General features: G+C 36.4%; 1 non-coding gene across 1 annotated transcript; it reads right to left on the reverse strand.

The window, feature by feature from the left end:
• Positions 1 to 53,282: 53,282 nt before the first annotated feature.
• Positions 53,283 to 53,355, reverse strand: TRNAS-GGA (transfer RNA serine (anticodon GGA)). Its single transcript has one exon. It is a non-coding gene; the product is annotated as a tRNA-Ser (tRNA).
• Between the last annotated feature and the right edge of the window lie 18,734 nt (positions 53,356 to 72,089).

Consider the following 72,089-nt stretch of genomic DNA (forward strand, 5'->3'; position numbering starts at 1 on the left):
CTCTGTCATCCCCTTTTCCCTCTACCTTCAATTTTTCCCATCATCTGGGTCTTTTTAAATGAGTCAGCAAGGAAATTTTCCCTACACACCTCTTCTGTCGTGGGTCTTCCCTGTTGGTTCAGACCATAAAGAATGTGCCTGCAATACTGGAGACTCAAGTTGGATCCTTGGGTGGGAAAGATCCCTTGGAGAAAAGAATGGCTACCCATTCTTTGGAGAATTGCCTGGAGAATTCCAAGGACAGAAGAGCCTTTCAGGCTACAGTCCACGGGGTCACAAAGAGTCAGACATGACTGAGTGACTAACGCTTTCACTTTACTTATTACCTCTATCATACTGAAAGGAAACTTAAAACCTTTCTGCTAGAAGAGTTAAGAGAGTGGACTCTAGATGGTGGAGCTATAAATCTTATCATTCTCTGTGTTTAGTGGATTGAATCATAGTAGGAAAGGGAGAGAGAAAATCCTAGATGAAATCAATGAAAGTCAAAGAAAAATGAAAATCATGCTCTGTTACCACCTTTTAAGACTTTGGGACATAGCTTACAGTATTTGATTGACCAACTTTATCTAGCAGAGGCAGAGTAAAACAGGTATTTTGATCAATTAAAACACCTCATTTCTCAAGTAGATCAACTGCAGTAAAATACAAAAGATTCCAGGATTTCCCACTTTTTCTCCAGTAATAGATACAGAATATCACTGAGATGTGAACATCAATGAATCTGCCATGGGGTTTCTGTGGTAATAAGAGGATGATCACACAGCACAGGTTATGAGACATAATCAATACCTGGGATACATGGAGGATGTGACTGAAATTGAGAGAGTGAGTCAGTGATTCTACTAACTTCAGGAGAATACTCCATTGGGTCACATCAGATTGAAGAGATCACCAGGGCTTGGTAGTGCTAAAACAACTGAACATGAGTGAAACTAGCCTCAGACTTTTAGTAACAAGTCAGTGAGGGAAGAGGTTGCTGCCCAATCAGCAAAATAAGTTAGACTCAATAGGAAAATAATGTTAGGTAAACAAACAAACAAACATCCACAAAAGCACAGATCACCCAAATGCATTGATCCTTTTCATCATTATTCATTCAGCTTTTAAATTTCATGCATGTCATCATTAGAGTTTGCTCATATATACTTTCAGTAAACAGCAATTATTTAATTGCTTATTAAAAAATACACTTCATATATAATTTTCACATATGGATGGAGCATTGATCTTGCAGCTTGTGTCTAATTGCATAAAAAATGATGTATCATGTTTATATCATTAATAGATACAAAATCATGTTAGACATTTTGCTAAAAGAAATCCCTTTTGCAACATGTCCAAAAATGACTGTAGATATGCTAATCATTGAGATATACAAAATGCCAAATTCTTTTTTGAATTTAAATAGCTTATTTATGAGAATTCTTCAAAGAAGCTAAACTGCACGTTTAAATGATTTTTATGAATATCATTAAACATAACCATTAATGAAATTATTTACTCCTTCATACATGGATTTTAATGTTGGGAGGCAATTCTCTATCATTTCTCTCATTTATAAACATCTTACAATTAAATACTGACAACTTTTTGTTCTGGATTATCATTTCAAGAGTATTTATGGGGGGCAGTACTAAGATGGTGGAGGAATAGGACAGGGAGACCACTTTCTCCCTCACAAATTCCTCAAAAGAACATTTAATGCTGAGCAAACTCCACAAAACAACTTTTGAACGCTGGCAGAGGACATCAGGCACCCAGAAAAGCAGATCATTGTCTTCAAAAACAGGTAGGAAAAAATAGAAAAAATGAAAAAAGAGACAAAGGAGGTGGGGAGGGGTGGGAAGGGAAGCCCGTCCCAGGAAGGGAATTTTAAGAAGAGAGGTTTCCAAACACCAGGAAACACTCTCCCTGCCGAGTCTGTGGTGAGCCTTGGAAGCACAGAGGGCAACATAACAGGAAGGAAAAATAAATAAATAATTAAAACCAACAGATTACAAGCCCAACAGTAACTCCCCCAGCAGAAAAGCAGCACAGATGCCTGCATCCACCACTAACAAGTGGGGGCAGGGCAGGGAAGTGTGGGAGGTGTGGGCTGCAGTGCTTTGTAACAATCGGGCAGGAACACCCCATGTGTAACCAGAACGAACTAACTTGGGCTAGCAAACCAGACTGTGGGATAGCTACCACACGAAAAGCTCGAACATAAGACACTGCCAGGACCGTGCACAGAACAGTGGACGGAATGGAAATAGCTGGCTGCAGACCATCCCCCACTGGGGACTGGCAGCCAGAGCCGTAAGGGCTGGAAAGGGGCAATCGCAGCCCCGGAGAGACTTTACCTACCAAACTGCAAGCAGGCTTCTTTGCTAAGACTTCTGGAGGTGATGGACTGTCACCATCTGCCTCACAAGGGGCGCCAGTGGTACACCCAGAAAACTGAGCAGCAGAGACAGGAAAGGCGACAAGTCTCAGTGACCGCGCTTGCCAAACACCTGAGCTACTCGGACCTGGGAAGGGCACAAAACGCAGTCCCAACCGAATCTGTACCTCTGAGGGCTACGTGAGCGCCAAACCTGAGCGGCTTAGACCGGGGAGGTGCCCACAGCCTAGGGCCAGCCTCAGACGGTTCCCGGCTGAGCAACATAGAGCCGGAGCGGTTTGTGCGCTGCAAGCAGGGACAGGCCCAGCAGGGCTGAGACACTGCGTGCACATGACAGTGTTATTTGTTTGCAGCATCCCTCCCTCCCCACAGCGTGACTGAACAAGCAAGCCAAAAAAAAAACAAAACAAAAAAAGTGTCCACCACCGACCCCCTGTGTCAGGATGGAAATCAGACACTGAAGAGAACAGCAAACAGAAGAAGTTAGACAGAGGGAACCGCCTTGGAAGTGACCCCACATGGCCCACAACACCAGAGAAAGGGCCAGATATATCTTTACTATTTTTTAAAATCATTCCTTTTTTTTTTTTTTTCTCTTTTCTTTTTTGTTGATGCTGTTGTGGGGTTGTTTTTTCTTCTTTTCTTTTTCTTCTTTTTTTTTTACCTAACTTTTTAAAATTGTTAAGTCCTCTATTTTTCCTCTAATTTTTATTTCTATAACCTACTATTACTTTTCAAAAAAAAAAAGAAGAAGACTATTTTTTAAAGCAAACACCATGTATAGTCTTTGTGTGGTTGTTGTTGGTGTTTTTTAATAAATCTTGTGGCTTTGTTTTTTTGTTGTTGTTTTGTTTCTTTTCTTTTTTTTTTTTCTTTTTTCCTTCTTCTTTTCTTTAATATTGTATTTTTGAAAATCCAACCTCTACTATAGATTTTTAATCTTTGCTTTTTGGTTTTTGTTGTCAATTTTGGACATTTAAAAACCCAATCTTCAATACCCAATTTAACCTGAGAGCGAGATTACTGGCATGACCACTTTCTCCTCCTTTGGACTCTCCTTTTTCTCCACCGGTGGCCTCTGTCTCTTCCCTCCCCCTTCTCTTCTCTATCCAACTCTGTGAATCTCTGTGTGTTCCAGATGGTGGAGAACACCTAAGGAACTGGTTACTGGCTGGATTTGTCTCTCTCCTTTTCATTTCCCTCTTTTATCCTCCTGGCCACCTCTGTCTACTTCCTCCCTCTCCTCTTCCCTGTATAACTCCATGAATACCTCTGAGCGGTCCAGACTGTGGAGCACAATAAGGAAGGGATTACTGGCTAGCTTGCTCTCTCCTCTTTTGATCCCACTGCATCTCATTCCAGTCACCTCTAACTACCCTCTCCCTCTTCTCTTCTCCATGTAACTCAGTGAACCTCTCTGGGTGTCCCTCAATGTGGAGAAACTTTTCATCTTTAACCTAGATGTTTTATCATCAGTGCTGTATAGATGGAGAAGTCTAGAGGCTATGGTAAAAATAAAACTGAAAACCAGAAGCAGGAGACTTAAAGCCAAAGCCTGAGAACATGAGAGAACTTCTGAATCCAGGGAACATTAATCAATAGGAGCTCATCAAATGCCTCCATACCTACACTGAAACCAAGCTCCACCCAAGGGCCAACAAGTTCCAGAGCAAGACATACCACGCAAATTCTCCAGCAACACAGGAACACACCCCTGAGCTTCAATATACAGGCAGCTCAAAGTTACTCCAAAACCATTGATGTCTCATAACACATTACTGGTCATTCCATTGCACTCCAGAGAGAATAAACCCAGCTCCACCCACCAGAACTCCAACACAAGCCTCCCTAACCAGGAAACCTTGACAAGCCACTGATACAATCCCACCCACAGTGAGGAAGCTCCGTAATAAAAAGAACTCCACAAATTCCCAGAATATAGAAAGGCCACCCCAAACCCAGCAATATAACCAAGATGAAGAGACAGAGGTATACTCAGCAGGTAAAGGAACAGGAGAAATGCCCACCAAACCAAACAAAAGAGGAAGAGATAGGGAATCTACCTGAGAAAGAATTCCAAATAATGATAGTGAAAATGATCCAAAATCTTGAAATCAAAATGGAATCACAGATAAATAGGCTGGAGACAGGATTGAGAAAATGCAAGAAAGGTTTAACAAGGACCTAGAAGAAATAAAAAAGAGTCAATATATAATGAATAATGCAATAAATGAAATCAGAAACACTCTGGAGGCAACAAATAGTAGAATAATGGAGGCAGAAGATAGGATTAGTGAAATAGAAGATAGAATGGTAGAAATAAATGAATCAGAGAGGAAACAAGAAAAATAAATTAAAAGAAATAAGGACAATCTCAGAGACCTCCAGGACAATATGAAACGCTCCAACATTCGAATTATAGGAGTCCCAGAAGAAGAAGACAAAAAGAAAGACCATGAGAAAATCCTTGAGGAGATAATAGTTGAAAACTTCTCTAAAATGGGGAAGGAAATAATCATCCAAGTCAAAGAAACCCAGAGAGTTCCAAACAGGATAAACCCAAGGCGAAACACCCCAAGACACATATTAATCAAATTAACAAAGACCAAACACAAAGAACGAACATTAAAAGCAGCACGGGAAAAACAACAAATAACACACAAGGGGATACCCATAAGGATAACAGCTGATCTTTCAATAGAAACTCTTCAGGCCAGGAGGGAATGGCAAGACATACTTAAAGTGATGAAAGAAAATAACCTACAGCCCAGATTACTGTACCCAGCAAGGATCTCATTCAAATATGAAGGAGAAATCAAAAGCTTTACAGACAAGCAAAAGCTGAGAGAATTCAGCACCACCAAACTAGCTCTCCAACAAATGCTAAAGGATATTCTCTAGACAGGAAACAAAAAGAGCACATATAAACCTGAACCCAAAACAATAAAGTAAATGGCAATGGGATCATATTTATCAATAATTACCTTAAACGTAAATGGGTTGAATGCCCCGACCAAAAGGCAAAGACTGGCTGAATGGATACAAAAATAAGACCCCTCTAGATGCTGCTTACAAGAGACCCACCTCAAAACAAGGGACGCATACAGACTGAAAATGAAGGACTGGAAAAAGATATTCCACGCAAACAGAGACCAAAAGAAAGCAGGAGCGGCAATACTCATATCTGATAAAATAGACTTTAAAACAAAGGCTGTGAAAAGAGACAAAGAAGGCCACTACATAATGATCAAAGGATCAATCCAAGAAGAAGATATAACAATTATAAATATATATGCACCCAACATAGGAGTACCACAATATGTAAACAAATGCTAACAAGTGTGAAAGGGGAAATTAACAATAACACAATATAGCGGGCGACTTTAATACCTCACTCACACCTATGGACAGATCAACTAAACAGAAAATTAACAAAGAAATGCAAACTTTAAATGATACAATAGACCAGTTAGACCTAATTGACATCTATAGGACATTTCACTCCAAAACAATGAATTTCACCTTTTTCTCAAGTGTTCATAAAACCTTCTCCAGGATAGATCACATCCTGGGCCATAAATCTAACCTCAATAAGTTTAAAAAAAATCAAAATCATTCCAAGCATCTTTTCTGACCATAATTCAGTAAGATTAGATCTCAATTACAGGAGAAAAACTATTAAAAATTCCAACATATGGAGGACAATACCCTTCTGAATAACCAACAAATCACAGAAGAAATCAAAAAAGAAATAAAAATATGCATAGAAACTAATGAAAATGAAAAGACAACAACCCAAAACCTGTGGTACACTATAAAAGCAGTGCTAAGAGGAAAGTTCATAGCAATACAGGCATACCTCAAGAAACAAGAAAAAAGTCAAATAAATAACCTAACTCTACACCTAAAGCAACTAGAAAAGGAAGAAATGGAGAACCCTAGAGTTAGTAGAAGGAAAGAAATCTTAAAAATTAGGGCAGAAATAAATGCAAAAGAAACAAGAGACCATAGCAAAAATCAACAAAGCCAAAAGATAGTTCTTTGAAAGGATAAATGAAATTGACAAACCATTAGCCAGACTCATCAAGAAACAAAGGGAGAAAAATCATATCAATAAAATTAGAAATGAAAACAGAGAGATCACAACAGACAACACAGAAATACAAAGGATCATAAGAGACTACTAACAGCAATTATATGCCAATAAAATGGACAACGTGGAAGAAATGGGCAAATTCTTAGAAAAGTACAACTTTCCAAAACTGAACCAGGAAGAAATAGAAAATCTTAACAGACCCATCACAAGCACAGAAATTGAAACTGTAATCAGAAATCTTCCAGCAAACAAAAGCCCAGGTCCAGACGGCTTCACAGCTGAATTCTACCAAAAATTTAGAGAAGAGCTAACACCTATCCTACTCAAGCTCTTCCAGAAAATTGCAGAGGAAGGTAAACTTCCAAACTCATTCTATGAGGCCACCATCACCCTAATACCAAAACTGGACAAAGATGCCACAAAAAAAGAAAACTACAGGCCAATATCACTGATGAACATAGATGCAAATATCCTTAACAAAATTCTAGCAATTAGAATCCAACAACACATTAAAAAGATCATACACCATGACCAAGTGGGCTTTATCCCAGGGATGCAAGGATTCTTCAATGTCCACAAATCAATCAATGTAATTCACCACATTAACGAATTGAAAAATAAAAGCCATATGATTATGTCAATAGATGCAGAGAAGGCCTTTGATAAAATTCAACATCCTTTTATGATAAAAACTCTCCAGAAAGCAGGAATAGAAGGAACATACCTCAACATAATAAAAGCTATATATGACAAACCCACAACAAACATTATCCTCAATGGTGAAAAATTGAAAGCATTTCCCCTAAAGTCAGGAACAAGGCAAGGGTGCCCACTTTCACCACTACTATTCAACATAGTTCTGGAAGTTTTGGCCACAGCAATCAGAGCAGAAAAAGAAATGAAACGAATCCAAATTGGAATAGAAGAAGTAAAACTCTCACTGTTTGCAGATGACATGATCCTCTACATAGAAAACCCTAAAAATTCCACCAGAAAATTACTAGAACTAATCCATGAATATAGTAAAGTTGCAGGATATAAAATCAACACACAGAAATCCCTTGCATTCCTATACACTAATAATGAGAAAGTAGAAAAAGAAATTAAGGAAACAATTCGATTCACCACTGCAATGAAAAGAATAAAATACTAGGAATATATCTACTTAAAGAAACTAAAGACTTATATATAGAAAACTATAAAACACTGATGAAAGAAATCAAAGAGGACACTAATAGATGGAGAAATATACCACGTTCATGGATCAGAAGAATCAATATAGTGAAAATGAGTACCCAAAGCAATCTACAAATTCAATGCAATCCCTATCAAGCTACCAGTGATATTTTTTACAAACTAGAACAAATAATTTCAAGATTTGTATGGAAATACAAAAAAAAACTCAAATAGCCAAAGCAATCTTGAGAAAGAAGAATGGAACTGGAGGAATCAACTTGCCTGACTTTAGGCTCTACTACAAAGCCACAGTCATCAAGACAGTATGGTACTGGCATAAAGACAGAAACATAGATCAATGGAACAAAATAGAAAACCCAGAGATAAATCCACACACATATGGACACCTTATTTTTGACAAAGGAGGCAAGAATATACAATGGAGTAAAGACAATCTCTTTAACAAGTGGTGCTGGGAAAACTGGTCAACCACTTGTAAAAGAATGAAAGTAGATCACTTTCTAAGACCGCACACAAAAATAAACTCAAAATGGATTAAAGATCTAAATGTAAGACCAGAAACTATAAAATTCCTAGAGGAGAACATAGGCAAAACACTCTCCGACATAAATCACAGCAGGATCCTCTATGATCCACCTCCCAGAATTCTGGAAATAAAAGCAAAAATAAACAAATGGGATCTAATTAAAATTAAAAGCTTCTGTGCAACAAAGGAAAATATAAGCAAGGTGAAAAGACAGTCTTCTGAATGGGAGAAAATAATAGCAAATGAAATAACTGACAAACAACTAATCTCAAAAAATATACAAGCAACTTATGTAGCTCAATTCCAGAAAAATAAACGACCCAATCAAAAAATGGGGCCAATAACTAAATAGACATTTCTCCAAAGAAGACATATGGATGGCTGACAAACACATGAAAAGATGCTCAACATCACTCACTATTAGAGAAATGCAAATCAAAACCACAGTGAGGTAACATTTCACACCAGCCAGAATGTCTGCAATCCAAAAGTCTGCAAGCAATAAATGCTGGAGAGGGTGTGGAGAAAAGAGAACCCTCCTACACTGTTGGTGGGAATGCAAACTGTACAGCCACTATGGAGAACAGTGTGGAGATTCCTTAAAATATTGCAAATAGAACTGCCATATGACCCAGCAATCCCACTGCTGGGCATACACACCGAGGAAACCAGAATTGAAAGAGACACGTGTACCCCAGGATTCATCGCAGCAGTGTTTATAATAGCCAGGACATGGAAACAACCTAGATGTCCATCAGCAGATGAATGGATCAGAAAGCTGTGGTACATATACACAATGGAGTATTATTCAGCCATTAAAAGGAATACATTTGAATCAGTTTTAATGAGATAGACGAAACTGGAGCTGATTATACAGAGTGAAGTAAGCCAGAAAGAAAAACACCAGTACAGTATACTAACACATATATATGGAATTTAGAAAGATGGCAATGATGACCCTGCATGCGAGACAGCAAAAGGGACACAGATGTGTAGAGCGGACTTTTGGACTCAGAGGGAGAGGGAGAGGGTAGAATGATTTGGGACAATGGCATTGAAACAATTATACTATCATGTAAGAGATGAATCGCCAGTCTATGTCTGATGCAGGATGCAGGATGCTTGGGGCTGGTGCACGGGGATGACCCAGAGAGATGTTATGGGGAGGGAGGTAGGAGGGGGGTTCATGTTTGGGAACACATGTACACCTGTGGTGGATTCATGTCAGTGTATGCCAAAACCAATACTGTATTGTAAAATAAAACAAAGTAAAACAAAACAAAACAAAAACAAACAAACAAACAAAAAAAGAGTATTTGTATAGCAAACATCCTTGGAAGATAAAGATAGTGTTTCCATAAAGAACAGAGTACAGTCTTGTTTGTGTGCTGTATAATGAAGAAAACATCTCTCTTTTAGACAAATATTTGAAGGTGTGGTTGCGATCCCTTAGGAAAAACTGGTTTTCTAAGGTTAAAGTTCCTCAGCTGGGAAATAAAATGACAGCTTGAATAGCATCCTTCTACATTCACCTGTATCATCCTCAGGGGAGTTCCTTGAGGAACCAGGGCAAACATGAAGCTCATTCAGTTGGTAGTGCCACAAGTATGAAGCTTCTTGGTCTGATTCGGAATTCTTATATTTTCTGCCTGCCTCTCTGAAATATGGAAGGCTAACTTACAAATATGCAATCAAGATACAATTTCAGATTCTTCACAGTTCTGTGCTAGGCTCTAGGAATACATAATTTGGACCAGAAATGCATACTCCCTGATATCAATAAGTTTATCATCCTATTAAAAAAAAGTGTATATGTTTGATGAATCACACAGGAAAGACACCTCTGCATAGCAGCCTGAGTAATGTGGCATATCTAGTAGTCTACTCTGTATTCCACATAAATTCAGCTCAATGTTAAGAGGAAAAAAATGGGGTTTCCAATAACAAGATAATCAGAACATTGATATTTAGATTTTAATAAGGATATAAGATTAGTATTTAATATTTTAGGACATATTTGAATGTGCAGAGGATTAATTTTCCCATAGGATATCCTAGCTCAGCTTACTTTCTATAATGTAGTGGCTGCCAGGAAGGAGAATGTGAGTTTTGACACAGTAGTTACTCATACTGTTTTTGACTAGTGTATTATAAACCTGCTGAAACTTATATGAGCAAAGTCATGTAAAATAAAGTATTCCATGCAAGGGCATTATGCCATGATAGAAGTATAAGCATAATGATTGCAAACTCTTTAGTGATCCTTTCTGACCTCCAATGCATAGAAATGAAGGTCATGTGTACTTTAAAAAAATTCAAAATTTTGCTGAAAAATGTCTATTATTGAATCAGAAATTACTAGACATTCCTGAAAGAAGGAAGGCAGAAACAATTTGATTAACAAAAAAACAAACAAACAAACAAAAAAACCCATAGACTGAACTAACACTGCTTTCTAAAAGTGGTGATGATTTAACGTGGGAGAAATTTAGTTGTTCTAGGAAGTAGTCAACCATGACCCTTTGTTTAGGCAGAAGCAATGAATGTGGGACTTATTAATAGTATGGTAGAGTAATGCCTCCACTGTGCAAGTCCTTGAATGGGAAGACTCCCAAAGTTAAGAGGATCAGGACATTCTACCTGGAGGTCATTAAAATGTAGAAAAACTGTGAGAAGAGAAAGCAAGTCCAAGCAAACTTGAAGTCTACAATAACAAGATGACCAACTATCCTATCAAAAATAGGATAATTGCCAGTAACTTTATAATGCATCAAGCTTTGTTTTATTAAATGCCCATTGAAAAAAGTAAAATTTATCTTAATTAATTTGGATAACTGTTTTCACCTTGTTTTTCTTCTACTCTTCCCTCACCTTATAATGTACGCCCAAAGGACAAACTTATTCATGCTCATCACTAGTTGTATCTAATTGAAACATAAAGTAGTCACTATTTATTATTGAAAAAAATGTTTGATAAATAGCAATACAGATAGATAGAAACATGACATTGTTAAAAGTAATATTAAGTTCAGTTCAGTTCAGCAACTCAGTTGTGTCCAACTCTTTGCAACCCCATGTATTGCAGCACTCCAGGCCTCCATGTCCATCACCAACTCCTGGAGTTTACCCAAACTCACGTCATTCAAGTTGGTGATGACATCCACCCATCTCATCCTCTGTCATCCCCTTCTCCTCCTGCCCCCAATCCCTCCCAGCATCAGGGTCTTTTCCAATGAGACTACTCTTCACATGAGGTGGCCAAAGTAGTGGAGTTTCAGCTTCAGCATCAGTCCTTCCAATGAACACCCAGGACTGATCTCCTTTAAGATGGACTGGGTGGATCTCCTTGCAGTCCAAGGGACTCTCAAGAGTCTTCTCCAACACCACACTTCAAAAGCATCAATTCTTCAGCGCTCAGCTTTCTTTATGGTCCAAATCTCACATCCATACATGACCACTGGAAAAACCATAGCCTTGACTAGATGGGCCTTTGTTGGCAAAGTAATGTCTTTGCTTTTGAATATGCTTTCTAGGTTGGTCATAATTTTCCTTCCAAGGGGTAAGCGTCTTTTAATTTCATGGCTGCAGTCACCATCTGCAGTGATTTTAGAGTCCCCAGAATAAAATCTGACACTGTTTCCCCATCTATTTGCCATGAAGCGATGGGACCAGATGCCATGATCTTCATTTTCTGAATGTTAAGCTTTAAGCCAACTTTTTCACTCTCCTCTTTCACTTTCATCAAGAGGCTTTGTAGTTCCTCTTCACTTTCTGCCCTAAGGGTGGTGTCATCTGCATATCTGAGGTTATTGATATTTCTCCTAGCAATCTTGATTCCAGCTTGTGCTTCTTCTAGCCCAGCATTTCTCATGATGTACTCTTGCATTAAAATTTTGAAGTAAATGAAGACAATGAGAAAGGGGCACCAAAACAAGAAACCAAACAACAGATCTGGTATGAGAGCACTAACAGCACAAAGAGAAGATGATCTTTAAAGAAAACAATTTCTCAAAAATTTCACAGGATAAATTTAAATTAAAAAAAAATTGACAGGATATTATGTTCACAAAATAAGTAGATTGTTATCTAATATATTGATAATTACATCAAAGATTAGCATATTGGGAAATAGAATCATGATGCAAATAAATTAACATGTAATTGGCTGAGCATATGAATTTAAACAATTAAAAATTCAATTATTTAGGAAGGTGGTCAAGCTAAGAAAGTTTAAGAATCCAGTGACAAATGTCAGAGTGAAGAAATATGAAATAAAATGCAAAAAAAAAAAAAAAAAAAACCACCAAAAACAAAAAGAGTACCCCCAACTGATTAATGTCCTAGGCTTCTCCACAATATAAGTTTTATACTGGAAAAAAAAAAAAATCAGATTGGGAAAAATGAAAGATAAATAATATAAAGGCCTTTCAAGAATTGAAAAACAAAATGTGTCTTTAAAGAGACTTGGAGATAAGCAAGATTCATTAAAATAAAACAATAACAAAAAACAATGTGTAACTCATTTCAAATAATAAGAGTGAAGACTCTCCTTACCAGATCTTAATAAGGAAAGCTATTGCCAACCTGGATAACATATTGAAAAGCAGAGACATTACTTTGCCAACAAAGGTTCGTCTAGTCAAGGCTATGGTTTTTCCACTGGTCAGGTATGGATGTGAGAGTTGGACTGTGAAGAAAACTGAGCACCGAAGAAATGATGCTTTTGAACTGTGGTGTTGGAGAAAACTCCAGAGAGTCCCTTGGACTGCAAGGAGATCCAACCAGTCTATTCTAAAGGAGATTAGCCCTGTATGTTCTTTGGAGGGAATGATGCTAAAGCTGAAACTCCAATACTTTGGCCACCTCTTGCAGATAGTTGACTCATTGGAAAAGACTCCCATGTTGGGAGGGATTGGGGGCAGGAGGAGAAGAGGACGACAGAGGATGAGATGGCTGGATGGCATCACTGACTCAATGGACGTGAGTTTGAGTGAATTCCAGGAGATGGTGATGGACAGGGATGCCGGGTGTGCTCCGATTTATGGGGTCGCAAAAAGTCGGACATGACTGAGCAATTGAACTGAACTGAAATGAAAACGCTAATTGCCTTGTCTAACATGTATCTCAGGCACTAACATTTAAGTAAACACTGTGTTTGGTTTGTTTAGCACCAAAGCTGCTCAGTCTAGTCTTTATAGAAACTTTACATCTTTTTTTTTTAAGCATTGTTTTAATTTAAATGAGTCAATTCACTGATTTTGAATTTGTTATTAAGATAAGGAAGTAGAAGGAATAAAACAGGAGAAGACAAAAATGTAACTTTTCCAAGATTGTCATTGTAACATGGCTGGATAGCTAGTTATCTTTTCTAATGAAGTTCTAGCTTCTGCAGAACTTCTATGTCAGTTTAATAGTCTTGCTTTTAACTTCTGTAGTGTAGATGGTAAACATTCTTTCCCAGTCTGTGCTATCAAATCTGTTTTCTAAATCATTGCAAAAATAAAAGCCATATATCCATTCTTGAAGCATATGCAGGAAAATGCACACAATTTTATAAAGAAAAAATTGTAATACAATCTTTCAAAAACATGTTACACTATATTGAATTTCTGTCTATTTTTTTAAAATTTTATATAATTGAAATAATATATATATATCATTTTATGTAAGTAAATGTTATATTCTTTTTAATCACTATAGAATATTATTGTAATAGTATACATCACAATGTATGTTTAATGATTATTTTTTAAAATTTATTTTTTTGATTATTATAATGCTACAGTGAATGCCTGTATGATGCTATGTCTTCCAAAAATGTTATTAACATGATCACAATGAAGATAATTACCAGATTAAAAGGTGAAAACCTATCAAAGAATTCTAATACACATTGCTATATTATTTTCAAAGAAGTTTAATTTCTAATGCTCCAAATATTTAATAGGCTGTTAATTTATTGCTCTCAGTGAGCTAGTTGTATTACAAATATGTGTAGACCATTTTCTTATCCTTTTGTACATTTTTCAACTTACTGTAATTATTTAAAGTCTGAGTATGAAGTCAAATATATGTAGGCTTTATGCAGCTACTTAGTAATTATGTCAGCTTAGATAACTTACTTAAATCTCATCTATATAAAAGGAACATGAGGGAAAATGATTTGTAATATTGAAGTTACAGAGTTATTTGGACAAAACCAACTCTCCTTCTCAGCTTCTTGTCACCAGAAGAGTTAGATGTAAAAAGGGAAACGCAAGGAAATAGTCTGAATAAAACTGCCTCTTGTTCAGTTCAGTTCAGTTCAGACTCTCAGTGGTGTCTGACTCTTTGCTGCCCCATGAATGAAAGCACGCCAGGCCTACCTGTCCATCATCAACTCCCAGAGTTTGCTCAGACTCACGTCCATTGAGTCAGTGATGCCATCCAGCCATCTCTTCTTCTGTCATTCTCTTCTCCTCCAACCCCAATCCCTCCCAGCATCAGAGTCTTTTCCAATGAGTCAACTCTTCGTATGAGGTGGCCAAAGTACTGGAGTTTCAGCTTTAGCATCATTTGCTCCAAAGAAATCCCAGGGCTGATCTCCTTCAGAATGGACTGGTTGGATCTCCTTGCAGTCCAAGGGACTCTCAAGGGTCTTCTCCAACACCACAGTTCAAAAGCGTCAATTCTTCAGCACTCAGCTTTCTTCACAGTCAACTCTCACATCCAAACATGACCACAGGAAAACCCATAGCCTTGACTAGACGGACCTTAGTCGGCAAAGTAATGCTTTTGAATATGCTTTCTAGGTGGGTCGTAACTTTTCTTCCAAAGAGTAAGCGTCTTTTAATTTCATGGCTGCAACTGTCATTTGCAGTGATTTTGGAACCCCCAAAAATAAAGTCTGACACTGTTTCCACTGTTTCCCCATCGATTTCCCATGAAGTGATGGGACTGGATGCCATGATCTTCATTTTCTGAATGTTGAGCGTTAAGCCAACTTTTTCACTCTCCACTTTCACTTTCATCAAGAGGCTTTTTAGCTCCTCTTCACTTGCTGCCATAAGGGTGGTGCCATCTGCATATCTGAGGTGATTGATATTTCTCCCGGCAATCTTGATTCCAGCTTGTGTTTCTTCCAGTCCAGCGTTTCTCATGATGTATTCTGCATAGAAGTTAAATAAGCAGGGTGACAATATACAGCCTTGACACACTCCTTTTCCTATTTGGAACCAGTCTGTTGTTCCATGTCCAGTTCTAACTGTTGCTTCCTGACCTGCATACAGATTTCTCAAGAGGCAGGTCAGGTGGTCTAGTATTCCCATCTCTTTCAGAATTTTCCGCAGTGTATTGTGATCCACACAGTCAAAGACTTTGGCATAGTCAATAAAGGAGAAAGAGATGTTTTTCTGGAACTCTCTTGCTTTTTCCATGATCCAGGGGATGTTGGCAATTTGATCTCTGGTTCCTCTTCCTTTTCTAAAACCAGCTTGAACATCTGGAAGTTCACAGTTCACCTATAGCTGAAGCCTGGCTTGGAGAATTTTGAGCATTACTTTACCAGCATGTGAGATGAGTGCAATTGTGCAGTAGTGTGAGCATTCTTTGGCATTGCCTTTCTTTGGAATTGGAATGAAAACTGACTTTTTCCAGTCCTGTGGCCACTGCTGAGTTTTCCAAATTTGCTGGCATACTGAGTGCAGCACTTTCACAGCATCATCTTTCAGGATCTGAAACAGCTCAACTGGAATTCCATCATCTCCACTAGCTTTGTTCGTAGTGATCCTTTCTAAGGCCCACTTGACTTCTCTTTCCAAGATGTCTGTCTCTAGATTAGTGATCACATCATCATGATTATCTGGATTGTGAAGATCTTTTTTGTAGGGTTCTTCCATGTATTCTTGCCAACTCTTCTTAATATCTTCTGCTTCTGTTAGGTCCATACCATTTCTGTCCTTTATCAAGCCCATCTTTGCATGAAATGTTTTTTTGGTAACTCTAATTTTCTTGAAGAGATCTCTAGTTTTTCCCATTCTGTTGTTTTCCTCTATTTCTTTGCATTGATCGCTGAAGAAGACTTTCTTATCTCTTCTTGCTATTCTTTGGAACTCTTCATTCAGATGCTTGTATCTTTCCTTTTCTCCTTTGCTTTTTGCCTCTCTTCTTTTCACAGCTATTTGTAAGGCCTCCCCAGACAGCCATTAGGTTTTTTTACATTTCTTTTCCATGGGGATGGTCTTGATCCCTGTCTCCTGTACAATGTCACGAACCTCATTCCATAGTTCATCAGGCACTCTATCTATCAGATCTAGGCCCTTAAATCTATGCCGGGGTCCAGCCCCGGTGGATCCAGGGAATTCGAAGGGTGGACGGCATTGGCGTGGAAAGACTTGTTTATTTATTTATATAAGATTAGATTAAGAAACTATAGCATAGTAGGAAGATTAAGTGGAGGAAGAGGGCTGAATAGCTTGGTTTACGCGGAAGACCAATAAAATTCCAGACAAGGAATTTGCACCATCTACGTTGGGCCACTGGTGCCCGCTTGAATATCTAAGGGTGCCTCGCCTTAAGCTCCCTTTCGCATGGGTCTTAACAGCCAGGGAAAGTAAGTATACCTGGCGAGCCTCCGCGCCCCAGGTGGAGATTCAGTCTGAAATTAAACTAAAGAGCAGAGAGAGGGAAAGGGAGAGAAGAAGAGAGAGGGAAAGACATGGGGGGAGCCAGATTCCCAAGAAACCACTCCGAGAGACTAGTTCGAGAAACTGGTCCGAGAAACTGGTCCCATCCTTTATTGTTCAGAAGGACTTTTATACTTTTGATAAAACATGGAGATCAATGGGTAACACAAAATTATGTAGCGTTCGCAACCCAGACTCTTTCTGTATATCATTTTGTATACAAAAGGTCTCAGGTGATTTACATTATCTTCTGGCCAAGAGGCTTGTTAACACTTTTTAGCTCTCTTCCTTAATGAATGTTAATTTTGTTTCTCCTGAGGTGTTTTTCTTTAATCTACATCTCCTTAAAGCGCTAAAGTTACATCTCTATAGAACAAAGGCGCAGTGGGTTATAACAAAGAAGGTACTTAACTCAAAGATCTAATGTTGCTAATACAAGGTCTACTACTTGTTTTTCTATATACCAACTAATCTAAAAATAAAGGATATGAAAATTCAGCAGCAAGCATTGACTCAACAAATGAAACTTTTAATCAGTTCTATTCTAAAGATTTTGACTCCTCGGAAGCTCCTACATTCCTATGATGTTTTAAGCTTCCTGTGCCTCCTGTGGTCAGGAGGCCTCAAACAATCACATGTGCAGCTGTACGAGTCCTGCAGGCAGGCTAGAAAGCCATCAGAGGGGTATTTGGATTGAAACACTCTTTCAAATGCAGAAGACTAAAGCCCTGAATTGACTTTTTCCAGAAAATGTCAGAAGGGTGGAAAAGCAGAGCACAAAAACCGGCAGATTTTTGTTGGGGTACATGCTTAGGAATTTCCAGAGGGGTCCCTGAAGTCTGAGCACACCTTGCGTATGTCAGCTTCCTTCCTCATGACCTTATCACAGGCGGGATTCCTCACACTGGCTCCCGGCAAATCTATTTCTCACTTCCACTGTATAATCATAAGGGATTTGATTTAGGTCACACCTTTTCATTATAGGAGACTCGAATGCAAAAGTAGGAAGTCAAGAAACACCTGCAGTAACAGGCAAATTTGGCCTTGGAATATGGAATGAAGTAGGGCAAAAACTAATAGAGTTTTGCCAAGAAAATGCACTGGTCATAGCAAACACCCTCTTCCAACAACACAAGAGAAGACTGTACATATGGACATCACCAGATGGTCAACATCGAAATCAGATTGATTATATTCTTTGTAGCCAAAGATGGAGAAGCTCTATACAGTCAACAAAATCAAGACCAGGTGCTGACTGTGGCTCAGATCCTGAACTCCTTATTGCCAAATTCAGACTTAAATTGAAGAAAGTAGGGAAAACCACTAGACTATTCAGGTAGGACCTAAATCAAATCCCTTATGATTATACAGTGGAAGTGAGAAATAGATTTAAGGGACTAGATCTGATAGATAGAGTGCCTGATGAACTATGGAATGAGGTTCGTGACATTTTACAGGAGACAGGGATCAAGACCATCCCCATGGAAAAGAAATGTAAGAAAACCTAATGGCTGTCTGAGGGGGCCTTACAAATAGCTGTGAAAGAAGAGAGGCAAAAAGCAAAGGAGAAAAGGAAAGATACAAGCATCTGAATGCAGAGTTCCAAAGAATAGCAAGAAGAGATAAGAAAGTCTTCTTCAGTGATCAATGCAAAGAAATACAGGAAAAGAACAGAATGGGAAAAACTAGAGATCTCTTCAAGAAAATTAGAGACACCAAGGGAACATTTCATGCAAAGATGGGCTTGATAAAGGACAGAAATGGTATGGACCTAACAGAAGCAGAAGATATTAAGAAGAGTGGCAAGAATATACAGAAGAACTGTACAAAAAAGATCTTCACAACGCAGATAATCACGATGGTGTGATCACTCACCTAGAGCCAGACATCTTGGAAAGTGAAGTCAAGTGGGCCTTAGAAAACATCACTATGAACAAAGCTAGTGGAGGTGATGGCATTCCAGTTGAGCTATTTCAAATCCTGAAAGATGATGTTGTGAAAGTGCTGCACTCAATATGCCAGCAAATTTGGAAAAGTCAGCAGTGGCCACAGTATTGGAAAAGGTCAGTTTTCATTCCAATCCCATAGAAAGGCAATGCCAAAGAATGCTCAAACTACTGCACAATTGCTCTCATCTCACATGCTGGTAAAGTAATGCTCAAACTTCTCCAAGCCAGGCTTCAGCTATACGTGAACTGTGAGCTTCCAGATGTTCAAGCTGGTTTTAGAAAAGGAAGAGGAACCAGAGATCAAATTGCCTCCTTGTACTTTGCCTCAAATTGTTAGCAGTGAAGAGTGACAGAGGAGTCCAATCACTATTCCCACTTCAGGTATACAAGGCTAGAACTTAAATCTTGTCTTGGAGAGGGGACAAAATAAGATGCAAATCATTGAGTGTGAGATTTTATGTGTTAACTCAGTTGAGGCTTAATAACTAAGTCAATAAAAGTTGGTGGAATCTGATAAAGTCTCCTTAAGGGTTTTGAAAGGGATATATAACAGAATAACTAAGGTAATTTTTGATAAAAGACATTATTTAGAATGGTTTTCCTATTGAATTTATATTGCTTGATAAATCAGTTTTGCATTTAATATTCTAAAAATTGTTTCCAGCATGGGACAGGTATTAAATAATGGGATAAATACTAAATAAATTTTCTTGTTCAATTTAGTATTATAGGTATGATATAGGACTGAAACAACTTAGCACACACATATTTACGTGTGCCTAGTCTTTTGTTTAGTCAATTTGCTAATTCATACCTTTGTGAGAAAGGCATCCCAATCTAAGTTATTTAATGTGCCAGCATAATTTTATTAATTTTCCTTTTGTTTATTTTAACTTATGTTGAATCAGTATTTGTTACACTGGCAACCCAAATCCAGGTTCCCAAATCTGCCTGAGTCTCCTATTACTATGTAACAAATCACCATAATTTAGTGACTTGAAACAATATAACTCAAGAAGTCTATGAGAAATGCCAGGATGGATAAATAACAAGCTGGAATCCAGATTGCCAGGAGAAATATCAACAACCTCAGATATGCAGATGATACTACCTTAATAGCAGAAAGTGAAGAGAAACCAAAGAGCCTCTTGATGAGGGTGAAAAAAGGAGAGTGAAAAAGCTGGTTTAAAACTTAACATTCAGGAAACTAAGATTTTGGCATCAATCTCATCACTTCATAGCAAATAGATGGGGAAAGAGTGACTGACTTCTTTTCTTGGGTTCCAAAATTAATGTGGATGGTGATTATTCATTGAATATTCACTGAAAGCCTGAATGTTCATTAAAGGGACCGATGCTGAAGCTAAAGTTCCTATCCTTTGGCCGCCTGATGAGAAGAACTGACTCATTGGAAAAGACCCTAATGCTGGGAAAGATTGAGGCCAGGAGAAAAGAGTGACAGAGGATGAGATGGTTGGATGGCATTACTGACTCCATGGACATGAGTTTGAGCAAACTGTGGTAGATAATGGACAGGAAAGCCTGGCATGCTGCAGTCCATGGTGTTGCAAAGAGTTGGACATGACTGAGCAACTGAACAACAGTAAGGAGTCAGAATTCCTAAAATCAAGATGTCAGCACCTCTGCAGGCTCAGAAGTGTACCTGTTTTACTTGCCTTTTTCAGCTCTTAGAGGTTACCTGCATGCCTTGGTTTTTGGCCCCTCCCCTTCAAGGTTAGATGCATAGCACCTTCACTCTCTCTCTTTCTCTCATCTCTGCTTCCATTTTTACACCTCCTTCTCTAACTCTGACTCTCCTTCCTTTTTTTAGGAAAGATTCTTCTGATTATAGAAGGCCATCCACATAATCAATGTAATCTCCCTACTCAAGGTCCTTAAATTAATCTCATATGTAAGGTCTCCTTTGTTTTTCATAGAGATTGGGATACAGTCAACTTTGGAAAGCCATTCCAGAAATAACTTGTCTTCAACACTTGTGATATCTATCTCCACACGATATGCATCTACTAATGACTTTTCTCTACATATCACTTATATGTGGAATCTAAAAATCACAACTAGTGAATATAACAAAAAAAAAAACAGACTCACAAATATAGGGAACAAAACAGTGTAGAGCGAGACGTGGGGAAGACCAATACAGTGGTCACTGTTGTTTAGTTGCTAAGTCACATCTGACTCTTTGTGACCCCATGTACTGTAGCCCACTAGGCTCCTCTGTCCATAGGATTTTCCAGGCAAGAGTACTGGAGTGGCTTGCCATCTTCTGTTCCAGGGCATTTTTCTGACCCAGAGATCAAACCCATGTCTCCTACATTATCAGGTGGGTTCTTTACTGCTGAGCCCCAAAGGAAGCCCAGACTAGTGGTAGGGTTTTTTAAAAAAGGGTTATTATGAAGTTACATAAAATCATGTGTCTGAAACTTTTGAAAATTGTTAAACATTACAGAATTTAAAGAATCTTTCATTCAGTGGGAAAAAATAACTTAAAAAAAAAAAAAAGGAACAAACACTTGTAGCATCGCGAAAGCCAAAACATATTTAAAGAAACATGCTTAATAGTTTTGCAAATTATTAAGAAAGTAAAGATTGAGGTTGAAAAATCCTCATTTAGTTATGTAAATATCATTCATAAATTTAGCTGATCTAACAGATAGTGGGGTTGCAAAGTAGGTTGAAATTGCTTGAGGCAGGAGTGAAACAGGAGTTAACAGTAGACATGAAGTTAATTTGTGGAGAAATTTCACTATGGAAAAAAAGGTCGAATCTAAGGAGAGTACTAATAGGGAATGTGAATTGGAGAGAGATGATTTGTTTTAGGTGTGTCCATGTGTTTTTTTAAGCGCAAGATACTCGGAAATTTTTGAAATCTCTTTAAAGATTTAATTGAGGAGTGACTGAGGAAAAGTGAAGTGATTCCAATATTTTCACTTTTATCTTATTTTTTATTAGATCTAATATTGTCATTGATTATTCATTTAACTATAAGACTCTGAGAACATTTAAGAACATAAAATAAGCTTTTATTTATCTTCCTTATGGAAAAGTGTATTACTTATATAAATTTGCCTTTTACGCACTTATAGGAACTCAACTTTATTTAAATGTCTATCATGATGAATTAATTTTTAAATCTTTGTTTGTAACTATTTACAATTAATTATATCAAAAATGATGCATTGCCCTGTGGCCAGGCTGACCTGAAATGTATCTTGAAGAAATTAAAATATTGTAATCAATGCATAACACATTTTTTTTCTCTCAGCTGTTAGTGACTTTGATAAAGGAAAAGTACTTTACCTGATATAATTATTTACCTTTGAAAATAGAAATGCATAAAGATAATTCCTAATCTGGAGAAGGAAATGGCAACCCACTCCAGTACTCTTGCCTGGAAAATCCCATGGACGGAGGAGCCTGGTAGGCTACAGTCCATGGGGTCCCAAGGAGTCGGACATGACTGAGTGACTTCATTTTCTTTCACTTTTTCATAATTCCCAAGGAATTTTTCATATTTTCAATAGGAAGCACTTGGACATTAGTAACATGACAAAGCAATTATCTATATGTTAAGGGTTATTTAAGGCATTATGAGACAAGAATACATTTTTTACACTGAACCTACAGGCCTCAAGTATTTAAATTCTACATATATTCAGTAATGTATTTAGGCACCTTCAAGCATATTTTCTCCTCTGGTAATTATTTCTATAAAAATAATCATTTGTATAACAGAAATTTTTGTGTACTGTAATGCATGGTGATTCATAATAATGCAGGAACATAATAGTCATAAGAAAAAATAATGATATTTGATATTTTCATATTATAATAAAGATCTGTAAGATAATTAAAATGAGAAAGACACTTTTTTATTTTATTTTATCAAAGATATATTAGGGGAAAGAAAGTGAATGATCTTTATAAATGTATGCTAATATACTCACAGATTAAATAACTAGAGAAAACTTCATGAAATAAGCTGTTACTTAAAAATTTTTAAATAAAACCTGAAAAATATGTAGCACTGATGTGTGAGCTTAAAGGTACTGGTGTAGAAGGGACAATAGCTGTTGTTTTAATGTCTTTTTAAATAAAATTATTATGCTTCACATAATGTCACTAGAAATCTGATATGTTCCTTCTACCTAATTTTTAGGTGACATATATCTTGCTTATTATAAAAGTTTAGTGTTTTCCATATGAGCAGAATAGGAAAATAGTTATACTTCACTGCACTGTTAAATGTGCCATGAACTATGAAAAGATGGTTAGAACATTCTCTTATCATGATATGTGTTGAAATAGGAAATGCTGTAAAATCAGATCCAACAAGGGACATGTCACAGTTTGATGTCATTAATATTTGGATGTCATTACATTAATAATGTAACCAGGGATGTTATTGGAACTGAATGAAGATGATTATTGCACACAGATGGCACAGTTGGTTCAGCCTGTGGGACTTCCAAAGACATGTTTCTAAGCTACCTTTTCTTTTTTTGCTTTTTTAAAAAAATCAAATGAATGCTGAAGGGTGCTTCAAGGTCTGTGAAATCTAGAATCAAAATGGCCTATGCATGATTATTAACATTTCTGTAACAGACACACATATATGTCAGTTGGTCGAATTAGTTTCTGCAGAGATGGATATATCCAGTATCAAGCTCCTATATGAGGGTTAATTCTATTTTATTATGACCCTTAGAAATACAGAAATATTTTAAAATACAAGCAATTACAATACATGAGTGATAGTAATAGAGATGCCACTATAAACATAGAATACGATTTTAACAGTTTAGAATGTTTATAGGAAAACTACAGGCACTAGAAACAAAATGTAATGACTATTACAGATATGCAATTTGTTCATTGATCCAGTAAACTTACCTTTTGTAGATATAAATACTTGATACTCTGTTGTATTTAGTTAACATATTTATTTTTAGTGTTTGAAGTAAAAAAAAAAATTATTATATTTAACTCACTTCTTACAGCTTAATGGTAAAGGGGTGGACCTAGGCTGCCTTGGAATGAGTCACAGTTCTTACCAGCTGGTGCCCTTGAATTAGAGACTCAAACTCCCACTGTCTCAGTTTTCAAGTGTTAAATTGGATAAAATAATATATAATTCACAGAGTTGTTGTGAGTATTGAGTACTTGATGATATGTGAAGTACTTAGAACTGAGCCTGGCAAATGCTAAATGCTTTATACATATTAGCTCTAGTGAAAGTATTAAGATTCATTTGCTTTTTTAGTCAATACAACTTCTGGAATGTTTTATCTACATTCTAATTATCTAAATAGTCTCTATGTAATGGTCCTATATGCATAAGTTAAAGATATTTATTAATAATAAGTGTCTAATATATATTAGATTCAGATTGAGCAGTGAAAAGCTGATCAAAATTATTAGTGTTTTTGGATCCACAAATCATGATTTCCCCGTATCTACTCAGTATTAATTATGCAGAGCTTTACTTCAGGGAAATTATTCAAAAATATTTAGCACATATTCAAATCTTTTAAAACATTTAATCTAATGAATGCTATTCAAAATTAATTGAAAAAATAACTAGTCAAATTAATAAAATAGTAAATATGACAATATATAAACACTTTAAAAGAATATTTATTTGTCAAAGCAAAGTTAAATCAATAAAGAACACAATTTTGTGCAATTCTATTTTGCCTCAAGTACATGATTTTAAATAAAGATTCTCATTTGAACCCTTTCTAAAACCTATCACTGAGCTAATATTTAGCCTTGGGATGACTGTAAGTTTTGAAGAACTTAAGCTCAGAAGTCTGAATGGCAATAGTAAGAACAAAATGTAGTAGATATCAAATCAAATGTGAATCAACAATATGGAATTTTGCAGCCATTAAGAAATTAAACTATTTTGAGTTATAAAGAGAAAAATTTTTAAAGTACTCAAATATATAAATGCAGGAAATGGTTTGTTTTTTCAGAGTCACATAATATTGAGCAGTCCTCTCTCAAGGAAGCAGCAACTACTGTGGGCTTATACAACTCAATTCATTTATAATAGCTCATTCTTAAAACATTGAATTTTATGGGTTGATGTAATTTCTTTCTTTTTCTTTCTTTCATATTATATTTTGATATTTATTATGTTTGCTTGATGATGTAATTAAGAAAAGAATTTCAATACAACACATGGAGTGTTTATGGTAGGTTTGAGAATATTTTGCTAAAACTAACAAAAAAATCATTTCTGTGTTCATTTTTTATTTGCAATTTAGAACACATTTTGAAACCTGAAACCACTGGGATATAATTAGATGTTCTAGGTGCATTAAATGTGTGTACAAAACATTTATTGTAGAAACTTGCCCTTAGGTGACACAAATGTTAATGCATCAAAGGTAATCCTGTTTTCTCTTGCCCAGTCAGCACTTCCTCTTCTTAAGGCTTCTCAGTTTCCTTTGAGGAACAGCATCTTCTTCCATAATCAAGTACATGGATGTGGGATGGTGTGACTCTGTGCTCTACTATTAGGTACGAATTTTAGTCAGGCCAATTAGACAATATATCCTTAGTTACAGTGATTGTTCATAGCTGAACATGTTATAAAACTGCTAAACAGAGCCATGCATGTGTGTGCTAAGTCACTTCAGTTGGGTCCTTCTCTATGTTATCCTTTGAACTGTAGCCTACCCTACAGATCCCTACCCAGGGATCAAACCCATCACACCCATGTCTCCTGCATTGGCAGGTGGGTTCTTTATCACTAACACTACCTGGGAAACCCAAAACAGAGCCATACCCAAGGCTATGACAGGCCTTATTTGGAGAAAGAAGGTATATTCTTTTTTTTTTTTTTTTAGAAGGTATATTCTTATTTACCCGACATAGCTAAGCTGGAGCTCATGGTTAAAATGTAAAGAAGCCTTGTTTCAACATGAAACAGCTTTAAAGGAAAACAGGGCTGAACTTTCAGTTCAGTTCAGTTTCAGTTCAGTTCAGTTCAGTCACTCAGTCGTGTCCGACTCTTTGCGACCCCATGAATCGCAGCACACCAGGCCTCTTTGTCCATCACCAACTCTGGGAGTTCAGACTCGCGTCCATCGAGTCAGTGATGCCATGCAGCCATCTCATCCTCGGTCGTCCCCTTCTTCTCCTGCCCTCAATCCCTCCCAGCATCAGAGTGTTTTCCAATGAGTCAACTCTTTGCATGAGGTGGCCAAAGTACTGGAGCTTCAGCTTTAGCATCAGTCCTTCCAAAGAAATCCCAGGGTTGATCTCCTTCAGAATGGACTGGTTGGATCTCCTTGCAGTCCAAGGGACTCTCAAGAGTCTTCTCCAACACCACAGTTCAAAAGCATCAATTCCTTCACAGTCCAACTCTCACATCCATACATGACCACAGGAAAAACCATAGCCTTGACTAGATGAACCTTAGTTGGCAAAGTAATGTCCCTGCTTTTGAATATGCTCTCTAGGTTGGTCATAACTTTTCTTCCAAAGAGTAAGCGTCTTTTAATTTCATGGCTGCAATCACCATCTTCTGTGATTTTGGAGCTCCAAAAAATAAAGTCTGACACTGTTTCCACTGTTCAGGGAGATTAAAAAGGAAAGTTTTCTAATGTCATCCTTCAGGTATTCTTGCCTGGAGAATTCCATGGACAGAGGAGCCTGGTGGGTCCTCAGTCCATGAGGTCTCAAAGAATCAGACATGACTGAGCGACTAACAAAAGAGAACTAGAGATTCTATTTTCTTATTTTGTTGTGGTAAAATACATATAACAAGGAATTTACCAACTTAATCATTTTTAAGGGTACAGTGAAGTTCACATTTTTATGAAACTCTTTACTCCTTTCATCCCCATAACTCTTTTCATCTTGTAAAACTGAAGTTCTTTATTTAAAAAAAATTCTTTATAGTGAAAAGTATATGCCGGAAAACATTAAAATCTCAATTAAGAATGTTCAGAGTATATGTTAACTACATGGACAAATCAGTATAGTAAACCATTTCTCCTTTCTTTATAAAAGTCTGTTATAATTTAAATAATAAAACAAATTCAACACATTATCCATATTTCATAACTTCTTTCCTTATTTAACAGAGGATCTGAAGTGAATTTTCTTATAAAAACCACAGAAGAAATTAGTTGAAAATTCATAGAAATACTGTTTTTATTAACTCCTATAAGCATAATCAGAACTAAATCTCATAAATTAATCATTCAGAGTTAAAATATATTTTAAAAACAGATATAAAATAGGGCCACCAACAATGGTTAAAAAGTAATATTCTTGCTATTTTGAGCCATTAAACATTTTCCAGAACCTAATGTTTTGCTTCAAATAGAAATTCTTAGTTTTCCATATATCATATCTGAAGGTGAATGAGTTCTGAAACAGAACCCTCCTACACTGTTAGTGGGAATGTAAACTGGTGCAGCCACTATGGAAAACAGCATGGTAGTGTCTTAACTAAAAATAGAGTTACCATATGATCCATCAATCCCACTTCTGGTCATATAGCTGGAAAATTCTAATTTGAAAAGATACATGCACCCCAATGTTCAAAGAAGCACTGCTTATAGCAGACAAGACATGGAAACAATCTAAACTTCCACTGATGGATGGAAAAAGAAAGTGTGGTTATATATATACAAAGGGATATTACTCAACCATAAAAATGAAATAATGCAATTTGTAGCAACATGGTGGACTTGCAGATTGTCATGCTAAGTGATATACTTATCAGATAAACCAATCCAGTTGCAGAGTTCCAGAAAGTAACAAGGAGAGATAAGAAAGACTTTTAAAGTGAACAATGCAAAGAAATAGAGGAAAACAACAGAATGAGAAAGACTAGAGATCTCTTCAAGAAAATTAGAGGTATAAAGGGAACATTTCGGGCAAAGATAGGCACAATAAAGGACAGAAATGTTATGGATCTAACAGAAGCAGAAGATATTTTAAAAAGTTGTCAAGAATACACAGAAGAACTGTAGGAAAAAGATCTTAATGACCCGGATGATCATTACGACCATGGATCACACACGATGGTGTGATCACTCATCTATGAGCAGACATCCTGAAGCATGAAGTCAAGAGGGCCTTAGGAAGCATCACTACGAATAAAGCTAGTGAAGGTGATGGAATTTCAGCTTAACTACTTCAAATCCTAAAATATAATGTTGTTTAAGTGCTGCATTCAATATGCCAACAAATTTGTGAAACTCAGCAGTGGCCACAAGACTGGAAAAGGTCAGTTTTCATTCCAATCTCAAAGAAGGAAAATGAGAAAGAATGTTCAAACTACCGCACAATTGCACTCATTTCATATGCTAGTAAAATAAGGCTAAACTCCTTCAAGCTAGGCTTCAACTGTATGTGAACCAAGAACTTCCAAATGTACAAGCTGGATTTAAAAAAGGTAGAGGAATCAGGGATCAAATTGCCAACATTCACTGGATCATAGAAAAAGTTAGGGATTCCAGAAAAGCATGTATTTCTGTTTCATCGATTACACTAAAGCCTTTGACTGTGCAGATCTCAACAAACTGGAAAATTCTTAGAGATGGGAATATCAGACCACCTTACCTGCCTCTTGAGAAACCTATATACAGGTCAAGAAGCATTAGTTAGAACTGGACATGGAAAATGGACTGGTTCAAAATTGGGAAAGGAGTACCTTAAGGCTGTATATTGTCACTCTGCTTATTTAACTTATATGCAGAGTACATCATGCAAAATGCAAGGCTGGATGAATCACAGGTGGAACAAAGACTACCGGGAGAAATATCAACAACGTCAGGTATGTAGATGACACCATCCTATGACAGAAAGTAAAGAGGAACTACAGAGCCTCTAGATGAAGGTGAAAGGGAGAGTGAAATAACTGACTTAAAACTCATCATTTGGGGATGATTTGAGAGAATGGGATTGAAACATGTATATCATATAAGGAACAAATCACCAGTCTAGGTTCGATGCAGGGTGCAGGATGCTTGGGGCTGGTGCACTGGGGTGACCTGGAGGGATGGGGGCGAGGGAGGTGGGAGGGGGATTCGGGATTGGGAACATGTGTACACCCGTGGCAGATTCATGTTGATGTGTGGCAAAACCAATACAGTGTTGTAAAGTAAAATAATAATAATAAATTTTAAAAATAGATAATAAAAAATAAATAAATAAAATAAACGGAATCAGCCTAATATTTCAATTTTATATGTGATATTTGCTTTAGATTTCTGAAAGACATTCTTTACCAAGTTAAGAAAGTTTTCTGTCATTCCTAAGAGCTTATTTTGGGGGGGTTCTTTTTTTTTTTTTTAATCAGGAATAGAAGAGCATCTACTTCCAATAATGATGGGTATGTAATTTGGGCCAACCCTTCCACTGAACCAGTTTTTCAGGGCTGAAAAACTGAACCAAAAATTTAAAAATCTGTTAGACTGCATCACAACACTAACAAGATAATAAATAATTCCAAAATAAATAAATAAATAAAACTCATCATTCAAAAAATGAAGGTCATGGCATCCAGTCCCATCATTCATGGCAAATAGATGAAGGAAAAATGGAAACGGTGACAGATTCATTTTCTTGGGCTCCAAAATCACTGTGGATGGTGGCTGTAACAACGAAAATAAAATATGCTTGCTCCTTGGAAGAAAAGCAATGACAAACCTAGACAGCATATTCAAAAGCAGAGACATTACTTTTCCTGCCAAGGCGCATGTAGTCAAAGCTATGATTTTTCCAATAGTCATGTACAGATATGAGAGGCGAACAATAAAAAGGCTGAATGCCAAAGAATTGATGCCTTTGAACTGTATTGCTGGTGAAGTCTCTTGAGAGTCTCTTGGAAAACAAGGAGATCAAATCAATCAATCCTAAAGGAAATCAACCCTGAATATTCATCGGAAGGGCTGATGCTGAAACCCCAATACTTTGGCCATTCATGCAAAGAACCAACCCATTGGAAAAGACTCTGATGCTGGGAAAGATTGAAGGCAGGAGGAGAAGGGGACTATAGAGGATGAGATGGTTGGATGGCATCACTGACTCAATTGACATGAGTTTGAGCAAACTCCAGGAAATAATGAAGGACAGGGAAGCCTGTCATGTTGCAGTCCATGGGGTTGCAAAGTGTTGGATATGACTCAGTGACTGAACAACAACAATAGTAAGTGAAGTATGTTAGTGTGTGCATTCTAAGTCACTTCAGTTGTGTCTGACTCTTTGCAACCCTATGGACTATAGCCCAGCAGGCTCATTTTTCCATGGGATTCTCCAGGGAAGAATGCTGGAGTGGGTTGCCATGCCCTTCTCCAGACAAAGATTCAAATATCATATTGATAACACTTACATGTGGAATCTACAAAAATACAAATGAACTAATTTACAAAACAGAGATAGACTCATAGACACAGAGAACAAACATACTGTTGCAAAAGAGGAAAGAGAGGGGAAGCCCTAGGATGTGGGATTAACAGATAAATATTACTCCATATAAAACAGATTAAAACAACAACAACAACAACAAAACCAAGGACCTATTGTACTGCACAGGGGACTACATTCAATATCTTGTAATAATCTATAATTAAAAAAATATATGCATGTAACTGGATCATTGTGCTGTAGACCTGAAACACTGTAAATCAACTATACTTCAATTAAAACAAAATGGAAAATAAAAAATTAAAATAAATCTGCATTCTAAATGAAGTTTTATGGTGACATTGGCCTTAAATATATATGTGAGATATGCAATGGTAAATATAAAATTTTGTATTCATCAAATCAAGTAGAATGAGATGAAAAATTTTAAAGAGTGATCCACATCATGTCATTGTATTAACAGTTCATTATCAACCTAAATATTTACATCAAAATTTCATTGATAGCAAGTGATAAGGCAAGCTGAATTTTTTAAAAGGTAGGGATTAAAACTACAAAATTATGAAAAATGTTGGCATATTTACTGTGGAAACTTAATTCTTTTCCATTTTGGATTTGGTCTATACTTCACACCTTGTCAGACATCACTAAGAGAGTGAAGTATAGAGTGCTGAGTTGGGAGAGTAGAGTTTGTTTGAATCTATGGAGGCATTAGATATAATGAATAGCTGGTCTTACTCCAGATGGATAGCAAAATTCTAATAAAAAATTTTTTGAAGTCTTGGGTTGTGCCTGGCCTGCTTTCTTTTCCCTCACATGGTGGGCAGGGTGTATTTCTCTGATATTCTGCTTGGCAAAGTGATTTCATTAGTCAAAACTGGGTGTAATTTAAGCAGAAATCTTAAAGTTGTTTGCACAGTTGTGTTTGTTTCTGGAACTTGGGTGATCTGCCCCAGGAGCTCATCTCCCTTTAAGCCTGGCATACAAAATGGGACAGATGTGAACTCAGTATCCAGTTTTAAAGAAAGCAAAACCAAGCTGTTGTCTGAAGCATGGCCATGTACCCACTAAATTGGCTGAATTGCCATTACTCACCCTGCAGAACTTGCATGGGCTAAGTTTTAATGGTGTAAGTCACTGAGATTTGAGGAGACACTCTAAACAGTAGTACTGTGACAAGCAGTGACTTATACAGATTTTAGGACTATATAGTGCTTTGGATTTAAAAGAGTTAGAAAGGAAGATCTCATAGGATAAATGCTTTATGTCAATTAATGCTAATATAACAGATGGCAAACTGAGGGGAGTTTCTTTGGTACAAACACGAGGCAGAACTTTTTCCACCTAAAAACATGTTTTTACTCATAAGTTCTTCAGCTGATTGATGAGACTGACGTACATTATGGAGGGTAATCAGGGTAATCTCTTACTTCAAAGCAATGGACTATAAATATAAATCATATTTACTAAAGTTCTTTATAGCAAAATCTAGTCTGATGTTTCGGAAAAGGCAATGGCAACCCACCCCAGTCTTCTTGCCTGGAGAATCCTATGGATGGGGGAGACTGGTGGGCTGCCATCTGTGGGACTGCACAGAGTCAGACACGACTGAAGCGACTTAGCAGCAGCAGCACCACCAGTCTAATGTTTAACTGAATGATTAGACCAAACAATCATTATCATCTAATCAAGTACACATAAAATTTTACCATCATAGTGGCCATAACTAAAGAAAGATAGAGGCATATCTTGAAAAGGACTTTGGTTATTTTCTGGATGTGGAGTTGACTGGGATGAAAGTGTTTTAACTTTCAAAATTTATCTTAAAAATTGAACAAAGGAGAATGGCCATGTGAAAGTATCAATTATTTGCATAAATAAAATTGTTCAACAAAATTCATTGCCCATTTTATGAAAAATTTTAGTTTATTAAGATCTTTTTTAGTTATTTTATGTTGGCTTGCAGTTTTCTTTCTTCCAATATCCATTTCAGCTTTTGGTATGATTTAGCTGACAACAAAGTGGATTAATGATGTTGTCACTATTTTCCAAGTTCTGGAAGAACTTTTGTGATTTTGAAATTATTTTGTAAATTTTTGTCAGAATTCTCCGTAGAAGCAATAAGTGCCTTTAGTTTTCATTGTGCAAAGGGTTTTCTTGAAGTATACAAATTATTAAGAGAGTAAATGAATATACAGATTTTCTATTTAATTGTTTCAGTTTTTTAAAAATATAAATTTATTTATTTTAATTGGAGGTTAATTACTTTACAATATTGTATTGGTTTTGCCATACATCAACTGGAGCCTATTATACAGAGTGAAGTAAGCCAGAAAGAAAAACACCAATACAGTATACTAACACATATATATAGAATTTAGAAAGATGGTAATGGTAACCCTGTATATGAGACAGCAAAAGACACATGTATAGCACAGTCTTTTGGACTCTGTTTCAGTTTTTTTAAATTGTATTTTTCTAGTGACTTGGCAATGAAAGTTAAAGGTTCATTTTTGATGGTATCCTATTCATAATATTAATTTATTGCCACTTTATTGCCTACAAGATTATAACAATGTCCTATTTTCCTGACAATGCTTATTGCCTCTTCATTTTAAATATTTTTATTAATATTTGGTTCAGTTCAGTCGCACAGTTGTGTCCGACTCTTTGCAACGCCATGAATCACAGCACGCCAGGCCTCCCTGTCCATCACCATCTCCCAGAGTTCACTCAGATTCATGTCCATCGAGTCCGTGATGCCATCCAGCCACCTCATCCTCTGTCGTCCCCTTCTCCTCCTGCCCCCAATCCCTCCCAGCATCAGAGTCTTTTCCAATGAGTCAATTCTTCATATGAGCTGGCCAAAGTACTGGAGCTTCAGCTTTAGCATCAGTCCTTCCAAAGAAATCCCAGGGCTGATCTCCTTCAGAATGGACTGGTTGGATCTCCCTGCAGTCCAAGGGACTCTCAAGAGTCTTCTCCAACACCACAGTTCAAAAGCATCAAGTCTTTGGTGCTCAGCCTTCTTCACAGTCCAACTCTCACATACATACATGACCACTGGAAAAACCATAGCCTTGACTAGACCGACCGACAGTCGGCAAAGTAATGTCTCTGCTTTTGAATATGCTATCTACGTTGGTCATAACTTTTCCTCCAAGGAGTAAGAATCTTTTAATTTCATGGCTGCAATCACCATCTTCAGTGATTTTGGAGCCCCCAAAAATAGTCTGGCACGGTTTCCACTGTTTCCCCATCTATTTCCCATGGAGTGATGGGACCGGATGCCATGATCTTCGTTTTCTGAATGTTGAGCGTTAAGCCAACTTTTTCACTCTCCACTTTCACTTTCATCAAGAGGCTTTTTAGCTCCTCTTCACTTTCTGAGATAAGGGTGGTGTCATCTGCATATCTGAGGTTATTGATATTTCTCCTGGCAATCTTGATTCCACCTTGTGTTCCTTCCAGTCCAGCATTTCTCATGATGTACTCTGCATAGAAGTTAAATAAACAGGGTGACAATATACAGCCTTGACGTACTCCTTTTCCTATTTGGAACCAGTCTGTTGTTCCATGTCCAGTTCTAACTGTTGCTTCCTGACCTGCATATAGGTTTCTCAAGAGGCAGGTCAGGTGGTCTGGTATTCCCATCTCTTTCAGAATTTTCCACAGTTTATTGTGATCCACACAGTCAAAGGCTTTGGCATAGTCAAGAAAGCAGAAATAGATGTTTTTCTGGAACTCTCTTGCTTTTTCCATGATCCAGCAGATGTTAGCAATTTGATCTCTGGTTCCTCTGCCTTTTCTAAAACCAGGTTGAACATCAGGAAGTTCATGGTTCACGTATTGCTGAAGCCTGGTTTGGAGAATTTTGAGAATTACTTTATTAGCATGTGAGATGAGCGCAATTGTCCAGTAGTTTGAGCATTCTTTGGCATTGCCTTTCTTTGGGATTGGAATGAAAACTGACCTTTTCCAGTTTCATGGTCACTGCTGGGTTTTCCGAATTTGCTGGCATATTGAGTGCAGCACTTTCACAGCATCATCCTTCAGGATTTGAAATAGCTCTACTGAAATTTCATCACCTCCACTAGCTTTGTTCGTAGTGATGGTTTCTAAGGCCCACTTGACTTCACATTCCAGGATGTCTGGGTCTAGGTGAGTGATCACACCATTGTGATTATCCAGGTCACGAAGATCCTTTTTGTACAGTTCTTCTGTGTATTCTTGCCATCTCTTCTTAATATCTTCTGCTTCTGTTAGGTTCATACCATTTCTGTCCTTTACTGAGCCCATCTGTGCATGAAATGTTCCCTTGGTATCTCTAATTTTCTTGAAGAGATCACTAGTCTTTCCCATTCTGTTGTTTTCCTCTATTTCTTTGCATTGATCGCTGAAGAACTCTTTCTTATTTCTTCTTGCTTGAAGCTATGTTCTAATTTCCAGTTTTTCTTCACTGGCCTATGATGATTTATATTAAGTATTATTTGTATTATACATTAAAATATGTATTCTGTATTAGTTTATAAACATATGGGAGCTTTATAGATATGTTTTAGGTATGGATTTCTATCTTTATCTTATTGTGTCACTTGTTTTTGCTTTATCCCAGAACTGGTTACCCAACTTGTAAAGAATCCACCTGCAATGCAGGAGAACCTGGTTTGATTCCTGGGTTAGGAAGATCTGCTGGAGAAGGGATAGGCTACCCACTCCAGTATTCTGGCCTGGAGAATTCCATGGACTATATTGTCCATGGGGTCGCAAAGAATTGAACATGACTGAGAGACTTTCACTTTCACTTCAGAACTGTATTACCAAAAGTAGAAGTATTGAGTATTTTTGTATATTCTTTTTTTTTTCTCAAACTTTAAACTTTTTCTTTTGTATTGGCGTATAGCCAATCAACAATACTGTGGTAGTTTCAGGTGAACAGCAAAGGGACTTTGCCATACGTGTACATGTATCCATTCTCTCCCAAAGCCCCCTTCCCATCTAGGCTATTTTTGGTAAATAGATTTTATTATCATTATGGCATTTCCCTGTTTATCTCCAGTAATGCTCTTTGGCTAAAAGGCTTTCTTGTGAGTTACTAATATAGCCATACTAATTTTTTTTTGTTGTAGTTCTTATGTTGTTCTGTGTTTAGTTGATATGCCAGTTTTTCTTTCTTTCTTTTTTTTTTTTTTTTTCTGTACAGCAATTTATCCCAGAAGTTGGCTTATAAACAATAATAATCAGTTACTATTGCTTACAGTTTCTGCAAGGGAGAACTTTAACTGGTTATTTCTTACTGGAGTGTCTTTTAAAAAGGTATAATTGAGATGGCAGTTGAGACTACAATTATCTGAAGTTTTGACTGTTACTGGAAATTCTTTTTCAAAAGTAATTCTTTAATGTAGTTGGAATGCTGACTTGATTGTTATTGGGGGCGGCGGAGGGGGGCTCATTTATGCTCAAGTTTGTTTTTCTTCAGGTTGATTAAATATGCTCATGGCATTAAGGCTGCCTTCCTCTAGAAAGAGCAATATAAAAATCCAAGTGTATTTCATAATCTAGTCTCTGACACATTGACAATGCCTCAGAATTCTACAGATATACAGAGCAGCTCTATTCAGTATGGTAAAACAGAACACAATTTTGAGAATAAGAGGAGGTAAGAACTGTTAGGGGAGTCACACAAGTTATCTACTACACATGGTCTATCTTGTTCCAGTATTGTACTTCTAAATTTTGGTGCTTACTCAGTCGTGTCTGACTCTTTGTGGCCCCATGAACTGAAGTTCATCAGACTCTTCTGTCCATGAATTTTCCAGCCAAAAATACTGGTGCAGGTTGTCATTTCCTCCTCCAGGGGATCTTGCCGAACCAGGGATCAAACTCACATCTCCTGCATCTCTTGCTTTGGCAAGCAGAACCTTTACAACTGAGCCACCTGGAATGCCCTTTCAAACTTTATATGTCTGTAGATTTTATAGAAGTTTCTTTTAAGTACCAAATATTTTTTATTCTAACAGTCAATTATTTTTTTTAATGTCAGCATAAATTAGCCAAATATATATATATATATATATATATATATATATATATATGACAGGGAATGACAGACTGGTTTCAAATAGGAAAAGCAGTATATCAAGGCTGTATATTGTCACCCTGCTTATTTAACTTCTATGCAGAGTACATCATGAGAAACGCTGGACTGGAAGAAACACAAGCTGGAATTAAGATTGCCAAAAGAAATATCAGTAACCTCAGATATGCAGATGACACCACCCTTATGGGAGAAAGTGAAGAGGAGCTAAAAAGCCTCTTGATGAAAGTGAAAGAGGAGAGTAAAAAAGTTGGCTTAAAGTTCAACATTCAGAAAACGAAGATCATGGCATCCAGTCCCATCACTTCATGGGAAATAGATGGGGAAACAGTGTTGGACTTTATTTTTTTGGGCTCCAAAATCACTGCAGATGGTGACTGCAGCCATGAAATTAAAAGACGCTTACTCCTTGGAAGAAAAGTTATGACCAACCTAGATAGCATATTCAAAAGCAGAGACATTACTTTGCCGACTAAGGTCCGTCTCGTCAAGGCTATGGTTTTTCCAGTGGTCATGTATGGATGTGAGAGTTGGAATTGTGAAGAAAGCTGAGTGCCAAAGAAGTGATGCTTTTGAACTGTGATCTTGGAGAACTCTTGAGAGTCCCTTGGACTGCAGGGAGATCCAACCAGTCCATTCTGAAGGAGATCAGCCCTGGGATTTCTTTGGAAGGACTGATGCTAAAGCTGAAACTCCAGTACTTTGACCACCTCATGCAAAGCGTTGACTCATTGGAAAAGACTCTGATGCTGGGAGGGATTGGGGGTAGGAGGAGAAGGGGATGACCGAGGATGAGATGGCTGGATGGAATCACTGACTCAATGGACGTGAGTCTGAGTGAACTCCGGGAGTTGGTGATGGACAGGGAGGCCTGGCGTGCTGTGATTCATGGGGTCGCAAAGAGTGGGACACGACTGAGCAAGTGAACTGAACTGAAATTATACACACACACACATACACACACACACACACATTACATTAACAAAATTCTACCAACTTACTAGGGTGATTTATTTGTCTTACTTTAAAAATACTTTTTCTCTGTCTTTCTTTTGGTTTGATATGTTTTATTAGTCTAAATTACTCCTGTATTAGCTTGACAATTTTATGGTGTGTGTGTTCAATTTTTCTTTTCTTTAATGTTACTGAAAAAATAACATCATGCTGGGGCTTCCCTAGTGGTCCCATGGTTAAGACTCTGCACTTCCAATTCAGAGGCTGCAGGTTCAGTTCCTGGTCAGGGAACTAAGATTACACATGCCATGCAGCATGGTCAAAACAAAAAAACAAACAACAAACAACAAAAATTATGCTTCCTTGGCTAAGCAATTTGTAATTGTACTTTGTTCTTTTATCCTTTTTCTAAATAACACAAAGTCTTTAAAAGATTTTTTAATTATATTTACTACACTTTTTAAATTGCATGCAATTATTTTGTGTTTTAATTCTAACATATATTTCTTATTTTATCCAGTTAACATTGTCTTAGATTAGTATACTTACTTTTTTCAAATATATCATTTCTCTCTGCATCTCTGTGCTACCATCTGGAGATTACTCTTTTTTCACACATTATACCATTTATGTTTATTTGTCTGTGCCTGTTTGTGGGAAATTCTCTAAACTCTTCTCTAAAAGTTTTTCTACTTACATTATCATAAAATATTTTGTACTGAGTTTATATTTAAAATTTGGCTATTTCATTTTTTTAAATTTTGAGTGAATCATTCCATTATGTTCTGACTTCCATTTTTTTTAAATTTCTATTATTTGTGTGGCAGCTGGAAGTCTAATTATTGCTCCTAAGAAAATAATTTTTTCTTTTATTCCTGGTTATTCATGAGATTTTTCAGGGTTTTCATTTTTCAGCAGTTTTATTCTGCTGTGCCTTGTAATGGCATTTCTATTACTTTGTGATGGATCTTCCTTTGAAGTCTGGGCCTGAAGAGTACATTTTCAGAAACTGTTGTGAGTGTCTATTTGTATCTATTGCCTCTTTTATCTCCTGATTTGAACCATTGTTGATTTGGCTAGTTCAAAATGGTTTAGTGACTAAAACTCTACACAAGAAAGTGTAGAAATAATGAGAGACATATGATGATATAATTTTCCTCAAGAAAGCATTTATATTTGTTCCTTGGTATCTTTATTTGAATAACAGAAATCAAGAAGATTAATTACCTTCACAGGTTGTCTACTTCCAGCAATAGCTGATCTCTTAAGTGTAGACCTCAGGGTTCAAGCCTAAAATAAGAGAAATTAAGATAGCCTACTTCTTTGACATATTCTCTCAGAATTTTAAAAAAGTTCTGGGTCTGTGAATGTCCCAAAAGCACCTTACCAATTATTATCCTAATAGACATCTGTTCGAGAACTGACAGACTTATTGAGAGGATAGATTTCAAAATGCTTGCCTGATCTATAGCTTTTCATCTTCTTGTGAGATTTTGCCTTGTATTTGTTTTTGTTTTTGCTAATTTACTGAGTATTAGATAGTATGTAGGTGTAAATTTATTTATTTATTTATTTATTTATTTCAGCTTTTCCTTGGCCTTAGCAGGTGGTTTTCAGAATTACCTACCTCAATATTATTTACCTGATTTTACTAAAGAAATAATTAGATGGTTCATATAAATTGTTTGAAATTACCAACACATTTTCTTTTAAATAAATGTGCTTACCTCTTCCTATTTAATATATATGTTAAGTATTGTCAAATTAAATGATTTTTTCCCTGATTTTAAAAATCTAATTAGAAATATAAATTGGAAAGGATTAGATTCTGGACGTTCAGATTCAGGTTTTATTTTTAAAGCAAAAATACATTATGATTTAACCCAATTATTTATTTGAATAACTTTTGAAGGAGACCACAAATATCTGAGTATCATCAACAATTTGCAACAAAATATTAGCATAAAATGATGAAACATTTTATGCTAATATACTATAAAATCATCAAGTTTAAAACATATTCTTCATAATATTATGAACCTGTTATTAATTAGTACAAAATTTACCCCTTTTCCAAATTCAATTATCAATCAACAAAAAATTAATATAATGTCTTACTGATGGATTAAAAAAACTATATGTTACTTAATACTAAATATTCTTTCATAGATTGTGGTTGCAAATCTAATTATGAAAGAATCATAAAACATTTATACAAGAAAAATATTGTGTTCATAAATTATGTACTTATTGAAGTATATTTATTTATCAATACCATTTCACAGGACATTATATTTTTTCCTATTTTTTCTGTTGTCACAGTAAACTGTAGATATGTAAAAATAAAACTTGTCACCTAACTGTGTTAGCAACATTACACATCAAATCTTTATTATTGCTAACTAACCAAATCCAGTGCAAATGTAATACTAATTCATAAAAAAGGAAAATAAAATTCTTTTGGTCAAAAGATGTTTTCTTCTTTAATATGTCTCTTAAAAGACAGAATCAGTGAATGCTGTTGCATAATAACATCGCTCATGCTCAGTTGCTAACTTGTGTCTGACTCTTTGTGACCTGATGTACTGTAACCTGTCAGGCTTCTCTTTTTCAGGCAAGAATACTGGAGTGGGTTGCTAGTTCCTTCTCCAGGGGATCTTCCCACCCAGGGATCGAACCTCTGTCTCCTTCATTGGTAGGCAAATTCTTTATCACTGGGCCATGAGGGTGGATAAAAGTCTAATAATGAATAATGATATGCAAGGAAAAAATCTTAAGTGATATGATGTTTCTGCTATTTGTATTTAACTTTCATCTCTTCCCAGGGATGATCCAGAGAGATGGGGTGGGAGGTGGGAGGGGGGTTCATGATTGGGAATTCATGTACACCCGTGGTGGATTCATGTCAATGTATGGCAAAACCAATACAGTACTGTCAAGTAAAATAAAGTAAAAATAAAAATTAAAAAATTAATTAACTAATTAACTAAAAACAAAACAAAAAAACTAGAATACAATAAATGCTCAAATATGAGCTACTAAAAAAATAAAAAGGAATTGAACATTAAAAAATAAATAAATAAAAATAAAAATATATTTTGATTTGCATTTCTCTAACAATTAGTGAAATTTGCCAGGAGAACAGACTGGTCAAGGTAAACACCTTGTTCCAACAACATAGTGATGACTCAATACATAACAATCACAAGATGGTCAATACTGAAATCAGATTGATTATATTATTTGCAGCTGAAGATGGAGAAACTGTACACAGATAGCAAAATAAAGACCTGGAGCTGACTGTGGCTCAGATCATAGGCTCCTTACAGCAACATTCAAACTTAAATAGAAGAAAATAGGAAAAACCACTAGGCCATTTAGGTATGCTGCTAAGTTGCTTCAGTCGTGTCCGACTCTGTGCGACCCCATAGACAGCAGCCCACCAGGCTCCGCTGTCAATGGGACGCTCCAGGCAAGAACATTGGAGTGGGTTGCCATTTCCTTCTCCACTGCATGAAAGTGAAAAGTGAAAGTGAAGTCGCTCAGTCATGTCCGACTCTTCGCGACCCCATGGGCTGCAGCCTACCAGGCTCCTCCTTCCGTGGGATTTTCCAGGCAAGAGTACTGGAGTGGGGTGTCATTGCCTTCTCCGGCCATTTAGGTATGATCTAAATCAAATCCCTTATGATTCAGTTAAGTTCAGGTCAGTCTCTCAGTCATGTCTGACTCTTTGTGATCCGATGGACTGCAGCATGCCACGCCTCCCTGTCCATAAATAACTCCTGAAATTTACTCAAACTCATATCCATTGAGTTGGTGATGCTATCCAACAATTTTATCCTCTGTCGTCCCCTTCTTCTCCTGCACTTAATCTTTCCCAGCACTAGGGTCTTTTCAAATGAGTCAGTTCTTCTCATCAGGTGGACGAAGTATTGGAGTTTCAGCTTCAACATCAGTCCTTCCAGGGAACACCCAGGACTGATCTCCTTTAGGATGGACTGGTTGAATCTTCTTGTAGTCCAAGGGATCTTCTTGTAGTCCAAGGGACTCTCAAAAGTCTTCTCCAAACCACAGTTCAAAAGCATCAATTCTTCAGTGCTCAGTTTTCTTTAAAGTCCAATTCTCACATCCATACATGACTACTGGAAAAACCATAGCCTTGACTAGACGACCTTTGTTGGCAATGTCTCTGCTTTAAAATATGTGGTCTAGGTTGGTCATAATTTTCCTTCCAAGGAGTAAGCATCTTTTAATTTCATGGCTGTAGTCACCATCTGCAGTGACTTTGGAGCCCAAAAAAAATAAAGTCAGGTACTGTTTCCACTGTTTCCCCATCTATTTTCCATGAAGTGATGGGACCAGATGCCATGATCTTTGTTTTCTGAATGTTGAGCTTTAAGCCAACTTTTTCACTCTCCTCTTTCACTTTCATCAAAAGGCTTCTTAGTTCTTCTTTACTTTCTGCCATGAGGGTGGTATTATCTGCATATCTGAGGTGATTGATATTTCTCCTGACAATCTTGATTCCAGCTTGTGCTTCTTCCAGCCCAGCGTTTCTCATGATGTACTCTGCATAGAAGTTAAATAAGTAGGGAGACAATATACAGCCTTGACGTACTCCTTTTCCTATTTGGAACCAGTCTCTTGTTCCATGTCCAGTTCTAACTGTTACTTCTTGACCTGCATACAGGTTTCTCAAGAGGCAGGTGAGGTGGTCTGATATTCTCATCTCTTTCAGAATTTTCCACAGTTTATGGTGATCCACACAGTCAAAGGCTTTGGCATATTACATAAAGGAGATTTTTTTCTGGAACTCTCTTTCTTTCTCAGTGACCCAGTGAATGTTGGCAATTTGATCTCTGCTTCCTCTGACTTTTCTAAATCCAGCTTGAACATCTGAAACTTCACGGTTCCTGTATTGCTGAAGCCTGGCTTGGAGAATTTTGAGCATTACTTTGCTAGTGTGTGAAATGAGTGCAATTGTGCAGCAGTTTGAACATTCTTTGGCATTGTCTTTCTTTGGGATTAGAATAAAAACTGACCTTTCCAGTTTAATGGTCATTGCTGGGTTTTCCAAATTTGCTGGCATATTGAGTGCAGCACTTTCACAACATCATCTATTAGGATTTGAAAGAGCTCAACTGCAGTTCCATCACCTCCACAAGCTTTGTTCATAGTGATGCATCTTAAGGCCAACTTAACTTCACATTCCAGGATGTCTGGCTCTAGGTGAGTGATCACACCATCATGATTATCTGGGTCATGAAGACCTTTTTTGTACATGATTTTTCCTTATGATTACACATTGGAAATTAAAAAAAAAATAGATTCAAAGGATTAGATCTGATATACAGTGTCAGAAGAACTGTAGATGGAGGTTCATAATTTTCTACAGGAAGTGGTCATCAAAACAGTTGAAAAAGAGATGCAAGCAGGCAAAATGGTTGTCTGAGGAGGCCTTACAAATATCTGACAAAAAGAAGCAAAACATAGAGGCGAAAGAGAACATATATCCAACTGAATGTCAAGTTTCAAGGAAGAGCAAGGAGAGATAAGAAAGCCTTCTAAAGTGGACAATGCAAAGAAATAGAGGGAAAAAAAAAATAGAATGGGAAAGCCTCAGTTCAGTTCAGTTCAGTCACTCAGTCATGTCTGACTATTTGAGACCCCATGGACTGCAGCATGCCAGGCTTCCCTGTCCATAACCAACTCTCAGTGCTTATTTAAACTCATGTCAATTGAGTTGGTGATGCCATCCAACCATCTCATCCTCTGTCATCCCTTTCTCCTCTTGCCTTCAATCTTTCCCCATTGTCAGGGTCTTTTCTAATGAGTCAGTTCTTCGAATTAGTGGCCAAAGTATTGGAACTTCAGCTTCAGCATCAGTCCTTTCAATGAATTTTCAAGCTTGATTTCCTTTAGAGTTGACTGGTTTCATCTCCTTACAGTCCAAGGGACTCTTAAGAGTCTTCTCCAACACCACAATTCAAAAGCATCAATTCTTCACAGCTCAGCTTTCTTTACGGTCACGTCCATACATGACTACTGGAAAAACCATAGCTTTGACTAGATAGACCTTTGTTGGTAGAATAATGTCTCCACTTTTAATATGCTGTCTCAGTTTCAGAAGATCCCCCGAGAAGGGAATGCCAACCCATTTCAGTATTCTTGCCTGGAGAATTCCATGGACAGAGGGACCTGGTGGGCTATGGTCCATGGGGTCACAAAGAGTCAGACATCACTGAGTGAGCAACATACACTTCTGGGTTTGTCATAGCTTTTCTTCCAAGGAGCAAGTGGTCTTTTAATTTCATGGCTGTAGTCATATCTGCAGTGATTTTGGAGCCCAAGAAAATAAAGTCTTTCATTGTTTACATTGTTTCCATATCTATTTGCCATGAAGTGATGGGACCAGAAGTCATGATCTTAGTTTATTTTGAATGTTGACTGGAGATATCTTCAAGAAAATCAGAGATACTAAGGCAAAATTTCATGAAAAGATGGGCACAAAAAAAGACAGAAATGATAAGGACCTAACAGAAGCAGAAGAAATTAAAAAGAGGTGGCAAGAATACACAGAAGAACTGTACAAAAAAGATCTTAATGACCCAGATATCCATGATGGTATGGTCCCTCACCTAGAGTCAGACATCCTGGAGTGTGAAGTCAAGTGGGCCTTAGGAATCATTACTATGAACAAAGCTATTGGATATGATGGAATTCCAGCTGAGCTATTTCAAATCCTAAAAGATGATGCTGTTAAAGTGTTTCCCTCAGTATGTCAACAAATTTGGAAAGCTCAGCAGTGGCCACAAGACTGGAAAAGGTTAATTTTCATACCAATCCAAATAAGGGCAAAGTCAAAGAATGTTGAAACTATCACACAATTTTGCTCATTTCTCACATTAGCAAGGTAATGCTCAGAATCCTTCAAGCTAGGCTTCAACAGTACATGAATCAAGAATTTCTAAACATACAAACTGGATTTAGAAAAGGCAGAGGAATCATATGTCAAATAGCCAGCATCTGTTAGATTATAGACAAAGCAAGATAATTCCAGAAAAGCATCTACCTCTGTTTCATTGAGTATGCAAAAGCCTTTGACTGTGTGGATCACAACAAACTGTGGAAATTTCTTGGAGATGGGAATACCAGACCACCTTAACTGCCTCCTGAGAAACCTGTATTCAAGTCAAGAAGCAACAGTTACAACTGAACATGGAACTATCTGTTTCAAAAATTGGCAAAGAAAAGGTGTACATCTGTTTCAAAAATTGGGAAGAGAAAGGTGTACATCAAGGTTGTATATTGTCACCCTGCTTATTTAATTTCTATACAGAATACATCATGTAAAATGTCTGGTTGGTTAACTCACAAACTGGATTCAAGATTGCCGGGAGAAATAACAATAACCTCAGATATAGATATGCCACCATCCTAATGGCAGAATGTGAACAGGAACTAAAGAGCCTCTTGATGAAGGTGAAAGATGAGAGTGAAAAACCTGACTTAAAATTCAACATTCAAAAAACGAAGATCATGGCATCTGATCCGATGACTTCATGGTAAGTAAGTAGATGGGGAAAAAATGGAAACAGAGACAGACTTTATTTTCTTTGGCTCCAAAATCACTGCAGCCATAAGATTAAAAAAATTCTTGCTACTTGGAAGAAAAGCTATGACAAAACTAGACAGTGTATTAAAAGGCAAAGACATTACTTTGCCTACAATGTTCATATAGTTAGAGCTATGGTTCTCCCAATAGTCATGTACAGATAGATGTGAGTTGTACCATAAAGAAGGCTGAGCACAGGAAATTGAGGATTTCAAGCTGTGCTACTGGTGAAGACTCTTGAGAGTCCCTTAGACAACAAGGATTTCAGACCAGGCAATCCTAAAGGAAATCAACCGTGAATATTAATTGAAAAGACCGATGCTGAAGCTCCATTCCTTTGGCCACCTGGTGCAAAGAGCCAGATCATTGGAAAAGACTCTGATGCTTGGAAAGATTGAAGGCAGGAGAAGGGGGTGACAGAGGATGAGATGGCTGAATGGCATCATCAACTCAATGGAACTGAATTTGAAAACTCCAGGAGATAGTGAATGACATGGAAGCCTGGCATGCTGCAGTCCATGGGGTCTCAAAGATTTGGCATGATTGAGAGACTGAACAACAGTTAGTGATGTCGAGCATCTTTTCATATGCCTATTGGCCATCTGTATGTCTTCTTTGGAGAAATGTCTATATAGGTCTTCTGTTCATTTGGTGGTGGTGGTGGTTTGTTTTTGTTCTGTTTTTCTTTTTTACATTTAGCTTTACTAGTTGTTTGCATATTTTAGAAATTAATCCCTTTTTGGTAGCATTGTTTGCAAGTACTTTCTCCCAGTCCATAAGTTGTCATTTCATTTTATTTATGGTTTTCTTCACTATGCAATAGCTTTTAAGTTTAATTAGGTCCCATTTGCTTATTTTTGTTTTTATTTCCATTACTCTAGGAAACAGTTCCAAAAAAGTATTTCTGCAATTTATGTCAAAGAGTGTTCTGCCTATGTTTTCCTCTGGGAGTTTTATAGTAACCAGGCTTATATTTAGGTATTTAATCCATTTTTAATTTATTTTCATATATGGTGTTAGAGAATGTTCAAATTTTATTTTACGTGTAGCTGTCCAGTTTTCCCAGCACCACTTGTTGAAGAATCTGTTTTTTATCTGTGTATATTTTTGCCTCCTTTGTCATAGATTGTTGTGTTGTGCTTAGTCAGTCATGTCCAACTCTTTGTGACCCCATGGACTGTATGTAGTCCACCAGGCTCCTCTGTCCATGAGGATACTCCAGGCAAGAATATTGAAGTGGGTTGCCATGCTGCCCTCCAGGGAATCTTCCTGACATAGGCATCATGCCCAGGTCTCCCACACTGCAGGTAGATTCTTTACCATTTGAGCCACTAGGGAAGCCCTGTCATAGGCTAACTGACCATAAACACATAAGTTTATTTCTAGGCTTTCTATCTTGTTCTATTGATTTATGTGTCTTTTTTTGGTGCAGTACCATACTCTTTTGATTATTGTAGCTTTGTAGTAAAGTTTGGAGTCAGGAAGCTTTTTTCTCCAGCTCTGTTCTGCTTTCTCATAATTGTTTCAGCTATTCAGTGTCTTTTGTGTTTCTGTAAAATTTTATTTTTTTTTTCTTTTTGCTCCACTTCTGAGAAAAATGTCTATGGCAATTTGATAGAGGTTGCATTGAATCTGTAGATTACCTTGGGTTGCTTCACACTGGTCAGAATGGCCATCATCAAAAAGTCTACAAACATTAACTACTGCAGAAGGTACGGTGAAAAGGGAAAAATCCCACATAATGGGTGGGATGTAAATTGATACAGAAACTATGGAAACAGTATGGAGGTTCTTATCTCTGTAAAATATGAAAATTCTAATTCAAAAAGATATATGCACCCCAATGTTCATAGCAGCATTATTTGCAATAACCAAGACATGGAAGCAACCTGAATCCATTGACAGAAGAATGGATAAAGAAGATATGACATATACATAAAATGGATTATTACTCAGCCATAAAATGGAATGAAATGATGCCATTTGCAGCAACATGGATAGACCAAGAGATTATTATACTAAGTGAAGTAAGTCACACAGCGAAGGTAAATATACAATATCACTTTGGATAAGTGTAATCCAAAAATAATAATAATAATAATGATACAAAATAACTTATTTACAAACAGAAATAGACTCACAGATATTGAAAGCAAACTTATGGCTACCAAAGGGGAAAAGGGGAGATAAAATAGAAGTTTAGGATTAACAGATGCACACTACTGTATAAAAAGTAAACAACAGGACCTACTGTATAGCACAGGGAACTATATTCAGTACCTTGCAATAACCTATCATGAAAAAGTATCGGAAACACATAACTGAATCATGTTGTTGTATACCTGAAACATGGTAACTAAGCTGTATTTCAATTTAAAAGTAAAATAAAAATAAATTTAAAACTAAAATATGTATTTTGAAAAATGATGTTCTAGGTTACTTGAGTATCCTTCAGTGTCACTCTGCATACGGTCAATATAAGATAACATTTCTGCTGCAAATAATTTTGTAAGGCATTCCAGCTAGAAATTGCTAGAAGGAAATATTGCTAAAAGGATAAAATGTTGGCACAGTAACATTGCCACATTAATTATAACAAATGTTTATCTTCCTGCCTTTATTTACTTACTTATGATTGGATTATTCAAGAAACAGATTTTCTAGATGCATAAACTAAGAATGAATTTATGGATCAATTTAAGAATTTGATTATTACTGTGTGTGCAACTTTTACTTCAAAGAAAAGAACCAAATTTGTACATGCAAGCTAGTTGTAATATCTTGAAGCAAAGACTATTTTCATAGCACATTACATAATAGACTAGGTGTGAAATTAGTTTTATGGTGGATGGATACCCTGAAGGTTGTTAGCTTTTTATTATGTACAGCTCTTTGTACACTGGATGTATTAGCATTTCTTCTTACAGATAACACAATTAATATGTTTAAATGAATGATTAACTCTTAAAGTGCACTTCAGCATTCCTAAGTACCCAGACACTAATTCCACTTTTATTTTGGAACTATAACTCAAAAAGAGATTTTCTCCTGGTTCAGTCACACATGTATTTTGGATAATTGAAGGAATGAAGTGAAAATAGGAAAGGTCACATTGTCCAAGTGAAGTATTATGAGAAAACAGACATAAAACTGTATAATCACTTCATGATTTGAATCTAGTTTAGTGTATTTTGTGTGTGATGAACTCTAAGTTGAAATGACTAAACTGAACTAGAAACGTCTGTATGAACTGATTTAGCAGTAAACAATTGAAGGCCATGTGTATTTTTCTTTTCTCCAAATTGAGCACTTAGTCTAGTGCATGACAATGATAACTAAAACAGAAAAACAGAAATGTATTTCTCTTACTCATGGATTTTTTTTGAGGGGCTATTGAATCTAATTTTGTTTGCTTGTTTTTATTCAAAGGTGACAAAATGTACTTCTCTTACTCATGGATTTTTTTTTCCCCCTGAGGGGCTATTGAATCTAATTTTGTTTGTTTGCTTTTATTCAAAGGTGACAATAGGAACTATGTGAAATTAAAATTTTTATTTCTTTTAAGTTTAGTACATGTCAAAGAATTAATAAAGCTGTGTTTTAAAGTATAAATATAACCAATCCCAATGTTTTCTATTTGTGGGTCTTGTAAACATTTGGCACATAGGTATAAGAATTAGGTATATTCCATTCTATAATGCCCTGATAGTGGAAGATGCTATTATATTCCTAAAGTTTATCTACAAAGTAGCCCATTTATTTAAGGAATTGGGAAAGAGATTATGCAGATGTGTACCATCATGACTATATATGCTATTGAAATATATACCATTAAATTAAATCCAGCTCTCATTTCTCTTTAACATCATTCACATACAATTTTCTGTAAATAAGTCACATATGTGGTCAGAAAAAAATTATTTTCTTAGGCAGTTTTTCCAATATAGTGTATAATCTTTACTATCTTTTCAATCATCTTACAAGAAGATTCAAAAGTTTGGGGCACTCAAAATATATTTTATTTGGACACCAGGCAACCAGAGAATTATTTCAATCCACTCTCATATATCTATGTTTTCATTCATTTAAAAACACCAGTTATATTATTATCATAATTTAAAAATCCACATAGGAGGAATAACTAAAGCTCATTTAATTCTTAATTTGCATCAGTCAGCTGAAACAAATTCTTCAGGTAAATTGTCTAATTATTCATCAAGAATTAGAAATACTTATTATAAATAATTTGATTCTATATATAAAACAACTGAGACTTACTGAGGTGAAGTAACTTGTCAAAAATGACATGACAACTATGTGGTAGGAAAAGATATTAAATCTTTAACAAACAGTATTATATTGATATGAATGTAAACTTAAAGTCAAAAGTCCAACAGAAAAGAGAGTAGTAAAGAAATAAATAGAAAAGTTACCAAAAAGAAAAAATAAGATTCACTGTACTTCTTTGGGTAAGTTTTATTTCTACTTGAAATAGTTAAGTTTTTAAATATCATGCAATTAAAGGATAAGCAGATCAATAAATATAATGTTCAAAAATATATAAACATATATTTAAGAGGGTCAGTTAAATATTATGTATATAACCAACTTCTGTTTATACAGTTTGAGAGTAATGTTGGTAATAACTCCCCAAAGTAAGAATGTAATTATTTGTGTTGTCTGAAATGAACTCTTATATATACAATATTCACTAAAACAATATGCCAGAATTATGCTTTAAAGTGTAATAGTAGGAATAACCTAATTCAATTTGAAATATTGTATTAGGATAATCATAGTATCAGCACAGAACATGAACACTTTTTAATGTACTTTCTTAAGTTCCAAGTCCACCTATCAACAATAAACTATATCAACAATAACTACCGAAGTAAGCGACCATGTAAAATTTATGTAGACTATTGTACTCGATCATTTTTCTAGATCTTTAGTTGCATCAGTTAATTTGCTTGCAAGCCACAGAAACCAGTTTTGTCCAACTTAAGCCAAAAGAGATTGGTTGGAAACATATCAAATGTATCTTAAGAAATTAACAGGTTTTAATAGAGAACCATTCACCTAAGTCAGAGAAGTCAATGGCAACCCACTCCAGTACTCTTGCCTGGAAAATCCCATGGATGAAGGAGCCTGGTAGGCTGCAGTCCATGGGGCAACAAAGAGTCAGACACGACTGAGCGACTTCACTTTCACTTTTCACTTTTATGCATTGGAGAAGGAAATGGCAACCCATTCCAGTGTTCTTGTCTGGAGAATCCCAGGGACCAGGGAGCCTAGAGGGTTGCCGGACACAACTGAAGCGACTTAGCACCAGAAGCAGCATTCACCTAAGTGTTAAGAGCATAGCAAATTCCTACTTTGAGTGACTCTGATAGAACTGATGCTCCTCAGTGGGAAAGAGAGTAGGACTACTTATGGATTAAAAAGTTTCATAAGCACTGTGTATCATAAGGAAAGTTTCTTTTGCCAAATGAAAGTCATGAAAGGAAAGGTTAGTATATGTAAAGCATATATTAGTTAGTCAACATATCTACTCATCTAAATGTAATTTTTTTCAAAATATTTTTCCTACTTAAAAGTAGCACAGCTAGTCTACTATTAAGCATTTCTTATGCATTGTGCTTTTGGTGACAAGAAAATCATCTTTAAAATGAATAGCTATGAGGAATGTGAAAACTATGTCTTCTCTGTTAAATAACTATATCTGTATGTTTATTTCAAATAAATTTTAATGTTTACTGAAATTTCTGATAATATCTAACCATAAATATGATGTTCAACACTTTGAGTTTCAGAGCTGTAGATCCTGTGGTCTAGCATTATTTTTTTCTCAATTTGATACCACACATTTCACTATCATATCTATGAGAACACATTGGGTTGTGTAGGCTTTTTTGTTTGTTTGTTTCTTGTTCTCTAATATATGCTTAGTTTCCTTCAGGTTATAACATATGCTTCATATCATATAAGCATATATATATACACACACACACAGATACATAATATGAGCTTCCCTGATGGCTCAGACAGTAACGGATCCGCTTGCAATGTAGAAGACCTGGGTTCGATCCCTGAGTTGGGAAGATCCCCTGGAAGAGGACATGGCAACCCACTCCAGTATTCTTGCCTGGAGAATCCCCATGGACAGAGGAGCCTGGCAGGCTACAGTACACAGGGTCACAAGAAATCAGACATGACTGAGCAACTAAGCACATAGTACATATATAATATATATTAGTTAAGTATTCAATCAACTAACTAATAAGAACGGATTTGGTTAACTTGAATATCATATAGCGTGTGTATAATATAAAACAGATTTAATGGCCAACGGCATCCCTGTTGGCTCAGATGGTAAAGAATCTGCAGTGCAGGAGCCCCAGGTTTGATCCCTGGGCTGGGAAGATACTCTAGAAAAGGGAAAGACAACTCACTCCAGTATTCTCCCCTGGAGAATTCCATGGACAGACGAGCCTTTCGGGCTACAGTCCATGGGGTTGCAAAGAGTTGGACATAAATGAATGACTAACACACATACACACACACACAAGCACACACATACACATACACATAATGGCCAAACCTAGCTTTTAGGTTTCACCTAAACTATATCCTTATGAATGTCAAAAGAGTATATAAAAATCAATTACCCTTTCTCAGAAATATACTGAAAATTGAAAATCATATAGATTATAATTACTGTAAATTTTATTTCACTTCTAGAGGATAGTAGCTTAAAATTTTTTAATGATTTCACAAATCTATTTAGAGGTCTATTGTGTGAGAAGAAAACTAAGCTTGCCATTGTCATTCCTAGCTTAAGTCTTAGCAGTAACATACAATGTTCAGGGTGCAGTACATTTTAGGACTATAAAAATAATAAATATTTATTTGAAATTACCATCTCTGGGATGAAGTATTTTAAATAATGTGAGGTTTAGTGTTTCTTTTACTCATTTAATCATAAATAATTTAAGGTAACAAGTTCCATATTATTACCTTAATTCAGCTTTTGTTTATGAGAAAGTGTGAACAAAACGTAAAGCTTTGATACTGAAACAGAAGAAACAGAACAACTATAAACTTTCTTTTATTAAGTTCAGAATGTTTATCTGAAATTAATACAATAATTCTGCTTCATTTACCTGGCATCATGGTGAATAAGCTATTTCACAAACATGAATTATCCAAATGAAATTCTCCCGGTTACTAACTAACAGAAGCTTTCATTATAACTGTTCTGTTAGAAATCTTTCAATAACTTATGACACACTTTTCTAACTCATTTTATAGTAGAGTGAATATAATTTAGTTGTTTCTTGTTGATTCAATCAATCATTTTAATATTCATTTTTATTCATCAATCATTTATTAAATTCCCACTAATTCAAAATCTGCAAAGGACTGGGACTAAAAGGATGGATCTGAAACATTAATTACCTGCTAAAAGTCACTGGGATCATAGGTAGCTACAGTAGTTTTGCTTTCTCTTGTAAGTGGCCCTCTTATGAAGAATTTTTCCTTTAGATTCCTTCAAGGTTCTCCATAGTTGCTCCTCAATCTTGGCATAAACAAAAACACTATTTTTAAAAATTTATGTGCAATGAGTTTTCCCTGAAAGCTGAAATCCCATCTTGACCCTATATCTAAGATTCTTTTGTAGTTTCCAGAACCACTTAGGTTATGGACACATTAGTTTATAAATGCTGTCATGAAGTCAATATATTAAAAAGTAGTACATTGTGTAGATTTATTTTCCCTTCTCTTAGATGTCCTGTTAACTTTTATTCAGGAATTCCATATTTCTAATAGATCTTCTTCCACATTAATTAAGAAAGTCATTATAATTTATGTCTGCCCAATCATTTTAGTAATCTTTGTCTTATATATTGTCTACAACAGGGTAATTAAGCATTTGACATTCTGTCATATCCCCTTGTTATGAGTCTACAATGCAAAAATCAAAAAGATCAACAGTTTTGAAAGTCCTTTATAGCTGAAAAGTGAAAGTGTTAGTTGCCTCTGACTCTTTATGACCCCTGGTCTGTAGTCCACCAGGTTTCTCTGTCCATGAGATTTCCCAGGCAAAAATACTGGAGTGGGTCGCCATTCCTTTCTCCAGGGGATCTTCCTGACCCAGGGATTGAACTGGGGTCTTCTGCACTGCAGGTGGATACTTTACCATCTTAGTCACCAGGGAAGCCCTTATAACTGGTACTATGGATAAAGTGAAAGTGAAAGTGAAGTCGCTCAGTACTGTATGACTCTTTGCGACCCCATGGACTGTAGCCTACCAGGCTCCTCCCTCCATAGAATTCTCCAGGAAAGAGTACTGGAGTGGATTGCCATTTCCTTCTCCAGGGGATCTTCCCAACTCAGGGATCGAACCTGGGTCTCCTGCATTCCAGGCAGACACTTTAACCTCTGAGCCACCAGGGAAGGCCACTATGGATAAAGGTCAGGCTCAAATAACTGTATGCACCATAATTATCTGTAGAGACATTGCTTTGGCCTTTTTGTGTTTTTGTTTTTTCTGAAGTTGACATCCATGTCTTGCTTCTGTTTTTTTTTTTTTTTTTCCATTTGAGAGAGAGGTAGTTGCAACAGCAAAGACACCTTGATTCTAGGCAGTTACAACGGTGGCGTTTTCCTGACTTCTGGAGTACTATATCTAAACTAAGGTTGTGTACTGATACTTGTATTCCATTAGCAGCCTGTGATTCTTCACTGAGTGAGTTCTGCAATGGCTAGTTAGTAACTTGTGAATGCCCAGCTCAGGCAGTTTCTCTAGCTCCTGTAATGGTTTGATAAACATTAATTTACTCTCTGCTTAAAATCATTCTAGGTTTGTATTTGCTGTACTGAATCCTGATTGGCATTCCCCAAATTTCATATCTCTTAAGAAATATGAAGAAAATAGATACCATATGAGTACATGAGCTTTCCAGCAACTAGTTTCCAAGTCTAGTAGGTTTATTTTTATTTATTTTGCATCTATGTGTCTTTAAAATTATATTATATTTGGTTCATTCATATACTGCAGATGGATTAAAACTTAAATTGCAACTTTAATTCAAAAGCAGCTGTTACTAAAAAGTTAAAAAAAAAATTGAGAAAATATTCTCCTAGGAAAGAACGGGATAGCTTGTTGGTACTGGTAGGCACAAGGGGTAAAGAAATAAAAATTTGAAAAGTAGGGCAGAAAATTTCAGAATAACTTTCAATCCACCAGTTCACTGAAAATTATGAAGGGCTAAGGCCCCACTCTCCCTGTGAAATTGAAAACTCTACAGTCCATGCAGTCTCAAATATCAGACATGACTGATTATACAAACACACATTCTAGCAGAAGGGGAAAAGGAAATCCATGAGTGGGTAGCCAATGACCTTATAGAACTGGAAAAGAACTTCAGGGAATACGAAAAAGCAAGGTAAGAGGACATCAATTAAATACTATATTTGAAGTGCACATAGATTGGACATATACGTAAAAATCTACATAAGTTTTGTTACCTTACCTCTATTGTTTTCTTTTCTGACATTTATTTATTTATTTATTTAATTTACAGTGTCTTTTTTAAAATTTTATTTTTTTATTTAAATTTTTATTTTTACTTTATTTTACTTTACAATACTGTAATGGTTTTGGCATACATTGACATGAATCTGCCACGGGTATACATGAGCTCCCAAACATGAACACCCCCTCCCACCTCCCACCCCACATCATCCCTCCGGATCATCCCCGTGCACCAGCCCCAAGCATCCTGCATCCTGCATCGAACACAGACTGGCTATTCGTTTCTTACATGATAGTATACATGTTTCAATGCCATTCTCCCAAATCATCCCACCCTTTCCCTCTCCCTCAGAGTCCAAAAGTCCACTCTACACATCTGTGTCTCTTTTGCTGTCTTGCATACAGGGTCATCATTACCATCTTTCTAAATTCCATATATATGTGTTAGTATACTGTATTGGTGTTTTTCTTTCTGGCTTATTTCACTCTGTATAATCGGCTCCAGTTTCATCCATCTCATCAGAACTGATTCAAATGTATTCTTTTTAATAGCTGAGTAATACTCCATTGTCTATTGGTTTTTTTTCAATGTTTTATTCCTACCTGAATTTGACCAAAACTGACATAATATCAATTTCCTGGGTCCTTTAGTAACTAGGAGCAGAGATCAAATTCCAGATCTCAGAAGACCAAATTTGCTAAAATAATCCATTACAACCATAATAGATATCAAAATTTGTGATAAACACCCATAAAAATAAGTTAGTAGTTAGTTTGGTGTTTAGAGAATGAATAAATGCTCCCAAATTGATCAGAGATAATGAATGGCCTTATTGGAAGCTGAAGCACATTGATGTTTGTTGAGAAACATAAGGGCCGAGGAGCCCTGAATCTTCTTGAGAACTGTCCATAGTGAACTTTCAAGGCTGTCACTAAAGTAATGTGTGTGTGTCTGCTCAGTTGGATCTGACTCCTTGTGACCCTATTAACTGTAGCCTGACAGGCTTCTCTGTCCATGGGATTCTCCAGGCAAGAATACTGGAATGGGTTGCCATTTCTTCCACCAGGGGCCTTCCCAGACCAGGGATTGAACCCTAGTCTCCTGTGCTTCCTGCATTTGCAGGTGGATGCTTTACCACTGGGCCACCTGGGAAGCCACTAAAGTAATAGGGATACTTAAAGGAATTTTGTATTATTTTGTTATACTTTTGGTTTTGTTTATATATATACATATATTATCCAGTTTAAGTTTCTTTTTAGTATTTGAAAGCAATGTGTTAAATATGTAGGACATTTTGTTTTACTTTTCCTTTATTCAATTAACAATAAAACACTTAGGCAAATGTGGTATGTAGAAGAAAAATGTAAATATGCACAGAGATGGCTAAATTTACATCTGCTTCAAAGCTGTATATATTTAATGTGCACAACCTGATGAGTGTGGACATAAACATGCATCAATGGAAACATTACCACCATTAAGTCCATAAACATATCCATCACCTCCTAAGGCTCCTCCTGCTCCTATTATTATTATTATTATTATTATTAGTGTAACAACATTTAACATAAGATCTATCCTCTTATCAAATGTTAAATATATGATACTTGAATCAAATATTCTTGTCAGAGACCTCCTCACACCAATTTCTTTTCCATAATACTTTCAATTAAATGACATAAATGATAACATATTCCATAAATTTCTCTTTGTGGAATAATATCTCATATGAGGATCTGAACACTGTACTCCATGGTTGCACTGATTCATTACTTTTGCTTAAAAATTCTTATAAGTATCATTTGACTTGGGCAGACACTCAGTCTGAATTCAGGAAGATTACATTGAAGATGTAAGCCTAGAAATAAAAGCACAGAGTTTAATTAAAATCATGGATTAGGAATAAGGATGAGGTTATTAAACAAATGTGAATGTGTTACTGAATGTCTCTGAATTTGACTCAAACAGTGAACTTGTTTTCTAAGATGTTTTACTGTAATTTGTGATAGAGATTTGGAAGAAGATGTTAAAGTAGAGATATAAATTCAACACATTGTAGAGAAACAATCCAAAGACCCAGAAACCAACAGCCAATAGTACAGTTTGGAATGAAAGAAAAAAAAAAGTACCTGTTGAATATTAATTTAGAAGGAGTGACCTATTGCCAGGACAGGGAAAAGAACATGTCCACATTGCTCAAAGCTACATATTATTATGCAATGAAGCTGAGAGTGAGGTCTCATCTCAGTGTTTTGGGATTTATGCACAGGTAAGGTGTAGATAGCTGGAATGTTGTTAGAAATTAAAGCAACATGAAAATATTCACATATAAAGCAGATATTAATAACTTTTGAAGGAGACAAGAGAAAATGAAAAGTATAGGGAAGTTACAAACACAGTGAATATGATATATTATTGTACCTGAATATTTTTTGCATGTTACTGAACATTTTGATATCCACCTTTCTATAAGAAAGCATTTATAAAAAGGTTTTGTAAATATTTGAAGAATCCATTCAAATCTAAATTATAATGAAATAATATTTAAAATTAAATTTGAAATATTTTGTGAAAGCTTTACAAAAAAGAAACATTTTGTATAAGTACTACATTCATATTATCCAACATTTTCTTATTAATCTGTTAAGCCTTATATTTCAACAGAAATCATCAGGACCTATTTTGGGGATAACTAATAACTAACTTTTGACAATTGTACCAGTTATTTTCTCAGTATGTCTTCAGTTCAGTTCAGTTCAGTCACTCAGTCATGTCCCACTCTTTGCGACCCCAAGAATTGCAGCATGCCAGCCCTCCCTGTCCATCACCAACTCCCAGAGTTCACCTAACTCATGTCCATTGAGTCGGTGATGCCATTCAGCCATCTCATCCTCTGTCGTCCCCTTCTCCTTCTGCCCCCAATTCCTCCCAGCATCAGAGTCTTTTCCAATGAATCAACTCTGCGTGAGGTGGCCAAAGTACTGGAGCTTCAGCTTTAGCATCATTCCTTCCAAAGAAATTCCATGGTTGATCTCCTTCAGAATGGACTAGTTGGGTCTCCTTGCAGTCCAAGGGACTCTCAAGAGTCTTCTCCAACACCACACTTCAAAAGCATCAATTCTTCGGTGCTCAGTTTTCTTCACAGTCCAACTCTCACATCCATACATGACCACAGGAAAAACCATAGCCTTGACTAGATGGACCTTAGTTGGCAAAGTAATGTCTCTGCTTTTGAATATGCTATCTAGGTTGGTCATAACTTTCCTTCCAGGAACAAAGCGTCTTTTAATTTCATGGCTGCAATCACCATCTGCAGTGATTTTGAAGTCCAGAAAATAAAGACTGACACTGTTTCCACTGTTTCCCATCTATTTGTCATAAAAGTGATGGGACTAGATGCCATGGTCTTCGTTTTCTGGATGTTGAGCTTTAGGCCAACTTTTTCACTCTCCTCTTTCACTTTCATCAAGAGGCTCTTTAGTTCCTTTTCAGTTTCTGCCATGAGGGTGGTGTCATCTGCATATCTGAGGTTATTGATATTTTTCCTGGAAATCTTGATTCCAGCTTGTGTTTAGTCCAGCCCAGCATTTCTCATGATATACTCTGCATAGAAGTTAAATAAGCAGGGTGACAATATTCAACTTTGACGTACTCCTTTTCCTATTTGGAACCAGTCTGTTGTTCCATGTTCAGTTACAGATGTAGATATTTTGGTTTCCCTTATAATTTCTATGCTGATGTTGTCTACCTTCAGACAAGCTTAGGTAATGTGTAACATATGACCCAATCTTATGACACATATAAAAATACATGAGAGTTGATTCTGGAGAAAACTAGAGTCCTTTGGCCACGGATAACTCTTGTTTCATTATAAACTTTAATGAAAGGTGCCATGCAGGGAGTTAATTCAAGTTTTAGGCTCAAAGTTTCTGGGAATTCTAAACATGGTTAAACTAATATTTTGTTTTAAAAAAGTTACTGGCATTTTATCTATTTGTTTTGAATTTTCCAAATGGAGTTAGATATTTCTCAGGAATCTTTAAAAAAAAAAAAAAGGTAGTGGATTTTTTTCCTACCCATCCTTGTTTATTGGATTGGTATCTTACCATGAACAGTACGAAAAGGCATAAGGGTATGACACTGAAAGATGAACTCCCCAAGTTGGTAGGTGCCCAATATGCTACTGGATATCAGTGGAGAATTACTGAGGTTATTGATATTTTTCCCAGCAGTCTTGATTCCAGCTTGTGCTTCATCCGGCCCAGCATTTCTCATGATGTGCTCTGAATATAAGTTAAACAAGCAGGGTGACAATATACAGCCTTAACATATTTCTTTTCTTATTTGAAACCAATCTGTTGTTCCATGTCCAGATCTAACTGTTGTTTCCTGACCTGCATACTGATGTCACAAAAGGCAGGTCTGGTGGTCTGGTATTCCCATCTCTTTCAGAATTTCCAACAGTTTGTTGTGATCCACAGAGTCAAAGGCTTTAGCATAGTCCATAAAGCAGTAGTAGATGTTTTTCTGGAACTCTCTTGCTTTTTTTGATGATCCAACAGATTTTGTCAAATTGATCTCTGCTTCCTCTGCCTTTTCTAAATCTAGCTTGAACATCTGGAAGTTCACTGTTCACGTACTGTTGAAGCCCGACTTGAAGAATTTTTAGGATTACTTTACTAGCGTGTTAGATGATTGCAATTGTGTGGTAGTTTAACATTCTTTGGCATTGCCTTTTTTGGGGATTGGAATGAAAACTGACTTTTTTCAGTCCTGTGACCACTGATGAGTTTTCCAGATTTGCTGGCATATTGAATGCAGCACTTACTCCGTATCATCTTTTAGTATTTGAAAGAGCTTAATTGGAATTCCATCACCTCCATTAGCTTTGTTCATAGTGATGCTTCCTAAGGCCCATTTCACTTCACATTCCAGGATGTCTGGGTCTAGGTGAGTGATCACACCATTGTGATTATCAGGGTCATGAAGATCTTTTGTTTTTGAACTGTGGTGTTGGAGAAGACTCTTGAGAGTCCCTTGGACTTCAGGGAGATTCAGCCAGTCCATCCTGAAGGAAATCAGTCCTGGGTGTTCATTGGAAAGATTGATGCTGAAGCTGAAACCCCAATACTCTGGCCATCTTATGAGAAGAATGGATTCATTGGAAAAGACCCTGGGGCTGGGAAAGATTGAAGGCAGGAGGAAAAGGGGACGACAGAGAATGAGATGCTAGATGCCATCACTGACTCAATGGACACGAGTTTGAGTAAATTCCAAGAGTTGGCAATGGACAGGGTGACCTGGCATGCTGCAATCCATGGGGTCACAAAAAGTCAGACACTACTGAGTGACTGAACTGAACTGAACTGAAAGAATAGCAAGGGAGATAAGAAAGCCTTTGTCAGTTATCAGTGCAAAGAAATAAAGGAAAACAATAGAATGGCAAAGACTAGAGATTTCTTTAAGTAAATTAGAGATACCAAGGGAACATTTCATGCAAAGATGAGCACAATAAAGGACAGAACTGGTATGGACCTAACAGAAGAAGAAGATATTAAGAAGAGGTGGCAAGAATACACAGAAGAACTGTACAAAAAAAGAGCTTCATGACTCAGATAATCACGATGGTGTGATCAATTACCTAGAACCAGACATCTTGGAATGTGAAGTCAAGTGGGCCTTAGAAAGCATCATTATGAACAAAGTTAGTGGAGGTGATGGCATTCCAGTAGAGCTCTTTCAAATGCTGAAAGATGATGCTGTGAAAGTGCTGTACTCAATATGCCAGCAAATTTGGAAAACTCAGCAGTGGCCACAGGACTGGAAAAGGTCAGTTTTCATTCAAATCCCAAAGAAAGGCAATGCAAAGAATGTTCAAACTACTGCACAATTGCACTCATCTCACATGCTAGTAGAGGAATGCTCAAAATTCTGCAAGCCAGGCTTCAGCAGTACGTGAACCATGAACAACTTCCAGCTGTTCCAGCTGGATTTAGAAAAGGCACAGGAAACAGAGATCAAATTGCCAAAATCTGCTGGATTATCAAAAAAGCAAGAGTTCCAGAAAAAACATCTACTTTTGCTTTACTGACTACCCCCAAAGCCTTTGAACATGTGGATCACAACAAACTGTGGAAAATTCAGAAAGAGACTGGAATACCAGACCATCTGACCTACGTTGAGAAATCTGTATGCAGGTCAAGAAGCAACAGTTAGAACTGGACATGGAACAACAGACTGGTTCCTAATTGGGAAAGGAGTACATCAAGGCTGTATATTGTCACTCTGCTTATTTAACTTATATGCAGAGTTCATCATGAGAAATGCTGGGCTGAATGAAGCACAAGCTGGAATCAAGATTGCCAGGAGAAACATCAATAACTCAGATACACAGATGACACCACCCTTATGGCAGAAAGTGAAGAAGAACTAAAAGAGCCTTTTGATGAATGTGAAAGAGGAGAGTGAAAAAGTTGGCTTAAAACTCAACATTCAGAAAGCTCAGATCATGGCATCTGGTCCCATCACTTCATGGCAAAGAGACTGGGAAATAATGGAAAAAATGAGAGACTTTATTTTGGGGGGGCTCCAAAATCACTGCACATGGTGACTGCAGCCGTGAAATTAAAAGACATTTGCTCTTTGAAGAAAAGCTATGACTAACCAAGACAGCATATTTTAAAGCAGAGACATTACTTCATCAACAATGGTCTGTCTAATCAAAGGTATGGTTTTACCAGTAGTCATTTATGGATGTGAGAGTTGGACAATAAAGAAAGCTGAGCAACAAATAATTGATGCTTTTGAACTGTGGTGTTGGAGAAGACTTTTGAAAGTCCCTTGGAGTACAAGGAGATCCAGCTTGTCAATCCAAAAGGAATTCAGTGCTAAATGTTCATCCAAAGACTGATGCTGAAGATGAAACTCCAATACCTTGGCCACCTGATGCAAAGAAGTGACTCATTGGAAAAGACCCTGGTGCTGGGTATGATTGAAGGTGGGAGGAGAAGTGGTCGACAGAGGATGAGATGGTTGGATGGCATCACTGACTTGATGGACATGAATTTGAGTATGCTTCAGGAATTGGTGATGGACAGAGAAGCCTGGCGTGCTGTATTCCATGGCGTCGCAGAGTCGGACAGACTGAGTGACTGAACTGTACTAAGCTTACCTTATAATTAGATAAGAAAGAAAAAAAAATACCCTCAGTCTCTAAAATATGATAACTATGAATTGATCTGGACTTATGATTAATTACACTACCATTTAATCCAAGTTTTTGTTTTTATGCATCTCTGACAATTAAAAGGAAGCAAAATGCTATTAACTTATACCTGGTTAGCTAAGTTTTATATCTATTCAGATATACTGTAGGATATATCATATTCTATAAATGAATAATATTATGTAGTAAAAATGTGAGTTAATGGAAAAAAAGCTCATTCTTTGTTATCAGCTAATTTAAATGATGTCTCTCTGTGTGTCCATTTATTATCCATTAATCACATGTTTCTTCCATGCTAAGCATAGTCTCCTCAGTTGAGGGGCTTGTAGTTTAGTAAAGGCAGAAAAATAAATAAATCGTCCGTTTTATGGGAATGAGATGAAAACTGTGAAGAGGGAAGTTATAAGAAAAAACAAAAAGGTTATGGGTAGGAAATTTGGAACAGCAGCTCGGTTAAACACTCAAGAATAAGTAGTCAGGTGAAGGCTGCTGAGGATTTCAGAAGCAATAGCTTTTAGAAAACCTTTATAAAGAACATTTTTCCTGAAGACAAACTAATAGCAGCTTTGTCTAAAGTTAGAAAGCACACTGATTATACAAGTTATTAATTATCTACAGATTTTCTCTTAACCCTTATTGATGGCTTATAGACTTTTTCTCTTTTGATTTCCACCATTAACGTGCCAGAGTATTACGTTCCTTGTTTTGTTTAGCAAAGCATTTCCAAAGTTTGCATTGGGTTTTGCTGCTTTGGCATCAGTGTAACAGTAGAACTGAATTATTCTGAAAGTTGCATTCTTTTTTTTCTTTCTTTCTTTCATCCTTTGAGGTCAAATAAAAACTAAATCTAAGCTTTGTTATTGTTACAGTTTTACTAATGTCATTTTTCATATCTATTACTCATTTTATTTGAGTTATAATTGTCATTGCAGTTTGATATTTTACAATTTATACTCTTGCAAGCACTTAATTTTAGAAAATTTTTTGTTTCACACACTTTATAATTTACCATTCAAACCAGTACATTTTGAGGAGGAAAAAAGGGCAGTATTAGTAGTTCAGCTGTGGTGACAAGAGTTATCTTAGATTGTCTGGGCCAAACACCTCATGATACTTCCCAACTCTAAACAATACTCTTCCTAAAATATGTAACTATTACTTTATATAGAATTTAAATAATCTTTGAAGGAAGGTATGGTTATGTTTTTTCATAATTGAATGATTCATATTCCTTTTAATCAAAGTAGATTTTATTTTTAACTTTATAAAAGGTACCCTTAAATCAGAAAAAGTTGTATAATGAAATATAAACACTATGGTCTATTAATATGAAGGTGGTAAAACTAAATCTTTTGGGTTAATTTGGACTTCAGAGAACGTATTTTGTACATAAACTTGTTTCCAAATTTCAAATTCACAACTTCTTAGAAGTGTGCTCTGGAGAAAACACTTAAACTTTATGCTGCTAAATTCTTTACTTTAAAAGAAGGATATCAAGGCCTGTCCTGTTAAATATCTGTGATGATTACATAAAATATAAAACAATATGCATGGTGCCTTACTTATTACAGAGGTATGGTACATATACTTTATTTCCCTCCTATTGTAAATACTAATTTGACAGGGATTTTTAAGTTCAATACACTGATAAATTACATGAGATAATTTTTCTGTATGTTCTTACATTATTTTCAAATATATTTTTAATAGATATATACAAAATAGCATTATCTGTTTTTGAAAGATATCTAAAGTTGTTATTCACTTCTGGCTTTCACTCTTATTTTTGATCTCCCAAGTCAAATGCTTTCTTATTCTCAGTTTGTTTGGACAACTTTTGCAAATGTATTTCACTCTTTGCATTTCCAGACATCTCCCATAAGTAAATATTATTATCTTGAGAATATATAGATTCTCTTGTAGAAATAGAATAATGGGATCCCCTTTTAACTGAATGAAATATGAGATTAAAAATTAGAGTTTGCTTTTAATAGAGAGTAAGATTTCTTTTCAGGAAACTTATAAGGAAAGAAAAAAATCACATGAATCCCAAAACCAGTGTAAATGTGTTATTCTGCAGTGACTCTGGTACTTCTTTATCAAAAGTAATTTATAAAAAATAACTTGGATTATACAGTCAATCAGGTTTTAGAGATGGTCACAAATAATTTAGCTATAACAATATTCATTTTTATCAAAAATGAGAAAAAATAGTGTAATTCTTCTATTAAATGTAAAGAGATAATGAGTTATATATTATCAAATTCTTTTCATGCATTCTTATGCATGCCTTTATGAAATGCACTTTTATTTCCAAAAAAATTAAAGATTCATATAGCATGTCTTTGGATAAATGTGAAATGTTATAAGATTTGACTACTGTATGAAAGAATGATAATTTATGTATTGTACTTATTTAGATGTAAGTTATATTACAAGGAAATGATTTACCATCATCAATATGATAATCAGTTACCTAAGGAAACCTGCTATTCTTCAGCATAAAAATGAAAGCTCATTTAGTTAAATTCTGGCATTGAGTATATATTGTTTTTCTCTATAATTTTTTAAATTAATTAATTTATTTTAATTGGAGGCTAATTACTTTAAAATATTGTGGTTTTCACCATATATTGACATGAATCAGTCACAGGTGTACAGGTGTCCACTCAGCCTGAACCTTGTCCCACCTCCCTCCCTACCAAGAGTAGGTTTCTGAAAGTGTCTAATACTAAAATGAACTCTTTTCAATCACTTCACTCTTTGAAACCTAGAGCTATTTTATAATCTTGCATAACAGTCATCTAATCACTGTTTCTTCTTCCCTTGTCTACAAGTTCTTATGATGTTTTATTTATCTGGTGTTGCAGGTTTAGATCATTCACTAAGAAATAAATGTTGTGCTATTTTCTCTAATATAACTGTGTTTCATACTCTTGAGCCCAACAATATAACTGATATTTTGTTTCCTTTTCCATAAGAACACTTGTTTGTAGAGCAAGAGAATGAATTTCCTAGAAATATGATGCCAGTTCTCCAATTAAGTCTTATTTCTGCTAGGGGAAAGCTGATGTGATTTAAGATGTGTGATGGACTAGGATATGGAGATGGTAGCAGATTTATGATGCTGTTTAGATGTGAGGAAGATAATTAATCTGAAGGGTAAAAAGTTTAGAGAACTTCTTATATGACTGCAGAGTGAATAAGATTTTGCAGATCATGTAAGGGAAAAGTTCATATAAAAGGGAATAAGCAAAGCTTTATGAAAGTTTGGGAGAAAGATTCTGTTCTAGGTTTGGGCAAGGTCAAGAAAGGGTTCGTTCAAGTAATTTATAAAGCTAGATAGGAGTCAGTGGGTAAACAGTAAGAGACAGAATATTAGACACTTCTCCAAGAAAGACAAACAGATGGCCAAGAGGCAACTGAAAAGATGTTCAACACTGCTAAATATTAGGGAAATACAAATCAAAACTATCACCTGACACCAGTCAGAACAGCCATATCAACAAGCCTACAAACAAATGCTGGAGACGGTGTGGAAAGAAGAGAACCCTCCTCCAGTGTTGGTGGGAATGTTAATTGGTAAAACCACTATGGAGAACAGTATGAAAGTTCCTTACGAAACTAAAAATAGAGGTGCCATATGATCCCACAGTCCCATTCCTGCCATGTATTGAGAAAAACATGGTCCAAAAGGATACATGCCCCTCAATGTAACATTGTAGCATTGTTTACAATAACCATGACATGGAAGAAACCTAAATGTCCATCAACAAAGGAATGGATAAAGAAAATATGGTACTTATGTGCAATGGAATATAACAACCATTAAAAAAGTGTGAAATAATGCCATTTGTAGCAACATGGATGGACCTAGATATTCCAATACTGAGTGAAGTGAGTCAGCCAGAGAAAGAAAAATATATATTGCTTATACATAGAATCTAAAAAGAAATGATAGAAATAAATTTGTTTATGAAACAGAAACAAACTAACAGACTTAGAGGATGAACTTTTGGTTACCAGGGAGGGAAGGATGGAGAGAAGGGATAGGGGGTATGGGATTAACATGTACACACTGCTACATTTAAAATGGATAAAAACCAACAAAGACCTGCTGTATAGCACAGAGAACTCTGCTCAATGTTATGTGGCAGACTGGATGGGAGGGGACTTTGGGGGAAAATGGATATCTGTGTGTGTATATATACATATATGGCTGGGTCACTTTGATTACAACACCTGAAACTATCACAACATTGTTAATCAGCTATACTGCAATATAAAGTAAAAGTTGTTTTTATTTTTATTTTTGTTTGTTTTTCCTTTTCTTTTTAAGAGTCAGAATATTCTAGGCATCAGGAATAGGGTGAGCAAAGGAGAAAAGGTACAGAGTGTGGGGCCTGGTTGGGGAATGGCACAAAGCTTGGTGGGGCTTCAGTGTCAGGGACTGGCAGAATAACAAAGGAATGAGAACCATCTTGAGTGCTTAATTTATTTTTGAGCTTATGTGTAATTGAAGTTTGATGGGACAACGGAGCATGTTCCTTGCATTCTATTCACAAATAGCCTTAGCAATGCCTCATGAGCACAGACTCCAATGAACCCACAGTGTGAGGGAGTACAAGCAAGTCTCAGAGCAAGTTTAAGGTAAACAAGTTATGTCCATGACTGAGTAAATGGGGCATTGGCAGCCCCTAGAGAACACACTTTTCATCTGAACTAGAACTGTCTCTGAACACAGAAAGAAGTCAATGGTGTTCGATGAAACAACTGAGAAATTTTATATTATTTTTTTATCTGTGTAACTTCCTCTATTAACTAACTTCTTCAGGTGAAAATGAAGTCAACTAAAAAGATAGGTTTACTCATAATTTTTTTCTTTCAGTCATTCCTTTTTCTTAAGTTCCAGCATGTAGAGTATAGGTAGAATATGTGTGGATCAAGAAGTGAAATGTAAACGTCTCAGTTTATTTTGCACAGTGTTTCTACTCTTCTGCTAGGAACAAAAGAAATATGCATGTGTTGAAAGTGTTAGTCACTCAGTTGTGTCTGATTCTTTGTGACCCCATGGACTGTAGCCCACTAGGCTCCTCAGTTCATGGAATTCTCCAGGCAAGGATACTGGAGTGGGTAGCCATTCCCTTCTCCAGAGGAACTTCCCAAACCAGGGATCAAAACCAGGTCTCCCATGTTGCAAGCAGATTCTTTACCATCTGACCAACCAGGGAAGCCACAGACAGGCATGCCCTAGCTACAAAATAAAATTGTGTAATTTCAGTGATTCCATATACAACTTAAATGCTCTTATATATGCATTTCACTGTGTAAAGACGAAAAAAGTTATGATGAAAATTTTAAACAAAAATTTTATTTTCTTAAAACATTAAATAGGAAAAAGCCACAATGACAAGTCAAGAGAGAGATGATGGAAAAGAGAAAAAAAAAAAAAAAACCTTTATATTTTAGCACTTTAAAACTTGAATTTTTTCTGGATATAACAAATTTTGTAAGTAGCCGTTCTGCACAATAAACATGTACTAATAATCACTGTAGACTAAACATCAAGCCCCACCCTTACAAATTTCAGTTCAGTTCAGTCATTGACTCGTGTCCAACTCTTTGCAACCCCATGAATTGCAGCATGCCAGGCCTCCCTGTCCATCACCATCTCCCAGAGTTCACTCAGATTCACGTCCATCGAGTCAGTGATGCCATTCAGACATCTCATCCTCTGTCGTCCCCTTCTCCTCCTGCCCCCAATCCCTCCCAGCATCAAAGTCTTTTCCAGTGAGTGAACTCTTCGCATGAGATGGCCAAAGTACTGGAGTTTCAGCTTTAGCATCATTCCTTCCAAAGAAATACGAGGGCTGATCTCCTTCAGAATGGACTGGTTGGATCTCCTTGCAGTTCAAGAGAGTCTCAAGAGTCTTGTCCAACACCACACTTCAAAAGCATCAATTCTTCGGTGCTCACCTTCTTCACAGTCCAACTCTCACATCCATACATGACTACTGGAAAAACCATAGCCTTGACTAGACGGACCTTAGTCGGCAAAGTAATGGCTCTGCTTTTGAATATGCTATCTAGATGGGTCATAATTTCTCTTCCAAGGAGTAAGCGCCTTTTAATTTCATAGCTGCGGTCTCCATCTGCAGTGATTTTGGAACCCCCAAAAAGAAAGTCTGACACTGTTTCCACTATTTCCCCATCTATTTCCCATGAAGTGATGGGACCGGATGCCATGATCTTCGTTTTCTGAATGTTGAGCTTTAAGCCAACTTTTTCACTCTCCTCTTTCACTTTCATCAAGAGGCTGTCTAGTTCCTCTTCACTTTCTGCCATAAGGGTGGTGTCATCTGCATATCTGAGGTTATTGATATTTCTCCTGGCAATCTTGATTCCAGCTTGTGTTTCCTCCAGTCCCGCGTTTCTCATGATATACTCTGCATAGAAGTTAAATAAGCAGGGTGACAATATACAGCCTTGACGTGCTCCTGTTCCTATTTGGAACCAGTCTGTTGTTCCATGTCCAGTTCTAACTGCTGCTTCCTGACCTGCATACAGATTTCTCAAGAGGCAGGTCAGGTGGTCTAGTATTCCCATCTCTTTCAGAATTTTCCACAGTTTATTGTGACCCACACAGTCAAAGGCTTTGGCATTGTCAATAAAGCAGAAAGAGATGTTTTTCTGGAACTCTCTTGCCTTTTCCATGATCCAGCAGATGTTGGCAATTTGATCTCTGGTTCCTCTGCCTTATCTAAAACCAGTTTGAACATCAGGGAGTTCACGGTTCATGTATTGCTGAAGCCTGGCTTGGAGAATTCTGAGCATTACTTTACTAGCGTGTGAGATGAGTGCAATTGTGCAGTAGTTTGAGCATTCTTTGGTATTGCCTTTCTTTGGGATTGGAGTGAAAACGGACCTTTTCCAGTCCTGTGGCCACTGCTGAGTTTTCCAAATTTGCTGGCATATTGAGTGCAGCACTTTCACAGCATCATCTTTCAGGATTTGAAACAGCTCAACTGGAATTCTATGACCGCCACTAGCTTTGTTCATAGTGATGCTTTCTAAGGCCCACTTGACTTCACATTCCAAGATGTCTGGCTCTAGATTAGTGATCACACCATCGTGATCATCTAGGTCATGAAGATCTTTTTTGTACAGTTCTTCTGTGTATTCTTGCCACCTCTTCTTAATATCTTCTGCTTCTGTTAGGTCCATACCATTTCTGTTCTTTATCGAGCCCATCTTTGCATGAAATGTTCCCTTGGTATCTCTAATTTTCTTGAAGAGATCTCTAGTCTTTCCCACTCTGTAGTTTTCCTCTATTTCTTTGCATTGATCACTGAAGAAGGCTTTCTTATCTCTTCTTGCTATTCTTTGGAACTCTGCATTCAGATGCTTATATCTTTCCTTTTCTCTTTTGCTTTTTGCTTCTCTTCTTTTCACAGCTGTTTGTAGGGGCTCCCCAGACAGCCATTTTGCTTTTTTGCATTCTTTACCATGAGGATGTTCTTGATCCCTGTCTCCTGTACAATGTCCCGAACCTCAGTCCATAGTTCATCAGGCACTCTATCTATCAGATCTAGGCCTGTAAATCTATTTTTCACTTCCACTGTATAATCATAAGGGATTTGATTTAGGTTATACCAGAATCGTCTAACGGTTTTCCCTATTTTCTTCAATTTCAGTCTGAATTTGGTAATAAGGAGTTCATGATCTGAGCCACAGTCAGCTCCCAGTCTTGTTTTTGTTGACTGTATAGAGTTTCTCCATCTTTGGCTGCAAGAATATAATCAATCTGATTTCGGTGTTGACCATCTGGTGATGTCCATGTGTAGAGTCTTCTCTTGTGTTGTTGGAAGAGGGTGTTTGTTATGACCGGTGCATTTTCTTGACAAAACTCTGTTAGTCTTTGGCCTGCTTCATTCCGCATTCCAAGACCAAATTTGCCTGTTACTCCAGGTGTTTCTTGACTTCCTACTTTTGCATTCCATTCCATTCTTATAAATTTAGTAATGTGTTAATTCCTTAGAACCAACACTAGGCAATGGGGTAGCAAGTGATTAACACTACTTCCTGAAATTGACTTTCATTTTAACTAGATGTGATGGATCTCAAGGTAGGTTTCATTTAATGTTGTGGAGAAATATTTGTTACAAGTATCTGAAGTTTTATGTACTTTTTCCAGTGTCCATTAACCCTCTTGAATGCTAAAATGATAATACTCTCTTCTTAACCTGTATATCAAACCATGTCAATGGTCCAAGCATATACTCTTGGAGCTCTTTCCAAGTATGTTCAACAGTTCCCAGGAATATATCTCTCTTCCATAGGTAGAAATTCAACAATGACTGATAGGTTGGGGTGGGGGTTGATGGGGAAGCAGCTATTAACATTCTAACTTCTTTACAACTGACTGAGATAATTCCAGATATTATCCACATTACCTTCAAAGATTCCCTGTGCAATTGAGGTGAAACTATCCTCTTTGTGATGTTTGATCACGCATATTTCCTTGGTTGTTTCCTTGTTCCTGACTTACTTTCCCATTTTTCTACTGATTGTTTCTGAGAAATATCCTACTAAGTTCCTTTCATACAAATCCTTGTCTCAGAGTCTGTTTTAGAGGAAACTCAACCCAAGGCTCTAAGAAAAATTAAAATAATTGATAAAAGTAATAGGAGACTGATAAATATTTATTGGGTTCAATTGAAAATAGCATGTGTGTGGATGGTAAAAATTCTCTATATAATTAAATAGTCTATCACTAGGTTTCCTTATGAACATTATGAATAATATGAAATATAATCATTTAAAGTGGTCCATTTTATATCAGCATTCATTGTGAATACAGTGGCTAAATTAATGAATTAATTGTCTCATTTTCAGTTATACCATATTTCATGAACATAGCCTTACTTTCAGAGAAGGCGATGGCACCCCACTCCAGTACTCTTGCCTGGAAAATCCCATGGAAGAAGGAGCCTGGTAGGCTGCAGTCCATGGGGTCGCTAAGAGTCGGACACAACTGAGCAACTTCACTTTCACTTTTCACTTTCATGCATTGGAGAAGGAAATGGCAACCCACTCAGTGTTCTTGCCTGGAGAATCCCAGGGACGGGGGAGCCTGGTGGGCTGCCATCTATGGGGTCGCACAGTGTCAGACACGACTGAAGCAACTTAGCAGCAGCAGCAGCCTTACTTGTTATGTTATGAGTGAGTATGAATTAGTTTTTTGTGTAATTCTTAAGAAAATGTAGGCCATTATGGATTCAAAGTCTTCATATATTTAGTCATATTTAGCCATAAATAGAACAATTTAACATTCATTTTCCATCTTTAGTAGTTTCTCTCTTTTATAACGTTCACTCAGTATAATATGAATTTGTAGTATCTTTGAAGAGATGAAATGAGTATTGAGATTCCCAAGCTATATGAACAGTTTATGACAGAAAACAAATTTAGTCACAAAGAAGGAAATAAAATGATAAAAATCAATTGAAATTATTGATATTTTAAAAGTCAATAGTAGAATTACTTCACTCTGGAGATTTACTCAATAATTTTAAATGGCTTTATTTTGAGAAATGCTAGCAGTGGAACTGGATATCAGTCAAGTTAATCAAACTATTTCTCAGAAATCCAGATTATGAACATCTAAATGATCTATATTGAATTTTAAGTATATTTTGTTGTCATCATATATCATTTTAGAGGACTAAAAGTGAGTTGCTTTGCCACCTTACTTATGATATTTTTAATTTCACTCCTACAAACTAGCAGTCACCACTGAGTATTTTTATGAGTATATATACATATTTTAAGAGGAGGGAAAGAGAAGAATTGAGAGAGCCCATATGGAGTATATATTTTTTAAAGTCAACAAGAAGCTCTACTTTTGTATATGAGTGTCTCCATATTTTTCTAACAAAAAAAAAAAGAAAAAAAGAAACATTCAATGTGGTCACTTAAACACTCTTCATAAAGCATTTTTAGGATAGAAATATAGTCAAGATGAAATAAATCATGCTGCCAATATATCTATTCTGATATATATTTCTTTTAGCAATATGATTTCACAGGTCATTCTCTTTTCCTGCTTTAATCTTAGATTTAAGCCCAAGGTTTATAAAATTCATTTAATTTACAAATTAAAGGCTATTTTGAGGTCTTACGTGTTTTGTTTAGCTTTCAAAATGTCATCCCAGTGATATGTGGGATGATAATAGGTACCATTTTCATTCATTAACTACTTTAATAAATTTTTAGAACTGCTATAATTAATAATGAATAATTCTTCTGAATAATGAGCAGTAAAAGAATGAATTTCAAAAATGGTATGGTTGGTAAGGGGCCATGCAAATTTTCCTAATACCCAGAGTTTTACTTAGATCTCCTGCATTGCATTAAGTTTTAATCCT

The sequence above is a fragment of the Capricornis sumatraensis genome, chromosome 17 (assembly GCF_032405125.1).
Source record: "Capricornis sumatraensis isolate serow.1 chromosome 17, serow.2, whole genome shotgun sequence".
NCBI lineage: Eukaryota > Metazoa > Chordata > Mammalia > Artiodactyla > Bovidae > Capricornis > Capricornis sumatraensis.